The 70,596-nt window shown below is 47.6% G+C and overlaps 2 protein-coding genes across 10 annotated transcripts; both read left to right on the top strand.

Moving 5' to 3' along the window:
- Positions 1-23,652: 23,652 nt before the first annotated feature.
- On the top strand, positions 23,653-29,299 carry CKS2 (CDC28 protein kinase regulatory subunit 2). Its single transcript, XM_084898886.1, has 3 exons — positions 23,653-23,878; positions 27,488-27,615; positions 28,967-29,299. Exons 1-3 carry the CDS (start codon positions 23,820-23,822, stop codon positions 29,017-29,019), a joined length of 240 nt encoding a protein of 79 aa, XP_084755012.1. The 5' UTR covers positions 23,653-23,819; the 3' UTR covers positions 29,020-29,299.
- A 2,752-nt stretch (positions 29,300-32,051) lies between these two features.
- On the top strand, positions 32,052-70,041 carry SECISBP2 (SECIS binding protein 2). Of its 9 annotated transcripts, none has more exons than XM_084899073.1 (17): positions 32,058-32,188; positions 33,251-33,387; positions 38,160-38,406; positions 39,134-39,257; positions 40,506-40,735; positions 47,535-47,616; positions 49,267-49,358; positions 51,329-51,451; positions 52,616-52,711; positions 53,947-54,076; positions 58,448-58,614; positions 59,259-59,394; positions 60,575-60,767; positions 61,562-61,782; positions 67,630-67,784; positions 68,037-68,190; positions 69,215-70,041. In XM_084899073.1, exons 1-17 carry the CDS (start codon positions 32,153-32,155, stop codon positions 69,319-69,321), a joined length of 2,430 nt encoding a protein of 809 aa, XP_084755199.1. In that variant the 5' UTR covers positions 32,058-32,152; the 3' UTR covers positions 69,322-70,041. The 9 variants fall into 9 exon arrangements, with proteins under 9 accessions (XP_084755200.1, XP_084755199.1, XP_084755197.1 ...); XM_084899071.1 differs by having other exon boundaries at positions 51,329-51,457; XM_084899072.1 differs by having other exon boundaries at positions 49,264-49,358.
- The last annotated feature ends 555 nt before the right edge of the window (positions 70,042-70,596 follow it).

Here is a 70,596-nt window from a genome sequence, read left to right as displayed (position 1 = left end):
TCTATTTAACAATACCGCAGGTCTCAGCCAGAACAGTAGGGCATCAATAAATAAAGAAGGCAACCCAACTGGAAAGAAAGAAGCAAAACTATGTCTCGTTCCAGATGACATGATCTTCTAATGGAAAATACTAAGAAATCCACACACTCAAAAGAAGCATTAACGTTCAGCAAGGTTGCAGGATACAAGATAAATATAACAACTAAGGCTACATGCTATACACTAGAAATGAAAAGGTCAACAATAAAATGAAGAAACCTGTTACAGCCTTAGCCAGCTTGGCTCAGTGGATAGAGTGTCTGCCTGCGGACTGAAGGGTCCCGGGTTCGATTCCGGTTAAGGGCACATACTTCAGTTGCAGGCTCGAGGGCAAGTGTAGGAGGCAACCAATCAATGTTTCTCTTACATCAGTATTTCTGTCTTTCCCTCTCTCTTCCACTCCCTCTAAAAATCAATGGAAAAATACCCTCAGGTGAGGATTTTAAAAAAAAAAAAAAAAAGGAAAAGAAATTTGTTATTTGTTATATAATGATAGCATAAGAAGAATAAATACTTAGAAGTAAGTTAAACAAAAGAATATAAAACTTGTATACTAAACTACAAAACACCAGAAGACAACAACCAGAAAGTGAGAACAAACCAAATACGGTATCAATAAATTGATGAATGGATACATACAAGGGGTATATCTCCACAGCCATAAAAAGGAAGAAGCAGGCCACATATTTTATGATTTCATTTATGTAAAGGGTTCAGAAAAGGCAAATCCACATAGACAGAAAGTAGTTTATTCTATGAAAGAATCATGAATATGCTTAAAAATTAAATTCAAGAATATTCAGAGACTTTCTCCTCCCCCCCCCCCCCCCACAAAATGATGATAATGTTGAAAAATGGAGTGCTGGTTAAATAAATTGTGGTTTATTCATATTACTGAAATCCTTTGTATCCATTAAAAATGATACTACAGAAGAATATTTAACATCCTGAAAGTTTTTAAGTGTAAACACACAGATTATAAAATAATAGATTTGATATAAGTGGTATGTGTGTGTATGTGTGTATGTGTGGTTGGACAAATGTAAACCAACACTGAAATACAGGTAATGTTTATTTTCTGTTTTTGCTTATTTTTACTTTCTATGTCTTACAATGAGACTAGAGGCCTAGTGCACAAAATTTTTGCACGGGGTGAGGGGTCCCCCCAGCCCAGCCTGCACCCTCTCACAATCTGGGAGATCCCTCTCGCAATCCAGGACCACTGGCTCCTAACTGCTCACCTGCCTGCCTCATCGCCCCTAACCACTCTGCCTGCTTGCCTGATGCCCCTAACTGCTTGCCTGCCTGACTGCTCACCCTTAACCACCTCTGCCTAGGCCCCCACTGCTATGGCTTCCTCCGAAATGATGTCCGGAAGGTCGTTTTGCTGTCTGGTCTAATTAGCATATTACGCTTTTATTGCTATAGCGCAGTGGTTCTCAACCTTTCTAATGCCACGACCCGTTAATACAGCTCCTCATGTTGTGGTGACCCCCAACCATAAAATTATTTTTGTTGCTACTTTATATCTGTAATTTTGCTACTGTTAATAAATTGTAATGTAAAATCTTTTTCCCGATGGTCTTAGGCTCTACAGCAGCGGTTCTCAGCCTGTGGGTCCCATAGGAGGCTGATTGGGAGCAGTGCTGGGTGGGAAAGAGCCTGTGGGCAGTCGGCTGGCCAGCCCCTTTCAGGGAATTGGGGGGCCAGTCAAGGGCAGGGCCGGCCAGGGGGAGGGGCTGCGGGTGGCTTGTGGGGGGCAATCGGGACCCTGACCTGGCTGGTTGGCTACTGCAGTGCATGTCATAGCTACCGGTCATTCTGGTCGCTTTGCTTTTATATAGAGATAAATAAACCAGTCACAAAAGTTCAAATATTGTAAGATTCCATTTATCTGAGGTACTTAGTCACATTTATAGAGACTGAGAGTGGAAGAGTGGTTCCCAGGGGCTGGGGAGGAGGAAATAGGGAACTATTGTTTACTGAACACAAAAGTTCAGTTTGGGAAGCTGAAAAAGTTCTGGAAGTGGAGGATGGTGATGGTTACACAGCACTGCAATGTCCTTAAAGCACACAACTGTGTATGACATTAAATTTACCATTTTAACCATTTTTAAGTAATGGTTAAAATGGTAAATTTGATGTCAGGAACAAAAGGACCACAGGAAACAGGAGTAGACAGAGCTCGGAAGCATTCACGCCTGGTGCCAGCAGGACTCGCCCCTCCTCTGTCCCCCTGCGGACACTGAGCCAGGGAAAACGTATCAGCACATCTGCAAGTTGGCACTACCTGGACCCTTCTCAGTAACCATGGTAACTCCTGATGTGTGGGCAAAAATGAAACAAAGAGGCATTAACTTTTAATGCCGGTATCGCTAGTTTAATCAATCTTTGCTTGAGCACCAGACATTTTTACGAGAGAGAGAGAGAGAGAGAGAGGGAGGGAGGGAGGGAGGGAGGAAGGAAGGAAGGAAGGAGAAAGGAGGGACAGAGTCAGAATTTTGATGAGGATATTATGAATTGCAACAAAATCGGAAGCTGTAGATAATTAAAACCAACATGCTGCAACCATGAAACTAAACAATAATGTGGGCTCTGAAGTATACAAAAATGAAGACTTTTAAGGAACTGCTCATGTAGAACGTAAATTAGGATGAGGACACTACAAATGAGAACACAAATTGAAAGTTATAACTTAAATTAGCCATAACTTTGAAATAGTTTGTGTAGGAGAATCCAAGATGGCTGCTCGGGTAGGCAACTAGCCGCAGCCGCACACAACAATTTCAATAAAATACAACTAAAATATAAAATGGACATCACCCAGAACTACAGGAAAGTCGACTGACTGGAAATTCTACAACAAGAAGCAAGGAGAAAACCAGAAGGAAGCGTGGAGGAGCTGTAAAAGCCCAAGGTACGGAGACACGCGGCGAGCGCGGAGAGGACGGAGCCGGAGAGGAGGGAGGCCAAGTGCCTGGCTGGAGTTCCCAAGCGGGAAGGAGAGAAACACTCCGACTGTGCTGGGCCCCCAACTGCTCTGAACCCCCGTTCTAGGCCAGACCCCGGGGACCCAGGCTCATCCAGAGGGAGCTGGGCTGTAAGGCGGAACCCCGGGGAAGCGGGGGGGGGGGGGGGGGGGGGGGGGTCCCAGAGGCGCACACACTGCTCACAGAGAAGGAACGGTCGGCTGTGCCGCGGGATTGCCCTGGGGGAAGGAGACTGGGGCTCCAGACTGCTCTGAACGCCACCTCCAATCCCACTACCAACTAAACTGAACCCCAATACCGGACTCATTGGGGGAGAGCATAGACAGTTTGGCAGCAGGCGAAAATCAAGGGCACCTTTCTCTCAGAGGCCCTTGCAACAAGTACTGAAGGACCCTGAGTCTCAGGAGTAGCATTGGGCGGGGCTGAAGGAAGCCAAGGCTGTAGGCTCCACCCTGAAACCCCGCCCCATCAGGAAAGCTGCCTGCGAAAATACCTAAACCAAATAGATCACAAACGAAAGAAATGGAGGACAAAAAGCGACTGGATATAGAGTTCAAAACCACACTTATAAGGTTTTTCAAGAGTTTCCTAGAAAAGGCCGATAAAATAAATAAGACCTATGAGGATATGAAAAGGGATCAACTAGAAATAAAGAAGACATTGTCTGAAATAAAAAATATTATACAGAGTCCTAAAAACAGAATAGAAGATCACAAGAATCAAGTCAAAGATTTGGAACATAAAGAGCCAGAAGACACTCCTCTGCAGAAGCTAGAAGGCAAGAGAATCCAGAAAATTGAAGATGATGTAAGAAACCTCTGGGACAACTTCAAACGATCCAACATCAGAATTATGGGGGGGTCCCAGAAGATGAGAGAGAGCAAGATATCAAAAACATACTGAAAGAAATAGTGACAGAAAACTTCCCCCACCTGGTGAAAGAATTGGACTTACAAGTCCAGGAAGCACACAGAACTCCAAATTAAAGGAATCCAAAGAGGACCACACCAAGACACATCATAATTAAAATTCCAAGAGCAAAAGACAAAGAGAGAATATTAGAAGCAGCAAGAGCTAAGCAGGTAGTTACCTATAAAGGAGCACCTATACGATTGTCAGCTGATTTCTCAACAGAAACCATGCAGGCCAGACGGGAATGGCAAGAAATATTCAAGGTGATGAATAGTAAGAACCTACAGTCAAAGATAATTTATCCAGCAAAGCTATCACTCAGAATCGAAGGTCAGATAAAGAGCTTCACTAATAAAGAAAAGCTAAAGGAGTTCATCACCACCAAACCAGAATTATATGAATTGCTGAAGGGGGTTCTTTCAGAAGAGAAAGTAAATAAAGATAAAAATTATGAACAACAAATACGTAACTATCAACAAGTGAATCTAAAAACCAAGGAAACTAAAAAAAAAAAAATCTGATGAACAATATTAACTGTTGAATATAATAGAATCAGAGGTATGGAAGGGGAGTGAACTGATGATTCTTGGGGAAAAGGGGAGAGGGGGATGTGGGAAGAGACTGAACATAAACTGTGCACCTATGGATGAGGACAATGGGGGGTGGGGAAAGGGCAGAGTGTGGGGTGAGAAGGGGGGGGGAAAGGAACATTTGTAATAATATGAACAATAAAAATGTATTAAAAAAAAAGAAGAAATAGTTTGTGTAACTAATATTGCAGACTCTGAAGGAATTTAAAAAGAGACATTAAGATAATAGTACCTTATTGGCCATGCCCTCTGGCTTGAGATGCATTGGGAAGCTGTGCTAGTGATGCTCTAGTTCTGTTGGAAGCTGCCCATTGCCTTCACTAACAGAAAGAAAGAGGTGGACAAGGAACCCAGAAGAGTTATAAAAGGAATATAGGAATAATAGGAATCCAAAGAGGACCACATCAAGACAAATGGTGGAGACAAAGGAGCTGAGGCAACTCCCACCTTTTAGTCTTAAGTAAGTCCTTGCAGATGGGCCATCCCCGAGCTGCCACTGGAATTGCCTGCCTAAGGGCTATGGGTGTGCCCCAAACCTGAATAGAGGGGGTGGCAAGGCCAGGGCAAAGCAGAGCCCTCCCTTGGGCTTCTGTCTGGCCCCCAATTCCCACATTAATATTTTCTTGTCTAGTCTCTTTCATTTGTGTGTGGCCTCCTCCAGAGCCTGAACCCTGAACCACGTGGGATGTGGGACGTGGGGGTGGGACACTCGCATAGTTCATAAATTGACTTTTCATTTTATTCTTACATTAATTTTGCACCTTAGATTTAGTTCATTATAATATTTTGTATTTAAAGAAGGAGAAGGAGAAGGAGAAGGAGAAGGAGAAGGAGAAGGAAAAGAAGAAGGAGGAGGAGGAGGAGGAGGAGGAGGAGGAGGAGGAGGAGAAGAAGAAGAAGAAGAAGAAGAAGAAGAAGAAGAAGAAGAAGAAGAAGAAGAAGAAGAAGAAGAAGAAGAACCTCCCCTTTCAGAACATAAGGCCTGGGCTTCAGGCTCTCCTAGAGGCAGAAGAATGAACTCATGCCTCAGGAGACCTGTCATTCTCAGACCCCAGGAGGACTTGTGAAAACATGAATTTCTGGATGGCCCACCTCACAGTTTTCTTTCCTTTAAAAAAGAAAAAAAAGAAAAAAAGAAAAAAAGAAAAAAAAAAAAATATATATATATATATATATATATACATATATATATATATATATATATATATATATATATATATATATTATTGATTTCAGAGAGGAAGAGAGGAGAGAGAGAGAAACATCAATGATGAGAATCATTGGTTGGCTACTTCCTGCCAATCCTCCTGGGGATGGACCTGGCAACCCCAGCATGTGCCCTTGACCAGAATGGAACCTAGGATCCTTCAGTCAACAGGCCAACGCTCTATCCCTCACAGTTTCTCATCAGCAAGTCTGGGGAGGGCCTGAGATGTGTGTCCTGGTCCGTGCTGCTCTGGCCACACCTGGGCCTGCACTGTGAACCATTCCCTGTGATGGTCCCGTTGTTTGCCCCAAAGTTTACTATGCAAGGTCACTGGGAGGGGCCACTCCTGACTTCTCCTTTCAAAGCGGTATGTTGTTTTGTGATCAATAAGATTAATTCCTTTTTTCCTTTTGCTTCAACACTCTTACCTTCATTTTCATTCTTTTGTTTTAAGTTTTATATGCACCTAGTTAACAGGAACATACAAATGAAAAGATTTTTCCTTTCACCAAACATGCAGTTGTATTTGCACTATACTGCCAAATATATGTAATATACCAAAATTAGGCATTCAGTTCTCTTAGGTTCTTTGGTGGGTGCAGCCACACGTGAAGCACTGACACAGGTGACAGTTACAAAGTGCAGCGTTCCCGCAGTCGGTGTGACGTGTGATGCCGGGCCAGGATGGACTGACTCCAAGGAAGGACGCGCCCGAGTCCCTCGCAGGTGGATTAGGGAAGGTGTCTTATTTCCTACTTTCCGGCCGTAAGCTGTAGTTTTTTCTTTTTTCTTTTTTTTTTAATTTTTTATTGATTTTTTACAGAGAGGAAGGGAGAGAGATAGAGAGCTAGAAACGTCGATGAGAGAGAAACACCGACCAGCTGCCTCTTGCATACCCATGTGCCCGCAACTAACGTACATGCCCCTGACCGGAATCGAACCTGGGACCTTTCAGTTCGCAGACCGACGCTCTATCCACTGAGCCAAACCGGTTTCAGCCGTAAGCTGTAGTTTCTATTTCATTTGCTGGTTAAAAAGGTGAGAAGAGCCTACATTTCTGGGCAGCACTTTTCGTGGCCCACCCCCTGGTTGCTCTGCCTCTGAGCTTCCAGTCTGCTCCCGCTGGCCCGGCCCTCCCACCCGCTGCCAGGAAGCCTGCGGTTCTCTCGCTGAGCAGCTGGGGCTGGCAATCCGGAGTATTTACACCAGGAGGTGGGCCACGACGCGGTGGCTTCCCCGCCGAGTCCAGAGCCGGTAGGTCGGTAGGTCGGTCGCCAGCATTTCCTGGGCACGCGCCGCCTGCAAACCCACAGCCACAGGCAAAGGCGCTCTGAAGGCTCCACTGCACGGAAGGGGCGGCACGCCCCCTCGTGGCCGTTGCCAGGATTGCAGAGGTAAAGAGGCTTCACCCCGAACACATTGAAGATTGAGCAGGTGAGTGTTGATGGCTTAGCTCAGGCCCCTGCCCCTGAGCACACGTTCCTCAACCCACTCAAGGGCGCTACTTCACTGTCTGCTCAAGAGCCGGAAATACCTCCTCAGGAGGAGCAGGCTTTTGTTTTGTGTCAGTGTCCAAGGCCTGCATTCTTTCTTTAGAAGAACATGCCTTTTCTGTGGATTGCTATGGGCCTGTCTCAGGCAGTGTGGTCTCAAAAGTTGTCTGTGTCCCTTGGCCGTCCCATGAACCCAGGTGAGAAATGGAACTGGTCGAGGCTGCCTAGTAAAACATAAATCCTGCCAGGTCACCCGTGGTTCCCCATAGTTTGGAAAATAAACCCAAACTTCCCAAATCCCACAGCCCTGGCTTCCAAGGTCCCCGTTCTCTGCTCTGCCCTCCTGGCTGCCCCCAGTCTGTGATGCGGGGGTCAGCCCAAGGCGGCTGCTCAGTGGAGCCTTCTCTGGTCCTGCTCTAACCCTCCCGTCCACCACTGGTTTTCCTCTGACCACCTGTCTCTCCCTGAAGCACCCAACTGTTTCTGTTCCCCATCTCACTGCCCAGGAGGCGGAATCTGGACGTGGGTATGACCGAGGCCCTGGTCTGTCTCACTTCCGGCCCCCACGCAGGACCCTGACCTGAATCACTGGGAGAGGTGAAAGATGTCCACAGACTTGGCCTTCCACGGGGTGTGGGGACCACCCTGGCACAGCTGGCCGGAGGCCGGCTATGATTTATCGCTGAAAGGCCCTGTCCCGGGGGCCCTCAGCTCTAGCCACCGTATAACTGAGTTATATACTTACCTAGAATTGTCTTCTGGAATAATTATGAAAAGCAACTTAAATATGACACTAAAATATTTTTATAAAAAAGCTTCCTTTAAAAATAAACTTGCAGATTATCCTTTAACATTCTGTGAAACGCTATTTGAATTAGAATGAGCCTTATTTTAGCATATTCATTTGTAATTGTCTTAACACTTAAAATATACATATAACGTTTTTAAAATATATATTTTATTGATTTTTTAAAGAGAAGGGAGAGGGATAGAGAGCTAGAAACATCGATGAGAAGAAACATCAACTAGCTGCCTCCTGCACACCTCCTACTGGGGATGTGCCCGCAACCAATGTACATGCCCTTGACTGGAATCGAACCCGGGACCCTTCAGTCTGCAGACTGATGCTCTATCCACTGAGCCAAACCAATTTTGGCTATACATATAACTTTTATAAAAAATAAAAAGGATCACATTGCACTTTGTGGGGAGTCCTTTTAATTCTTAGTCATTGTAGGACCATGTGTTACAAACACTGCACGCATGACTCATTAGCAGGGTTAGAAAGTCCTGCTTGAAGCCACTCTGATTCCTACATTACATCTTCCTGTAAGAGCACAAACCATTGACTTTTTCATTTCTTTTTTATTTTTGTGTATTTGACTTATCATGAACTTATTTTTTTTACTTTTTTATTGACTTCATTGGTGTGCCATTGGTTAATATAATTATATAGGTTTCAAGTATATAATTCTATAATACATCATCTGTATATTGTATTGTGTGTTCATCACCCCAAGTTATATACATATCATATTTTCCAGCATATAAGACGACCCCTTAATTTTACAGTTAAAACATAGATTTAGGCCTATATTCAGTGTATAAGACTACCTCCCACTTCCGAGGCAACACCAGTTCTTTTTTAAATTAAATTTTTAATGAATGACATTTTTCGAACATACCGTAATATACCATACATTGATACGATAAATGGAAGGTCTCTTCACGAATGGCAATGCCATGAACTTGACCGAGAAACAAGAAATCCAAAAGAGAACATTAACAATGATGGCATCATCTGGAAAGAAAATTACATGAAGATCTTGCAGAAAACGCTTGTTTGTGACTGACTGGGATGATAAGAGGTTTTTCTAGGCAGAGGAGCATTGTGAGCTTAAAATCCTTCAAAATCCTCATCATGTTCTTTTTCTGACATCATAAGTTCATCAATGACCTCTTGTGGTACATTTGTAAGACAGTCATCATATGGATCAAATTCTGAATCAGATGGTGTGGCTTCAGCTTCAGCTTCCCCTTCATCTTGCCACAAGAAGTCATCCTCCATACCGTCCAAAGAATTTGATATGCCACACTTCTTGAAAGACCTGATTACTGTTTCTTCAGTAATATCATTCCAGGCTTTTATGACAAAGTTACACAAAACATCCAATTGTAGCGCACGCATGTTTCCTCCTTTTGTGAATAACTTTTCGCCGCTAACCATCCACTCATTCCACTGTTCTCTAATGCGATCTTTAAATGGCTTGTTTAGGCACACATCCAGTGGCTGTACCAATGATGTCAATTCTCCAGGAATAACTGCCGCATCTGTGTTTATTCTTGCCAGCCTGTTCTTTGTGCTGATAGTTAAAGGAGCCCTGAACATATCCCACACCAGCTACGTTCTTGATGAAGGCCACCTGGTCACCTACTCCATACATTATCAAGCCATAGCTTTACCCCTTTTTCATCCATCCATCCTTTTTCATTCACATGTACAAAAACTCCAACAGGGAACTTGATTTTCGGCATTGTTTTTCTTTTAAAAATAATCATTGGTCTTAGTTTGGCACCATCAGCTGTACATGCTAGTACCACTGTAAAACTGGACTTCTCATGTCCTGTTGTTTTAATTAACACTGTTTTTGCACCTTTTGGATTAATAGGTTTATTTCCAACCATATCGAAATTCATAGGAGTTTCATCCATATTTCCGATCTGACTTAATGCATAGCCATGTTTCTTGCGTTGTTGTATTACATATTGATGGAAAAGACTTACTTTGCTGTCAAGATCTGGAGGTAATTTTTGTGCAATTTTGGTCTTTTGCCTCAGTACCAGATTGTGCCTTTCCAAGAACCTAGTACTCCAGGACACAGTGGCCTTAAATCCTTTGCTGTTATCTGGGTTAGATTTGGCCCACTGAAGTGCAAACATACATATTTTGTTTCATGTCACTACATAACCATTTTGACGATGCTCAAGAACCATGTCTGCTACATGCTTTTTGAGTTCTGACCAATAAGGGGTGCCTCTTCTCAATGCACACTTACTCCTTGGCATACTCTTTAATGCATCTTCATCTGCTTTCCAGTCTCGGACCATCTTTTCTGTTACTCCATATTGTCTTGCCGCAGTACAGTTATTGTGTTCCTTGGCAAAGTTTACAACTTTCAGTTTGAAACTGGCTTCAAATTTCCTTCTTCTTGCTGGAGCCATGATGAGTTCTTTTCTACCAGCCATTTGTTGTACACCCACTAATCTTTTAGGCCGGGGTTATACAGTACTGTAGCTTCAGCTACACACAGAATGTTCTATTACGGTACCTTTTAACTCACTGTATGTGTGCTGACACAGCAGCTTTGGCTACACAGAACGTTCCTGTGCTGCAACTGTATGTACCACAGTGAGCCAATCACAACAAGCAAAGGTTCAAAGGTTATAATAGACCGCCTCTCTGACTCTGGCCAATCTGAGCAGGCTTTTTACTAGAACACAGGGTAGCTTCCGGTACAGAACATGTATAATTTGCATGCATAAAAAGCCTGCTTGGATTGGCTGAGTTAGAGGGGCGGTCCGAGCAGCCTTGCAGTGACTGGTGCGGGATCAAGTTGGAAAATTCGTTTAGCAGCATATCGAGACGTTTTTTCAGGATATACTCGGCATATAAGACGAGTGAGAATTTTCAGTTGACTTTTTTTCGGTTCAAAAGTCGTCTTATACGCCAGAAAATATGGTAAACACACCGAGTGGCCAGATTATTATGACTATGTTTGTAGGCAAACTAGCCATACACTGCATCATATGGGATATGGAAGCCAAAGTCCTGTTCAAACACCTTTGCTGTCTGCAGTTACCAAGATAAAACATCTCCAGTTTGCACAGGAACACAAGGATTGGACAGTCGAGCATTGGGAAAAGGGCATGTGGTCCAATGAATCACGTTTCCAGTTGCATCATGCAGATGGCAGAGTGAGAATTTCGCGGAAAAAGCATGAAAGCATGCATCCCACATGCATGAGTACAACCCTTCAAGCTGGTAGGGACAGTGTTATGGTTTGGGGCATGTTTTCTTGGCATAATTTGGCCCTTTAATTCGTGTGGAACAACGTCTGAATAGCACAACACACCTAAGTATCATTGCTGATCATGTTCATCCTATCATGTTGATGGCGTATCCCAATGGAGATGGCTTCTTCCAACAAGACAATGCTCCATGCCGCGGTGCTCATACTGTGCAGGAGCGGCTTCAAGAACATGAGGGAGACTTTCCCTTGCTTAGGTGGCCCCACAATCACCAGATCTCTATCCAATGGAGCATATGTGGGATGAAGTTAAAGAGCCATCAGGCAGCAGGTTCCACAACCATCACATCTCACAGAACTGGTCAGTGTCATTCATCAGGCATGGTGTCAGATTCCTCGCATCACCTTTCAGCATCTCATGGAGTCAATGCCAAGAAGAATCGCCACAGTACTGAAGGCAAAAGGTGGCCCAACGAAGTACTGATGGAGAGGTCATAATAATCTAGCCACTCAGTGTGTGTGTGTGTGTCCACACAAACATACATATATCCACCCATCCCTCAGAGACCTATCCCCTGGATAATCTGCAAACACACACACACACACACACACACACACACACACACACACACACACCGGCAGCAGAAGGGAGTAGGGACCTGACTAATGGGCACAAGGTCAGGACCTCTGGTGGAAAAAGATAACATCTCGACCTCAGCTCTGAGCCCTGAGAGGAAGGCCCTCCTGGTTACTTTCCCATGAAACCAGAGAGACACCACAACAGGGACAGAGCCCCGAGCTGTCCTCAGACCTGAAGAAATGACCTCTTACCCTCCCCTGGCCTCCGATTAACTGCTGCCGGTGTGACCTCAAACCCCTGACCCACGGTGTCTTGTGATTTTGCCCTGTGTACTGTGTAACCTACATGTCATCAGGGAGTTCAGGCTTTTGAGCATTAGCTTCCCCTTCTCCTGGGTGGTACCATTCATAATAGAAAAATATTTACGATGTTTCACACTGGAATTCTGAGTGCTGTTTGGTTCTAGTAGTGTGGGAGGACGAACTGTTCAGTAACTACCTCCTGTCTGTCCATCCCAAGGCCAGCCTGAGGCTTGCTGGAAGTCTAGAGTGTAAGTCTGTGAAGTCACCCCTTAGGTCACAGCGGGGCATTTCTCACAGACCCCGAAACCGGAAGGCGCTTAAGAATGCTAGCTCCCGCCGAAGCCCGTGTGGCTCAGTGGTAGAGAGTCGGCCTGCGGACTGAAAGGTCCCAGGTTCGATTCTGGTCAAGGGCATGTACATTGGTTGCGGGCACATCCTCGGTAGGGGGTGTGCAAGAGGCAGCTGGTCAGTGTTTCTCTCTCATTGACGTTTCTAGCTCTCCCTCTCTCCTCCTCTCTAAAAAATCAATAAAATATATTTAAAAAAAAAAAAAAAAAGAAAAGAAAAGAAAAGAAAAAGAATGCTAGCTCCTGGGCTCTGCTGACTCAGAACCCCAAGTGGTCCCAGGAACTGCGTCTGGAACAATCCTCTGTTGCCTCTTGCACACACTAGCCTTGGGGACCCTTGGTCTTCAAAGTGTAACTAATTCTCAGTCCCTCCCCCCAAAGACATTTTCCCAGGCAAACTGCCCTCCTGGGCATGCCTCTGGGAGGCCTCTGCCTCGTTCTTCTCTGTGGAAGATTCGGAATAAAGTGCCTCCCAGGCCTCATCTCGTGAAAAGCCCAGTTTTAAGCAGCAGAGCCTGGGTCCTTCCTGTCCTCCGGTGGCTTCTCCCGCACAGCACAGCCGCTGGGGAGCCTGGGCAGGGGTGGTGACCCAAGAACCATGTGTGAATTGCCCTCCAGGCGACAGTCAGGCCCAAAGCCCCCAGCGTCCCTCCCAGCAGTTTCCGGGTACAGGTGTTTTAGAAATAAAGCTTCCCTGGAACTCAGAGAGTAAAGCATTAAAACACAACCAAGTTAGTAATTACGAATTCATTATGTGTAACTACAGCACAGCATAACACATTATGTAACAATGGACTTTAAAACACAGAAACGGATAAAAGCACTGCTATGCACCAATCCATTTTAAAACACTGTACTTTAAGGTACTACACAATGATTACAAATAGGACTCTAGGCATTGTCTTCATAACTAGTTTCTGGTTTCTTTTTTTCTGGTCACGAGAACTGTGGTTTTTGGCTAGCTCGTTTTGGAATGCTTCTAAAGCTACAGATACTACCTGAAAAGCACAAACAACTGTAACCATAAAATAACCAGTGTGACCTGGGATGGAAATGGCGTAGGCCGAACTCAATGGCTGCCCACCTGTCCCCTCAAAGCTGATTTTCCCTGGCCCTGCCTGCGAGCAGGCTGTGCCTCTGAGGGTGCTGCTGGGTGGCTGTCCTCCCCACAGGCACCCCTCCCGCCTGGCTGCTCTGCAGAGCTCCTTCAGGCCCAAACCAGCCCTCTCCACTCTAGAGGAGCCCCAGCAATAATCCAAATTGCAGGAAGGTCCTCATCTTGCAAACCCAGCTAGCTAACCAGCACGCTGGTAGAAACTCAGAGTAAAAGGTACCTGGACAGTGAGAAATAGCACAAAATTGTTACACTTGACCTCATCAGTCCCTCAAAATTTTCCTCTAAGCACTCTGACTTCCATTTGGTTTTCAGGAGTCCTTGCTGATCAAAAGTGGCACCGAAGGTAAAGCACAGAGGCCCTTAACTAACAGGCAAATGAACTTGCCCATGATCAGGAAAAGAAAAAGCAGGAGCTACTCAGGACCAATTACAAACAGCTTTGTGTTGGCCCTGGAGAGACAAACTGTGTAAGACTGTGACCTTGCCCTCTTTTTGTACACTCTATACACACTAACATATAGTGGTTAACTCACCCAACACTCAAGGGGCCAAAGAGCCACATGTGGCTCGCAAGCCACAGTTTGCCGACCATGGCCCCAAAGCTACTCCAGTTTTGCTGGAGGTGCCTCCACTAACTTATATTTCTAAAACCATGCTTAAATTTATTATTCAGACTTATTTTTAAAATGCTTTACTTTGCAATAATTCAAATTCATAGAAAAGTTACAAGGATGATAGAAAGATTCTAAGGAGAAAAAAATGGAATATGATTTTAAAAAAAAAAAAAAAAAAAGAGCCGAAACCAGTTTGGCTCAGTGGTAGAGTGTTGGTCTGCGGACTGAAAGGTCCCAGGTTCAATTCCGGTCAAGGGCATGTACCTTGGTTGCAGGCACATCCCCAGTAGGGGGTGTGCAAGAGGCAGCTGGTCGATGTTTCTCTCTCATCGACGTTTCTAGCTCTCTATCTCTCTCCCTTCCTCTCTGTAAAAAATCAATAAAATATATATTAAAAAAAAAAGATACAAAGAAGTCCTGGTACCCTTTCCCCCAGATTCACCTTTTCAGTTTTTGGTTTTTTGTTTTTTGTTTTTACATTCTGCATTTGTTTTTTTTCTCTTTCTCTATTCTTACAGATACATATAAGAGAATATCCTCATTATGAGGAAATATACTGTTTGTGTACATACACATATAGTGTTTTATAGAAAAAGTATATACATAATATGTAAGATTTACAGATTTATAGTGTAACTAGAGGCCCAGTGCACGAAATTTGTGCATGGGTAGGGTCCCTCGCGGCTGCTGACCAGGACCTCCTTTCCCCCAGCTACCTGCTGCCACCGCCGGCTGGGGTAGGACTGGCCTGGGGGAGGAGCTGCGGTTGGTTGGCCAGCGGGCCCCACCCCCTGGTGGAAGGGACAATTTGCATGTTAGGCTTTTATTATATAGGATATGTGCACATTTTTAAACCATTTGAGAGGAGGTTGTGCTCCCTTACCCTTAATACTGGTATGTGTTTCTTAATAAGGACATTCTTTCCCCTCACCAGACAGTACGCCTATCAAATTCAGATGATTCACCATTGGCACTTTATAGAATTTATCAGGCTTAAACGTCTCAAAGCCTTCCTTACAGCTACTCCTTTTCCTGGTTCGGGACTGATTGCTGCATTGCATTGCTGTGTCCCTCTGGCCTCTAACCTGGAACTGCTCTTTCCACCTTTGTCTTTCATACTGTGGACATTTCTTAGTACCACCATTGTCCATTTATTTTATAGACTACCCTCTGTTTCTGTCTGTGGCTCCCAGATTGTTGGATTTATGTCAGGCCATTTTGGCTCCAGTGGTGGGGTGACCCATGGGTAGCAGGTCAAAGGCACAGATTTTTGTCTGTTCTACATGAGCTCTGTGCATTGGATCACTTGGTTAAGCACTGTCCAGTTTCTCTGCTTTATAATTATGATTTTCCCACTTTGTAATTAATAAGTCATTTGTGTGGGAAATTATTATACATTTCACCAAACTGTCAAAACAAAATAAAGAAAAATTGTCTGCATGACTTGCTAGGAAAATTACCCCCCTAAGTAAGTATTTAACAGGGTCTGAAAGGGAGAGTCCCTGTGTTCAAGCCATGGGTTCCCCGAGGCCCACCCGCAGCACCTTGCAAAGCTCCATAAGCTGCCAGTCACCCTGCCCCCCTTAAAGAGCTTCCCCAAACCCTCGTTAGCCTGCGGCTCAGGGCCCAGGGTCATTACATCTTTCTGAGTTTTTTAAGAGAATTCCCATCCCGATACAAATTCCCTCTTTCCCTCTGGAAGCTCCAAATACGCTCCCTTTCTGCACAAGTTTATTTGGGGAGTCCTCCCTCTCCCCCCAGGTGGCAGTAATTCCCTTCCCCCTCTCCCCCTCCCCACCCTCCCCTGCAAATCAAAGCCTCTTCCCCAGTGTTTCATGGGAGGCCTGCTAGAAAAATTGTCTAATGAAATGGAGTCAGCTGCTCAACCCTCGAGAGTTTGCGTTCTTCTAAACTTTACTCTTTCACCAAATAAATCTGATTGTTAGAACTTCAAGTGAAATTTTTCCCTCTTGGGAAAAGATGTGCAAAACAACACAGGAGGCAGCCAGTGCCTGAGCCCACGACCCTGCTGGGTCCCTGGCCAAGACACCCAGGGGAGCTGACAGCACCAGCACCCAGAAGTACCCTCACACTCCAGGGGGTAGTTTCAAACACCACAAGGGAACAGATCACTTTTCAAGGGAAATGAATCTCTTTGATCCTGGGGTTTACTTTACATCTATGATCCTGAAAGGAAACCCCCACATTTTTACTATAATTTTACATATTAGAGAGAGAGAGAGAGAGAGAGAGAGAGAGAGAGAGAGAGAGAATAAGGAAATGAGCTTCAGGGGGACAGGAACATTGATAAGATGCAGTTTGACCACGTGCAGGCTTAACAAGCCTATGAAGTTACCCAGACTGAGTCATTCTCTCACACAGCGGAGGACCTATTTCTCAGACAGACCTTTGATATCCAGGCAGTTTTTGCCCCCCCCCCCCTCGGTGGGGAGGGGTAGTTCCCCACCCTGTTAGAAGACCTCTTGTGGTTAACAGACTGAGACTAATCAAGCCTGACTGCAATCAGACTACAGGCAGAGGCTCTGACTCTGCCAGATCTCTGGACCCGGGGCCAAGAAAAGCAGACCATGGTGCATATCTTGGTCCTTTCCAAAGAGCCCAAGCCCCAGCAGAGGGAGCCACAAGCTAGGGTTGCTATCTCCAAACAGGGTACCAGGGCCAGTCATAAAACAGTGTCTGACATTGTTCTGCACTAGAGACTGGGACTCATAGCAGGTCTACCTAACACACAGACACAAACCCAAACAGGCAGGCAAAATGGGGAGACATCTGCCCCAAATGAAATAACAAGAGTATTCTTCAGAAGAAGAGCTAAACATTAGAAGAGATAAGACATTTATCAGACATAGAGTTCAGAATAATGATGGCAAAGATGCTCAATAGCATCTTTTTCATACAGTAACTATGAAAAAGTCAGAAATAAAGAATGACATAGCACTAATAAAGGACACATTGGAAGGAATAAACAGCAGGTTAGGGAAAGTCAAGGATCGGATCAGTGAATTTGAAGACGGTAAGAAAAAAAGCACTCAATCAGAGAACCAAAAAAAACAAACAAACAAAAAACAATTAAAAAACAAGACAGCTTGAGGGAGCTATAGGACAGCATGAACTGTAGCAATACTCACATACTAGAGGCCCGGTGCACAAAAATTCCTCAGCCTGGCCTGCGCCCTCTTACAATCTGGGACCTCTTGGGGGGATTGTCCACCTGCCAACTTAGGCCTGCTCCCCGGGAATGGGGCCTAAGTTGGCAGTCAGACATCCCTCTGGCAGCTCAGGAGCCCTCAGGGCATGTCCACCTGCCAGCAGTCGGACATCCTTAGCACTGCTGAGGAGGCAGGATAGGCTCACACCACTGCCACTGAGCTTGCAGTCAACAAAGAATCCAATTTAAGAATGGGCAAGGGACCTAAATAGACACTTCTACAAAGTGGACATACAGATGGCCAAGAGACATGAAAAAATCTTCAAAGTCACTAATCATCGGAGAGATGCAAATTAAAACAATGAAATACAAACATAGAACAGGCTCAAGAAACTCAGAGGGAACATGAGGGAGGGTGGGAAGATATCAACCAAAGAACTTGTATGCACTTGTAGGCAGCATATACGCATAACCCATGGACACAGACAATAGGGTGGTATAGGTCTGGGGCAGGGAAAGGGAGCAGGCTAGAATGTGTCAGTGAGGGAAAAAGGGGACATATATACATTCAACAATAAAGATTTAATTTAAAAATCATTTTTTAAAGACAATAGACGGGCTCAGTTAAGGTAAAGACTGACCTGTCAGGGACGATAGCATCCTAGGGCAGGACTCCTGCCATGGCTCGCTTTTGTTAGGACATTTAATTCCAGACCATCCTATGGGGTCACTTTAGGTCTCTGAGTTTGTAAGGCCACCATGCAGGCCTGCCCTGAGCTTGTCAGGTTTCGTCCACAAGTCTGTTCATGTTCATGGACCCATAACAATTACTAACAATTAAATGAGGACTAGTAGGAAGAAAAAACAAGCTTGGGCTCTACAACTAAGAAGTGACATAGCCTTGGCTGTTGTGCCTCAGTTCATTGGAGCGAGCATCATCCTAAACACCAAAAGGTGGCGGGTTCAATGACCAGCAGGGAGGCAACTGATCGATGTTTCTCTCTCTTTTTAAATATGTATTTTATTGATTTTTTACAGAGAGGAAGGAAGAGGGATAGAGAGAAACATCTATCAGCTGCTTCCTGCACAATCCCCACTGGGGATGTGCCCGACACCAAGATACATGCCCTTACCAGAATAGAACCTGGGACTCTTGCGTCTGCAGGCCGACACTCTATCCACTGAGCCAAACCGGCTAGGACTAGATGTTTCTCTTTCTTCCTCTCTATAAAATCAGTCAATTTTTAAAAAGTCATACAGATGGCTCTGGCCAGTGTGGTTCAGTTGGTTGGCACACTGTCCCATACAACAAAAGTTGGCAGGTTCCATCCCAGGTCAGGGCATATACCTGGGTTGCAGGTTCGATCCTTAGTTGGGACAAGTGTTGAAGGCAACCAATTAATATTTCTCTCACATGGATGTTTCTCTCTCTTAAGTCTGGCAGAGAATTTGAGGGCCCTGCGGGTCTATGGAACCGAACTTAAGAAACAGTGCTCTTATAGGTGATTTTCTTTCCCAGCTTCTCTTCTTCCATTCCCATCTCTTGGTAATTTTGTAAGAACCATTCCACAGTCGTATAAATAATTAAAACATTTAGTCAAATCCAATTTTTCACTTATGAAAACGTAACAGAAGACATTTCAATAAGAATAGTTAAAATTTGATCAAGTAAACTTATGGTAGGCAGTTAGAAGAGAGGAGCAGAGCAAGGAGGATGGGCCAGGTACAGAAGAGCACCAGGGCATAGAGCCCATGGGTGCCTACCAACAGGCAAATCTGGGAAAACAAGGACCTGCCATAAGGGGAACCTTTCCTCCCCTAGCTAGTCGCTGGGTCCCACCGTCCCCTGACCTTTCCCTCCCTGGCATGTCCTAGTCATGTGGTAGACCAACTTACAGGAGGAACAAGGGGCCCAAAGGGTGGCCCTCTGGGACTCCCATGCAGGTCCTCGCCGGTCCACTCCCTTATGCATTAATCCTTATGGATAACACCTAGGCCTCAGTTGGTTTCAACTTCAAGCCAGAGAAGCAGCAAAAGCAGACCAACGATGTTATGGCTGACACCAGAACCAGTGGTATTGGCTAGAGGCCCTCTGCCTGGCACCCTGACCTTTGTCACTGCACAAACAGTGTGCTAGTGGGTAGAGAAGTTCCAGGTGTATGTTGGACATTTGTAATAATTGGAGCATGTTCCAGCCCTCCAATTGCCTTTTTATCATGTTTACATCAATCAAAAATTAAACTCCCATTTCAAAGTAAAAACAAGGCCCACTTTATAAAAAAAAAAAAAAAGAAAAAAAGAAAAAAGAGAAAAAAGAAAAAAAGAAATCCCATTCTCTTGGTTCTAGCTTCAAAATTTCAGATTTGTCCCTTCCTACTCATACTCATCCTATCAACTGAAATAACTCTTTTAAATGTTATTTATTTTAGAGAGGGAAAGAGAGAAAAGAAACATCAATTGGTTGCCTCCCACACCCATTCCTACCAGGGATTGACCCCACAACCTTGACCTTTGGGTGCACAGATGACACTCAACCAAGCAACACTGGCAGGGCCTGCAATAACTATTTTTTCCCCCCAATAACTTTCTAATAGGGGTTCCTTGTAAAGGCAATTCTTTCTGCTCCCATCCTCCACATTCCTCTCATGACCTTTGTCACATCTAACCTGATTATGCCCCTTCCTTGCTGAGAACATTAGCTAGCCCTACAGTAATCAAAATGACCACCTGTCTTAGCAAGGAGTCCAACAATCCTTCCCAGTCTAGTCCAATCCTCTCTATTCCTTTCCTATGGCTGTTTTAACAAATTACCACAAACTTATTGGCTTACAGCAGCACAAATCCTTCAAGAGTTCCAGATGTCAGAAGTCCAAAATAGTTTTACTAGCCTAGAATCAGGGTGTCAGCAGTGGTAACTCTCGTCTAGAGGATACCCCACTCTTGCCTTTTCCAGCTTTTAGAGGCTGCCTCTATTCCTGGGCCACTGGTCACTGTGAGCCTTGTGATGCCAATTGGGTCCATTCCTATAATCCAGGATAATCTCCGTCACAAAATCCTTAATTTAACCACATCTGCAACATTCCTTTGGCCATGTAAGGTGATATTCCAGGGGTTAGGGCATGGACATTTTAGGGGGCCATTCTTCTGTTTGCCACGTGTATCCTCCTAGATTCGCTTCCTCCTTTTCTTTCCATGACTACACTCTAAACCAAATCCATTCAGCATTTTCTGTACATAGCATGTTTCCTCTTGCCTTCACAGTACCAATCTCTCTACTGAAGACAAGAGACAGTATACAATAGGTTAAGAGGCCTATCGCTGGAGCAGGGATTGTTTGGGCTCAAATCTGAGTCTGTCACTTACTTGCTTAAATGGATTTGGACAAATTCTTGTTTTATTAACTAGATCTAAATACCACATTATAGGAAAAACAAAGTAAATTGCTTCTCAAGAAAGCAACTACTCAAATACAGCTTGTGGAATGTCCCACAGGCAAAAATGACTTGGTTTCTCTGATAAATCCGTATTTGAAAAGGTGGTGTAGGGGGAATGTTTGGACTGAGACAAAAGTCAAATTCAATATGTTGGCCCAAGTTTAGATATAGATCTACACCAATCCTCCATAAAAAGGCATGCGATTGGGGACTCAACCTAAAGGAGGTGTCAGAGAATAAGGAGGAATTGTAAGTGTAATGACATGGTGTTAAACATTTTTTAAAAATTGAGATGTACACTTAAGGACAGAGACAGACACAAAGTACTACCTCAGAATAAATGGGCATTATAGTTGAGATCTTTCAAAGATATTCTATCAAAAGAGAGGGAAATAGATGAAACAAGATGGGCAAAACATTTATTGCTGAACTGAGTAATTGGTACACAGGATTTGATTATACTTTTCTGTTTGAAATATTCCACAATACATCTCTGTAAAAACACACCTCCTTGGAAGCTTTTCTTTTCCAGATTCTGCCAGAAAGTTAGTGATTTCCTTAATCAACTCCCTTAATAGCTTATTCACATGTTTACTATTACAGAACATAATCATGCCCAATTATTTAGGCATACACTATTACTATATTACTTAAAGTTTAGTGCTCATCATGTGCAAGGAACTCTGCTGTTCTGGATACAGGGTGGTGAGCAAGAGACATGCCCTCTTCACCTGTTTGTGGCAAGTAGGCAACAGCCCATGTGGGGGGCAGACAAAAGCCCAGCAAGCCTGCAACAAAGTCAGCAAAGGGGCTGGAAGCGGGGAGAGGAATGGGGAAAGCAGGGACCTCCTGAGCACAGGCTATGAGAAAGTCTGCTAGAAGCTGAATAAGGCCCACCTGGTGTTGGGGGGCTGCAGGGCCCATCTGTGCTCTCACCTGTGCAACTAAAGCTGCATCACACTCAAGTTACTACAGAAGCAGCACATGCTCATTTTGGGAAACGAGAAAAATACTACCTGAGAACCACTATACATCTCGGCTTAATTTTCTTCTTCCAGCAACTTTATTTAGGGTTCAATACCAAGAGCCAAGAAGTTTAAAAACAAACATTTTTAACCCCATTGTACAGTAGTGTTAAAGACTTGTGCGTTTATTTGAGCCCAACTGTCCACAATTGCCAGGAAGCACTCTCAAGGATCAGGATAATGCTCCAGAGCACATGTGTCAAACACAAGGCCCGCGGGCCAAATCCAGCCCGCCAGGCCTTGCAATGTGGCCCGCACCGCGCTGTCATCACTGCACTCCGCTGTCAGTTTATGACATTGTCAGTTTATGACTGTTCAGTAAACCATTCGGCCCGCGATTTAGGCTGGATTTTAGATTTTGGCCCCTTCTCTGATTGAGTTTGACACCCCTACTCCAGAGGATGGCAGTTTTTCAGCTTGTTTTACACATTACAATCATAGGAGACATAGTTGGGTTAAATGACACCTATTGGTGATAGATTAGGGAGGTGACAGATTAGGGAGCAGGGAGACACCTCTGGGACTGGATGAAAATGACAGACACAAGCTTTTTACTTAGGTGGTGCAGGACAGTTAACAGTCAACTTTTAAGTTGGTAACAATAACAGTGAAGGAATTTGTGGTCTAGGTTCCAGGTCCCCAGGCACATTTGGTTGTGCCCTGGGGGGTCTGGAAAAAGAGGATTTACAAGTTACCCTGACATTTCACAGGTATGCTATCTTAGACCAAAAAGACAACTGGCTCAGTTAAGGTAAAGATATGAACCTTTGTCAGGGAAGACCCCGGCTTAGGTCAGGACCACCCCTACAAACTGCTTTTGCTTAAGTTTTAATGTCAGACCCTCCTTTGTGGTGACTTTAGGTCTGAGTTTGCAGACCGCCAAGCAGGCGCCCCGGAGCTGTCAGGTCAGCATGTGCCCTTTCCGTCCACAGCAGTAAGCGTTACTATTTTGGAATCTACACTAGAAAAGCACCGGTATAGCCGGGATCGGTTTGGCTCAGTGGATAGAGCGTCCGCCTGTGAACTGAAAGGTCCCGGGTTCGATCCCGGGCAGGGGCATGTACCGCACATCCCTGGTGGAGGGTGTGCAGGAGGCAGCTGATCGATGGTTCTCTCTCATCGACGTTTCTAACTCTCTATCCCTCTCTCTTCCTCTCTGTGAAAAATCAATAAAAAAATTAAAAAAATAAAGCACCCGTATACACGGTACCTACAGCCTGCCATCCGAGGGTGCGCACCAAGCGTGGTGGGAACACTTTCCCCACCTCCCGCCTCGGGGCCTGGCGGCCTCCACGTCCACGTTCCAGCGGGCCGCTGCGGGGGCGTCCCGACTCCTATCCCACTCCGTCCCCTCGCTCCCCACACCTGGCCAGTCCTCGGCCAAGCGGGGCGTTCTGCCCGCCCACCTCCCACAGACCGGGGTGACCACCCAGGCCAGCCATCGGGATATGGCACCAGCCCCGCCCCGCTCCGCCCCGATCTCGCCAAATCTCGCGACAACTCATCAGTTCCGCAGGTTCGCCAGCCTAACGGCACTGCGGACCTGGAAGGTTCTAACCCCCTCCGCACGCGCTCTGGGGCCCTCAACGTCCCCGTCTCCGCCCTTCCATTCACGCCGGTTACGTAAGGGAGCTCCCGCCCCCAGACCATGCCAATCATCTCCTTCTTCCCTGGGGTAACCTCGCAACAGGCTTCTGAGTGGCTGGTCCTGGGAATCGACGTCGCGAAGTGGCGATGCTGATAGGTTGGCAGCAGGCTCCGCCTTCCGCATTTTTCACAAAAGGTGATTGGTCGGCGTCGCCTCCAATCAGCGGCGGGCTGTCGGATTCAAACCGGGATCGTTCCGCTTGTGGTCGGTTGATTGCAGTCGAGTCGTTTCCTCGGCCGGACTCGGACGGTTGGTTCGCTGCGCCCGTTCCTCCCGCTCCTCCCGCCCCGTGGCCGCCCTCCGCGCCGCTCCGCCGCTGGCAGGATGGCCCACAAGCAGATCTACTACTCAGACAAGTACTTCGACGAGCACTACGAGTACCGGTGAGCGCCGGCCGCCGGCCTCCTCAGCCAGGGCGGCAGACGGCTCGGGCGAGGCCGGAAGTCGGGGCTGGGGGCCCGGGGTGCGAGTGGGGCCCGGCCAGGCCGAGCGCCCCTCTCCGCCTGCGCAGGCCGGGCCGCCGCCGCTTGGTTCCGTGGTGAGACGGCTGAGGCGGGGCGGGGACGGGGCGGCTTACCGGCAGACCGTCCTCGGCCGCAGCCGCGTCGGCCTCTGGGCTCCGCGGGGAGGAGGGTGGAGGGTAATTTTGGTTTACCATAGAAAGTACTTTTTTTTTTTTTTTTTTGCTTTTGAAGTTGATACTAAAAATGACCTTGAGGGGGAACCCCGGACAGTTGGCCGTTGGTTGGGATGTGGAAGTGTTTGTTGGGTTGTGAGCGCTAACCACGGTGACCGAGGGATTACCGAGGGGTTCCTCCAGACCAGGCAGCTCAGTGACGTGGGCGCCCTCCTGCCGGTGTGTCCGCCGGACTCGGCTTTGGGTCTGGGATGCCGGGCCTGGCCGCTCCGGGAGTCTGTGAACCGGCTCCGGCTGTGGGAGGGAGAGGCGCGTCTCATTGGCCGCCCGGGTCCCCCGGGGCGTGGCCTCCTGCCGCCTTCCTGAGAAGGCTGTTTGGGGAGAAAGGACATTGTGTTTGGCGCAGCCCTCTCTCCTTGGAAATCTATATTCTTAGAAGAAAAAAGGAGTTTAGAGATTAGTAATCCTGCACTGTTTCATATTCTTCAACCAGAAAAAGTTGCTTTTCTGGATATAAATTCGAAGTGGGTTATCTTATTTTTACATAGTAACTACTTACTACACAGTTCCCTGCAATAGGATGGCATAATGTTCAGTACCCATCTAAAGCTGGAAAAAATATTAATTCTGAAACATGGCTCCAAATAAATAAACATTTTTGGGGGTCTTCTGGCAGTAGTTTATTTAGTTTCAATAAACCGACAATCCTTGATGAGCACTCAATAAGCCGAATTTATTTAGTGGCTTGTGTGTATTAATGTATAGAAGAAAATCCTGTCATATTTGAAGTGATATATTCTAAAACATTATTAAAGATGATGATCTTTATTTTTTAAATATATTTTATTGATTTTTTTACAGAGGAGTGGGAGAGAGAGAGCCAGAAACATAGATGAGAGAGAAACATCGACCAGCTGCCTCCTGCACACCCTCCTCCCGGGATGTGCCCACAACCAACATACATGCCCTTGACCGGAATCGAACCCGGGACCTTTCAGTCTGCAGACCGATGCTCTATCCACTGAGCCAAACCGGTTTCGGCTGATGATCTTTCTTGACCAAGCCACTTGCCTTTATAGGAACAGAACCACGATTAATCTTCAGAGATACTTCTAAAGGCAAATCAATAATTAGTAATAAAATCAGAGGTGTGATTCTAGGGAAGCTTGTATATGGTGGTGCAGCATGCAATGTGGATTTCAAGTGTTTATTTTTGCCAGTATGCAATTATCTAAATCTTTGATTTATTTTTTTGTAAATGCAAACTTAATTGTCTATTTTTTCTCAATTTAACAAAATTCGTTAATCCTCACTCAAGAATAGAGATAGGGGTAGAGACAGAAATCGATGTGAGATACACACATCAATTAGTTGCCTCCTGCACGCACCCCAACCTGGGCCAGGGATAGAGTCTGCAACCCAGGTACGTTCCCTTGCTTAGAATTGAACCCAGAACCCTTTGTCTGTGGGTCAACATTCAGTTCACTGAGCCAAACCGGCTAGGGCAATTTCCTATTCCTTTTACTTAAGCTTAGCTTCTTTTGTAAATGAACTTCAAGGCTTTGTTCTGCTAAGTGACATTTGGAACAACTATTACAAGATTGTGTGGATTTAAATTTATAAACGCTATATATTAGTATTTTAAAAATCCTATCCACGACGACTCTCGAATTGCATTTTGTTTGTAGCACCTTTGTTGTTTATATCTTTCTTTACTTCCCTCCATGAAAAGCCCATAATACTGAAGTAAACTTTGAGTTTTGGAAGTAATTTTTCACAAACATAGTTAGAAAACTATTTCCATGAAGTGAACTACAGGTAGAATTTTCTTATAAGTTTGAAACTACTTATAAATTGTTTCTTTATAATCAAACATCTTGATGGTGAGCCCGTTTCCATGGTATCTGGAGAAGGTAGGGGTTATAAATTTTTTCTAAATAATATCTTGGTATATTTATGTAGGTATACATAAAAAGAGTACAAATCTAGTTAGTGCAAAATTTTCTTTGAGACTACTCAACAATGTGATAGAAATAAGATAACAGATTATTTGCAAAAACTTAAAGGTAGATGTTAAAGCAGCATTTTAAGAATGAATGGAGGTAGCTGGTATTAATCACCATGTAATTCTCAGGAATTGGTGAAATTTTAACAAACTATGATAGTAAGCATAATTTGACTTCGTGACAATCTAACAACATAATACAACTGTATCAGGCTCACATCTGTTCTGTAAATAATATGAAGTTGGTACTTAACAAACCAGCCACAGACTAGGTTGATGGAAGATTAGTCTTATGGATGGCTTTACTTTCCCTATGTGCCAGAAAGTATCAGATTGCCCCTTTCTCACACCCTGGCAATGATTCACAGGTATAGAAATCCTATAAAAATCATTTTATTACAATGAAGAGAGACTAAAGGTTTGTGTTTAAGAATTTAGCAAAGATGTATTGGTATGTTTTGACACAGAAGAATATTGGATGCCTTCCTAAAAAAAAAACAAACAAAAAAAGAACAACAGAAAAACAAAATAAGTTTTGGGTGTAAGTAGGTAACTTAATGGAAAACTGAAGTGTATTTTGCTTTTGATTGTGAACAAAGTACAAAGCACTTTCTAGAGTATACAAGGATTTGTGTCTACTACAAATCTACAATGTTGAGTAATAAATTAACTGTTAACAAATGAGGCAATTTTTTCTCCTTATGTAAAAGGCTACATGAGGTTAGGTGACAGTTCTAATCAGGGACCATCTTCAATTTGCAGTCCTTTCTGTGGTCTTAGATGGCTTCTGTAGCTCATCCCTCATCAGGTCAGTCTGCTTTATAATCAACAAGAAAAAGAATTGGGCATGTTATTTCCTTTCAAGGACACTTTCCACAAATTGTCTATTTTCTGCTTATATCCTATTGCCCAGGACTTAGTCACATGACCAGAAATAGCTGCAAAGGAGATACTTATTTTGTGTTTTTGTTTTTTTGTTTTTAATTTTTCATGAATATGTGTCCAACTTAGTTTTGGGGTCCTATTCCTGAAGAACATTGAGACAACTAGCAAACCTTCTCTGTTGGGGAAAAAAATGAATCCCAAATAAAATGCCTTCTGGTTTTGGACTGCATATTCTTACCTTCCTAATTTTGAACATAGGACATTAACATCAGAATTAAAGGTAGTGGAGACCATAGTACTCAAAATTGACACCAATTCATATAATATGCTTTCAAGAACATTGGGGACAAAAAATTCAAATTTTAAGTATTCTAAAGATGCATGTGTAAAGTGATCGTAAATATAGAAAAGGCATATTTACAAACAGCACTAATACGTGGTTATATTGGTTATGTCTTTCAACAGGCATGTCATGTTACCCAGAGAACTTTCCAAACAAGTACCCAAAACCCATCTGATGTCAGAAGAGGAGTGGAGGAGACTTGGTGTCCAACAGAGTCTTGGCTGGGTTCATTACATGATTCATGAGCCAGGTAAGTTTTGTTCCTTGGGAAAGCATTAACTGAATAGTAGCAGTTGTGACTGTTGACTTTTTAGTAATATTGGTATTCAATAATTTCCTAAAGTTAACTATTTTTGAATGATTTCTTTTCCTCCAGAGGGTTCCAATTTTGTAAATGCCAAAATGAAAATAATGCATTTTTCTCTCCTGCAAAATATAACTTGAGTCAAAATATAAGTTATTCTGTTTTAAACTAGAGGCTGGTACATGAATTTGTGCACGGGTGGGGTCCTACAGGCCTGGCCCTAATTGGGGTGGATTGGGGCCTAGCCTGTATGCAGGAGGAGACAGCTGACCAGGTGGCCTACCCCCATCCCAAATGTGGTAGGTTCAGCGGCTGGGGAAGGGGCCTCAGTTGGTTGGCTGGCTCTGCCCCCTATTGATGTAGAGGGGTGATTAGGGATGGGGCTGGCTGGCAGGAGGTTGGCCACCCATTGGCAGTTCACAGGCTGCAGTGGGCTTTATAGCAATCGATGTTCTGGTTGCTGGCTTTTTATATAGATTTGTGTCATCGTTAATAATATTTTAAGATTCAATGAGATAAGAAAGCCAGTGAACTCAAATTAATGAATGCTTGTCACAGCGGAAGGGTGGGGGGAAATCAGGATTTTAGACATGCTTAGGTGGGGCATGACCAAAAAGATTGGGAACCACTGTACTAAACTAAACCTTTGTGGGGTTATATCCTATTTATGGGTTATCAATAAATCTTCAAGAATTTATAATGCTTTGAACAGAATATGAAGGCATGCTGCAGAACTGCAATTAAGGCTATCTTGTTTTCCACTCTTATTAAAGCAGCAGCAGCGGCACAAACTTAAAACACATAAAACTTATTTTAAAAATTAAGATATACAACTCCAACTCTCTTGGTATTAGGGTATGTAATCATATTAGAGTTCAAGAGGTGTTTCTCCAGGTAATGCAAAAGCAATCGAGGAACTTAATGGGATCCCTGGGGCCTGCAGATTTATAAGCTGGTGGCTTTTGAATGAGATGTTAGGCGTCTTTGCCCCACAGATAACTTTTCTCTTTATTTTTCACTGTGATTGAGATTCCAAAGGTAGAAATTTATCTCAAAGTAGTTTCTCTATTTACCATCCCTCTTCTCCAAGGTGAGTCAACACTGGGGAAATATCTCAGTCAGGTTTTATTATGTTTACTGTTGACAGTGACTTTGAAGCAAAATTCATTTCAGCTACCTCAATAAGTAACATTGACCATAGATTTATTTTACTTTATTTTTGGTTCAGTTGAGAATTCTTTTGAGTGAAAATTAACCATTTATATTAAAATTATATAAAACATTTCTCTTTCCACAGAACCACATATTCTTCTCTTTCGACGACCTCTTCCAAAAGATCAACAAAAATGAAGATATTGGGGATCGTTAATTAAATCTTTTTCAAATTTAATGTATATGTGTATATAAGTAGTATTCAGTGAATACTTGAAAATGTACAAATCATTCATCCATACCTGTGCATGAGCTGTATTCTTCACAGCAACAGAGCTCAGTTAAATGCAACTACAAGTAAGTTACTGTAGGGTGTTTTAAGATAAAATTTCTCCTAGTTACTTTTTCTCTTAAATATAAGTGCCTGTTTGACTTTACCTGTTACTTTTGTTTAATAAAGTTTGTATGTTGCATTTATCACTGAAGTTATTAAACTTTATTTTAAGATTAATTCATGAGTAGAGGTTGATGGTTTCAGTTTTACAATTTTAGTCCTGAGCAAATAAATTTACTTTAAATGGGTTTAAAACAGCTTGGTGATGAGGGTACCATGTAGTTTACTAGTGAAGAAAACAAGAACTAGGGATAAACTTACTAGACATAAAGTAGATTTTATAGCTCTATTATTATTCTAGTTCAGAGAATTGTCTAGAATCTCCACTTGAACAGAAAGAAGTCCAACTTAATACTATGGGCTGCTTCCACTTATGTAAGAACTGCCACATCTAGTGGCCAAATGTCACAGCATTTTTTAAAATTAAAAAGCACCCTTTAAAAAAAAAAACAGCCTCCATTACATATGTATTCTGTGACTGTAAATTGCTTTTTAGCTGCTTGGGAAATAAAGTTAATGCAGTCTCTCTTCATTGGTATGCTGAAGAATCCCTTTAAATGAGCCATGGTAAATATAAGCTTCAGAAACAGCCAGAGCTCTGGGTCCCTGAGTCCATTCTAAATTCTTCCCAAATACACCAGGTAGGTCCCTTCTCAAACCCTATTCGCTACACTAACTGTTAGGAACTCTAGTTTAACGCTAACTGTTAGGAACTCTAGTTTAAGTTCCTCCTTTTATCTTCTGCTTACTCGTTACAGGTGTCAGTTTTGAGCCCCTCTGCTGGGTCTTAGAAGCCATGAGAAGTTGTAGGTATAAAAGAGTGAGTGTATTGTAGGAGCTAGTGGCCATATAGCCATCAGACAAAACAGTTATTTCTATTAAGTCCTGTACAGGTAGCTGCAGACCAGCTAATAAATACAGATTTCCCACAAAACAGTGGCACCTCTAACAGCCTCTGTACCTACAGCTATTAGGGGAGCAGCCACATGCCATCTCTAGACTCACAGCCTCTGGACCAGCAGCTTTTCTCTGGTAGCTACATTCCCTGCGCCTACTGTTTCTAGCACACTGGCTGGTCAGTGACTTGTTAAACTCTTTAGAGTAGGGGTGTCGAACTCAATCAGAGAAGGGGCCAAAATCTAAAATCCAGCCTAAATCGCGGGCCGAATGGTTTACTGAACAGTCATAAACTGACAGAGGAGTGCAGTGATGACAGCGCGGTGCGGGCCGCATTGCAAGGCCTGGTGGGCTGGATTTGGCCCGCGGGCCTTGTGTTTGACATATGTGCTTTAGAGGAAGGCCAGTTGCCAACAATGACATTGTTAACGGGAAAAAAACACACATTGAAACCTGTGAAGAATTTTTTTGTGAGTTTATTTGAGCCTTACTGTCACATATGCCGGGAAGCAGAACCTCAACGGACTGAGAAAATGCCCCAAAGAATGGTGGGTTACATTTCTCTATTTATACTCTGAAATCAAAGGAGGGACATAGGTGGGTTACATGAAATTCATTGGTGATGGAGTAAGGAGGCGGGAGAAAGCAAAGTTGGGGGAAACTCCTGGGATTGGATAAAAAGTAAAATGATGGACATGTACTCAGCTGAGTGCAGGAGCAATTAACATGATAAAGAAGGGATTTGAGGCATCTGTCCTGGCGCCCACCACATCTGGTTGTTCCCCAGGGGCTCCGGAAAAAGGGAAGTTACAAGTTACCCAGACATCTCATAGATATGTTATCTTAGAGGCAAAAAGGCAAATGGGCTCAGTAAAAAGATCAAAGTTGATCTTTGGGAAAATATCTGGGACATGACTACCTACTATAACCTGCTAGATATTTTTCAAACCATCCTTTGTGGTTATCTTAGGTCTCTGGGTTTGCAAGACTGCCACGCAGGCGTTCCCTGAGCTTGTCAGGTTAGCATGTGGCTCTTTTCTTTCACAACATCAATCACGTGGGTTATATAAGTGCAGTGACCCTGAGCTGTACTTGCTTGGACCTGGGTATGGTATCTCAGCCTTGAACATTCTGATTACGGGTCCCAGGCTCAGAATGGCCTTGATCATCCGGTGCACTTCTAAACAGGGTCTCCACAGCAAGCCAACGGAAAGATGCTGAATTGCTAAGCAAGCACTGCGTTTAGGGCAGACCAAAGAACACAGGGAGGGAGAAGTTCCCAGCCTCCGCCATTGATTACTATGGCCAAATCCCAGGCCTCTCCGGACGCTGGAGTTCTGGGTGTGTGTAACCTGGGGGCCCACCCAGAAGAAAACCTTAAGAATGAGCTACCTGCATTTTTCCTGCTTGAAACACTTGGTAGTCACTCAACTCTTCTCATTGCAAGGCACAGGTTCCCTAGAATTAACCTCCAGCCTATGATTTTGAACCTAATCAACCCCTATGGGTGAGATAGCCTGCACTGTCAGCAAGCCTTAAATCTAATGCATTTAATGCAGCTTCCTCCGCGTGCGCCAGGCCCGGCGGCCATTTCTCACTCCACCTGCGTCCCTCTGGTGGCATTGTTCTCCCACAGAAACCAGATGACTACTCCACCTCCACCTTCCCCAGCACCTTTCATAACAGCCAGTACCTAGCTGTTGGGAAGAACGGCGCAGCTTTTAAATTCTGTGGTTACCTCCCCAGTGCGTTACGTTCCTGGGGACTGGGACACAGGGCAGCGGGAAGGCACTTCCCCGAGTCCCCAGCCTCACACCCCGCGTGGGCTCCTCGCTGCTCTCGCCCCAGCGCACCCAGCGCGGACAGTCACCTCCGCCGAGAGCAGAGCCGCCGGAAGCGGGCTTGCCGGGCGCGTTTCTGTGACGCACTTCCCGGCGTCCGCCCGGAAGTGGGAGAGGGTGGGCGAGCCGCAGCGCCTGTCCGGCCAGCGGACGGGGCGGCTGCTGGCCTCCGGGGCCGGGCCGCCTCCGAGCCGGGGCCATGGCGTCGGAGGGGCCGCGGGAGCCCGCGGGCGAGGTGAGGACGGCGGCCGGGCGGCCCGGAGAGGTGGGGCCGCGGGACGCAGGGCGGCGGCCAGCCCCGGCTCCCCGCCCACGCCGCCGCGCTGACCGGCGCCGAGGGAGCCGCGGAGTTCCGGGCGCGGCCGCGGAGGGAGGCCCGCCGGCCGCCGCGGCGGGAGGGGCTGTGAAGCTCTCGCTCCGGCGTCGGAAGCGGAGTCTCCGCTCGGGGTCGCAGCGGGCCGCTCGCTGGAGCCGGCGTGGATCGGCGCTCAGACCGATCGCACCCACGCTTAGTTGTTGTCAGTGGAAGTGAACCTCCTAATACGTGTCTGAAGCCAAAGCTCGTGTGTCTTATCTCATGTTCCACTGCTGATCGGTTTTCTAGCAGAATTCCCTTTGCTTTTCAACAAAACAAATGGTTTTGAGAGATTCCATTTGAGAAATTCAATGGAAATAAATTCGCAGTGTGTTTTGGGTGCTCCAGGTAAGCACTCCGTGGGTATGTTACCTACAGTGCTGCGACCTGGCTCAGCCCTAGGGACAGCTGAAAGAGGTACAATGCCCCTGTTCCGAGTTTAAGCTAAGGAAACATCCGTTGGGGTCCTACTATAGAATCTGGGTTGAATTTTACTTCCACTTTAATTGGTGTCCTTATTTTTCACTTTTAATACTTGCTAGACTGACTTTTCCAGTTAAAAGCAGTGGGGCTCTGGCTGGGAGTATCACCCTGTACACCGAAGGGTTGCAGGTTTGGTCCCTGTGGTGGGGGGAGAGGGGGTGGTGCAGCTGATCCACGTTCTCTTTCCCTCTCATCTTCCCTGCCTTCTTTCCCCTCTAAAATCAATAAGCATATCCTTGGGTGAGGATTTAAACAATAAGTATTCTCTTTTAAAAAAAGCATTGGGGGAGACATTGTTAGCAAATGCTTACCTTTCGTATAGGCAGAGTTATTTGAACAGCTCTGAGATTAGCACTTATTCCAAGAGCTGCCAGAAAGGAGCCACTCTGGGTTTTCTGTTTGTTTACATTTGGTTGATCTTATAATATATGTAGCTATAACCTCCTTTTTCCCCCTCAGGGCATCAAGTTGTCAGCAGATGTCAAACCATTTGTCCCTAAATTTGCTGTGGCATGGTTAGAGTCTTCAGAAGCATCCATGTTCCCTAGCTGTGCAGCCACGTACTATCCTTGTGTTCAGGAACTGCCAGTGCCTGAGTATGTATTCTCATACACACCGTGCCTCACCTGAGGACTTCGTTTCTAGGCTTTAATGGTGAATAGCTTTAAAAACATGCTGTAGCTAACACAGAGAAGATGCTCCTTCACCAAGAAGGGTTTGAGCCGGTAGCACAACTTAAGTGTGTCCTGCAGCAGAAACTGAAGTTTTGACTCTCCTTTTCTTTCTTTTTACTCAGATATTTTGGGTAAATTTTTAAATGCATTTTTATTGATTTTAGAGGAAGGGAGAGGGAAAGAGAGAGAGAAACATCAATGAGTAGAGAGAATCATTGATCAACTGCCTCCTGTACACCCCCTACTAGGAATCTAGCCTGAAACCAGGGCATGTGCTCTGACCAGGAATCTTGAACCATGACTTCTGGTTCATAAGTCGATGCTCAACCACTGAGCCACACCTGCCTGGCGAAAGTTGTGGGTGGTTTTTTTGACAAAAGTTGAAGACCTGCCTGTATGTGATGAAGGTCTGTGGTAGGAATGCCCACGTTTTCCACTGTAATCGCACTGTTTGTCAAAGGGATGTTGGCACGGGCCTCTTTTGAGTTGTTCCCTACCTTGGGTGCTTCACATAATAACATACAAAGTGCCTCCTCTCAGTGTCGAGGCCTCTAAGCCATCTGCTGGGTGGGATTTTAGTAACTCAAAATAAAGGTGGAAAACATCTAAAGCAACGTCTTGTCCTGACAACTTGAACGTGACCAATCAGAGGCTTAAGGTTGCACAGTACTTAATTTAAAAATTATGTTTCTTAACCCCTTATCCTTTTAAGCTTTGATTTTGTTTTTTAATTGTTTATAACCAAGGAAAAGATTGACTGACAATATTCCTGACTTGCAAGAAAATGGACAGTGGAGTCATGAAGTCAAAGGGGCACGGTTAGAAAAAAGATGTTACAGTGGGGTGAGAGGGAAGACTCGAAGTACTTGAGCAGGGATTATCTAGTCAGTTCTGTTGTCCATTAAGAAGTGCATTGCCCTAGTCAGATTTTGTTTAAATGGAGACACCTTGTGGCCATGAAAAGGAGTACTAGCCTTTTCCATAACAGACATTCCTATGAGTTCCACTATTACCATCTAAGTCTGTCCGTCCCCTTAAAGGAGGGCAGTGACCTTTCACATACTTTGTCTACTCCCGTGTCTAACTGTGCACTCCAAGGGACTTCATTTATTCCGTTAGAGTTAATTATTGCAAGGCTATTATATGGAAAATGCTAGCTGCCAAAAGGGGAAGGACTACCTCATGAGTTGTACTCTTTGTCCATTTTTTTATAGACTTGAACTGGTAGAGATGAAAGAAAATGTACTAATATTCTCTAAATTTATATTATAGACTAGACAAATATCAGTAGAAGTATTCTGGTATATAGAATCCCATTTGGAAAGTACTAAGTATTTATGGCGTAATGAACAAATAGAGGCTATGCAGACAAAATAAGTTCTCTGTTGTATTTGTTTGAGTATTGTAAGTGTGTGTTTCATGCTTGTCACATCCGTGAGGCTCACAGGGAGGTGTGTTACTTTTACACGGGAGACTGAGGCTAGAATTGCTTGTCCCAGGTTTTTCAGGTAGGGTGCCCCAGAATCAGAGTCAGCACTGCGCTCAGTTGTATTCTTCAAGGCTGCTGCTGCTGTTGGCAAGATGTTTTTGAGCATTTCCAGCATCTTGCAATACACTGTGCAGGGTCACAATGCACAAGTGGATGCTTCTAAGTTAAACCTGCCAGCTTTGAGAGCTAGCAGTGCTGACAGTGTGGCGCAGATCCGTTTGGTGGCTGGGGGAGTGGCTGGATCCCTGACAGGTGCTGGCCTGACTGAAGGGACCAGGTCAAAGATGTGCTGGGAAGACAGTAGAGGAGTGTGTTCTTTTGTTAAGAGTGCACCATTAGGCAATTCGTGCCTTGGTCAGTGTGGCTCAGTTGGTGGAGCATTGTCCTGTGCACCAAAAGGTTGTCAGATGGATTCCTGGTCAGGGCACATGCCCAGGCTGTGGGCTCGGTTCCTAGTTGGGGTGCATGCAGGAGGCATCCAATTGATGTTTCTCTCACTCACTCTCCCTTTCTTTAAAAAAAAAAGAATAAAGCATTTTAAAATAAAAGCCTTCATAGTACAGCTAAAGTTTAGGTTTGGTGAGTATGAAATGGGGAGCTTTGGGGTTCACTCCTGGATTCTGGTTTGACTTTAAAGCAGAGGGGCTTGCAGACTGACTGGGTTCTAGGCACCAGAAACAAAATGCATGGAGACCGCTGGGAGAAGGGAGAGTTCCATGGCTATCCATAGGGGCTGCTGGGAGGTGGATGGCAGTGTCCAGTGGATACCAGAAAAGACTCATGGGATCGGTCATGAGAACACAAGTTGGAAGTGGGGCTGGTTCGGGGACCAGTTAAGTTTGGATTTATATGTGCCAGATGGGGTGAAGTGAACTAGTGGGTGGAAAGGATGCAAATCCTGAGCAGAATGATGGGAGGTTTGGACTCAGTGAGTCTGGCAGACTAGGGAGAGTGCAGGCGAAGCCATGCCATAGAGGAGCCTTAGGAGGTGGGGGGCACTAAGAGGGCAGGATTTGCCAGGCGGGGCCAGAGGAGCTTTTCTAGCCCATGTCATGCAGAAGCAGTGGCAGCGTGGCAGGAAGTAAGTCCCGGAGACTCAGGATCGTTGGTAGGGATGGGGCAAGGAGAAGTGGAGCTGAGGGTTGGCAGGTATTGCACAAACACAAGGGCTGCTGATATCTAGGGGGTGCAGAATGAGAAGGTGGGTGTACAGGAGATGGCGTCATTATAGTTAAGGCTCATCTGGGCCGTTTGTGGCAACTGGAATTTTACAGGAAGCACGTAAATTTTATTTGAAATCCCAATAGATGCTATGAGTTGTCCTGAGATTTTGTGCTTGGTATTGTTCTCTGCAATAACTGTATTTACCTTGGATGGAAAGAAAAATATCATCTTTCCAGAGGAAGAAGGACCAGTGATGAGATGTTCAAAGTAGAAAACTAGGTTGTGATAGAGCCGGACACAAACCAAGGCCTCCAAACTTGAAGGTGAAAACTTTCTGTATGACAACAGCCTTCTAAACCAGCCCTGGGGCTCTGGCCAAGCAGACCATTCTTCTGATAAGCCAACGTCATCGCGGGTTTGATCCCCCGTCCAGGCACATACGAGAATCAACCAATGAATGCATGAAGAAGTGGAACAATAAGTTGATGTTTCTGTCTTTCTTAAATCCACCATTGGATCTACCCACCTTTTCTTCTTGACCTAAATTTCATTGATCTGTTCATTTGTCCAGATTTTGGGCTTGGGATAGTCTTTGTTACTTTTTCCCTATCAACTCAACTTCTTTGCCCACCTTCTTCTGACCCCCATTAGATTTTCTGAGCATCAAACAAAATAAAATGGGAGTCACATCTACGGGCAGTATCTGAGAAATGGGACACAGCTTTTGGTCTCCCTCTTCAAGGGGGAGCACCAGCCAGTGGTCTGGGGGCGGACAAAGGCAAGTTGTGTTTGGTTTTTATTTAGGAATGCTTCATTACTAGAATAAATTGGCAATGAGTAAAATACAAGATCTAACCTAAAAATATGAATTAACTAGAGGCCCAATGCACGAAATTCGTGCAAGGGGCTCAGCCCTCGCAGCGCCAGCTTCGTCATCTGGAAGGTTGTCCAGATGGTCATTCTGCTGCTTGGTCTAATTAGCATATTAGCTCTTTATTATGTAGGAAGGAGGATGGCAGTGATACCTGGCAGCCGGTGATTAAGGGCTGCATGGAACGAGAGCAGTGCCCATCCTCACGGGTGTCTTCCAGTCCCATGTAGACTGGCTCTCTTTCTGCTTCCGTGCAGGTTCTGAGCCTGCAGCAGAGTAGAACGAGGACTTCTAATAAGGGTGTTGGTACTGGGCCCACGTGTTCTGACCATCACACAGGTGGAAGATCATGTAGAGTGTCCCATTACTAGCTTTGGGTTCTCATGCCCTTCATTGGACCAGCACACGTTGGATTTCATTGATTTACTACAAGAAACATCTAGTGCTTATTTGTGAGAATGGAAAGGATATGATGTGTGTTTTAACTCAGCTCTTTAGCATTTTGTCAGTGTATCAGCTTTCTTCAAAATGGTTGAATCCTTTGGCCATATTTGCTAAAAAATAAGAAATAAAAATAATCACTGTTCCATTGTATTTTGGTTTAGTTGAGCACCTCAAGCAAATTGAAGTCCTGGCAGTGTTCACAGATGGTGTCCATCTGGTCAGCAGTGTCTGTAATTCCCACAGAGTCCCTCTTGCAGCCCTGGCTCTGCAGGCCAGGAGCAGGCGGTGGGCTTGGAGCCGCAGAGTGCTGCAGCGGGACGTCTGCAGCACCTGGAGGCCCGGGAGGAGGCCCTGCAGGCGCCGGGTGGAGGTTAGATTTGGTCCGTGGGAGCCTTGTAGAGAGGACCGTCTGGATGGCCTTTGGCCAGGGTCACAGAGTCTTTCCCAAATATTTGACATCTTGAGAATGAAAAGCTACTGGGCATCTTCAGACTCCTGTTGAGGATGTTCCAGCTCAGTAGGCAAAACTAAAACTAGGTCAGCCTCTGTCTTTGCAGGTTAAGAAAGAAAGGCTCAGAGGTTTCATTTAGCTTTTAATTAGAGTCATGTCAACATAGAGTGAATGGCTTCAAAAGTAAGAAAAGTTAAAACCATATTATTATAAAATATTAAACTCCCTGATATGTGGTATGAAATCTGTAACTAAAATTTACCCTTTTTATTTAGGCAGACACTCTATCCTGAAAATATGGCCTTTAGAGCTTCAACATTTCCACATCAGTATTTACCTTCCGAGATGGCTCTTCACCCATACACCCCTTCTCCTTACACCCTGGAGTCTGCACACAATATTTGCCCGGTGCCTGGCTCCCAGTATGATTACAGCCAACCCAGTCGTTACCAAGGTTTCCAGAAGAAGCCACGGTGTGAGCATGTGAGCCCTCTCCCACAAGACACGAAAGCTCTGTTTAAGGTCAGTAAGTGTGTGGTTTTGGTCACTTTAGCATTTAAAATGAAAAGAATTGGTCAATTGGTATTTAAAAATTTATTTGATCTAACCTTTTAAAAAATGGTTGAGTTGTGAATATTTTCAAATATTTGCAATGTTAAACCTGTTTTAGTTTTTATTTTTTTAAATATATTTTTATTGATTTCAGAGAGGAAGGGAGAGGGAGAGATAGAAACATCAGTGATGAGAAAGAACATTGACTGATTGTCTCCTGCACGCCCCACACTGCGGATCGAGTCTGCAATCTGACCGGGAATGGAACCGTGACCTCCTGGTTCACAGGTTGACTCTTAACCACTGAGCCACGCTGGCTGGGCCAAACTGTTTTATAGCGATACACTTACTCCTTGAACAACTCACTGATATGTGGGTTTTTTTCAATAAATGTATTAGAAAATTCTTAGGAGATTTGTGACCCTTTGAAAAAACATGCAGGCAAACCCTATTATTTTCTTAACATATTTTTTCCTTTAGTGCACTTAATTATAGAAATATAGGACATAATAGATGTGAAATACAACATGTGTGTTAATTGACTGTTTATATTATCAGAAAAGCTTCTGGTCAACAGTAGACTGTTAAGTTTGGAGGGTCAGAAGTTATACACAGATTATCTATTGTTTGGAGGGTGGTCATTCCAGGGCCAACTGTAGTTTTTCTAATTCATGTTACTTTTTTATGTTTCCTGCAGAAAAAAACATATGATGAGCAAAAGTTTGCCGGTAAAAAGGCTGATGGAACTGTATCATCTGATGTAAAGTCAGTGAGAGGCCCACACTATTTGTCCTTTCGTGCGGACTCTAATTTGAAATCAGGTAAAGGAACGAACTCTGTGTTTTGTGTTAGGTCAACCCACTGTACCCACCCCAGGGGCATTGCTATGGCTGTTCTTTGGGCTTATTGGGGAAAGCTGGGCCATCAGACTTCCTGTGGGATCCTGGAGCCTTTCCGCCCGGGATGGGGACCTGTTGCATGTGGGCTCTGACGTGCCCTTAACATGTTACTACCTTGTTTTACACAAGAACTTGTCTAAGGTTACATAACAAGTAGGTAACGCGCACACACCTCAAACCACATCCTTAAAAGCAGATCACAGCGACATCCCTTGACCTGGGTTCGGCCCCGTTCATTTCTAACACAGCTCTGGTGTCTGTGGGAGGAGTTCTCAGGAGATGGGACAGTTGGTCTAGATTGCTAATCTTTCTGACTCCCATCCCAGGCAGTGTGTTTGCTCAGGGAACTGCTGTTGTTACAGTTTGGTCTGATCTGTCTTGAAAACTACCGTTCTGGTCTGTGGCTGAAAAAGTTAGTGATTCGACATGGTGTTTTTCCCCCTGAAATTTAATTCCAAATGTAGTTTGATTACAGCCATCCCGTTATATAAGGACTTAGCCCTTCCTACTGGTGTACTCACTGGGAAAGGTCTGTCGTTTATGCACAGGTGCCACTTAGGTTACTTGGTGTATACATTTTTCTCTTCGCATTGATTTTACTTATAAACTGTCTGGTACATGGAAAAGTGAAAGGAAAGTTGAGCAGTTAACTATATGAGTCTGGCCTTATAATTAAACATAGAGATATTATGGCATTGCAACCTGCATTGTCATTTATTTGCATTTGTAGGAGAAAGATAGGACAGAGGTTATAAGTTCAGTTCTACTTCTCTCCAGTTTGTTCTAGCAAACTAAAATAGGACCATTTATTACTTAAAGGAAATTTGTTAGTGTTTCTTTAAATTTGCAAAACTCTAAAATGTGTATTAAGATTTATCAAAATGCCTAGATGTACAATCAGGTCAAGGTAACTATCTCATCAACCTTAGAATTACTCCTAAAATTTGCAGTGTTTTGATTTTTCTGCTTGGTGGCCCAACCAGAGCAATTGTACTGATGGCCATGTGTGTTTATACTGTAACACAGAAGGTTAACAGCACTAGCAAAAGTTAGGCTGTTTGGACAATAACAAGTTGCATCAATAGCAATAGATTTTCTGTTCTGCAATTTACGCCTGAGTACAGGTCATCAAACATCTAAAATTTCCCTACTTTTAATTTGTAAATACAGATGGTTATCATAAACGAGCAGACAGGAAATCCAGAATCATTGAAAAGTGTGGACCTGCCTCCAAACCGGAGTTTGAATTTACCGGGTTGGATTTTCCTAAACTGCAGGGGGCAGAGAACAGGGAGAAACTAGAGACACCACAACAGCCCAAGTGGGGGCCTCTGCGCTCCACCTCCACAGACACCCCCCTGGGCAGAGAAGTGGCGAAACCCGCTCCCGGGTTAGCAGAGGTGAGTGCAGCTCCTTTCCTTTGCTTCCGCCTTCCCCTTTTGTGTGTGACCTGTTTGTGGTGACGCTGGGACACCTCATGCCGCCATTCTTTACGAAGAAGCACCTACTACACTTACTTTCACCTGGTAAGTAAGAGGTCCAGGAGAAGATTCTAGCATGAATCCTGCTGGTTGCACAGCCCCCTTCTAGCATTCACTTGTAGCATTGTGTGCTGACAGCACCTTTTCAGTACAGACAAAAAGACTTTATTTACCCACTTAGTGGTATTTAAAACTACATAGTGTAATTTCTGGTTTTCTGGGCTTTTTATCTGTACCTCTTTTGTTAATGGTACAGCAAATTCAGTGATAGTAACTGCAGTGAAGAACATTCACTTTGCCACTTAATAATTTTAAATTACACATACTCACCCTCTGATCTCAAAGTGTTAGAGACTTTCAGGAAAAACATTATGGGGTTACTATCCCCTAAAATTACTCTGACCGATTTCTGATCAGGGAAGGATAGGGGCACTTCCCAGTGTGATGAGGGCAAGGAGAAAGACGAAAGTCCCAAGGAAACAGCTTACCCGATGGCTTACCTCCTGAATAGAGGATTTCCACTGTCTGTCCTCGTCCTGGGTGCTTGGACACGAAAGCCCCAAGGCTAGGTGATACTGCTGACCGTGCAGAGGGTATGCCTTCCCAGGGACTTGCCTGCCAGCTGGTAAGGCTGAGTGAAGTGGAAGAGCCAGTCTCACGTGGCCGGTGTGTGACCTCTGGGCGCCAGTGGAGTGTGTGGAATGGCTGAGCAGTCGGGTCCACATAGGCCAGGGCTGCAGTGGGTAATTCCCAGCCTGAGAGTGCGGTGCAAAGTAGAACAGGCCAGGAGCATGACTGACTCTAGATGGCACGGTCACCTGTTAGAGGTGACATGAAGTGTGTGAGATTTGCATGCTTGTTACCTTACTATCTACTCACACTCGTGAGTTTAGTGTGCTATTTTTTTTTTTTTTTCCAAAAACTAAACCACATACATGTTATTTTCTTTTTTTTTATTTTTTTATTTTTTTATTTTTTTTTTAAATCAATCTTTATTGTTCATATTATTACAAAGGTTCCTCATTTCTTCCCCCCTCCACCAGGTTCCCACCCCACCCTCCGCCCCCTCCCCATCCCCCATTGTCCTCATCCATAGGTGCACAGTTTATGTTCAGTCTCTTCCTCCCTCCCTTTCCCCGATAGTAAATCCCTTTTCAGATAGTAAATCTGTTACTTAGCATTATCTCATATCAATAATACCTCCACATGCCCAATGATACACTTCACACAAAAGACATTTCCAAATAGGTCAACCAGCCTCATCCAGGCCCCACCCAAGGCACTTACAGATCAACACCCCAGCGCTATACTAACTCAACACATCCAGATCTAAGCCTTCATCACTTGATTCAGCAGACCCTCAAGTTCCCGCAAAAGTTTCCAGCCATGTCTGAGAGGCAGCCGTGGGCAGGTACAGGCGAGGAGCGAGCTGTTTCGGGCCTGGCTGCTCCGGGCCTGGCCTCTGTTGCTCTGGTTCGTTCCACAACCAGCTGCTCCGGGTCTGGTCACTGCCGCTCCCGACCTAGTTGCTCTGGACTTGGCTGTTGCTGCTACAAGCCTGGCCGCACCCGACCCGGCTGCTCTGGGACCGATTGCTCCGGTCCCGGCCGCTCCGGGCCTGGCCGCTCCCAGCCTGACAGCCGCTGCTCCGGGCCTGGCTGCTCCCAGCCTGGCAGCCATTGCTCCTGGCCTGGCCGCACCAGACCCGGCTGCTCCGGGCCTGGCCGCTCCCAGCCTGGCAGCCGCTGCTCCTGGCCTGGCCGCACCAGACCCGGCTGCTCCGGGCCTGGCCGCTCCCAGCCTGGCAGCCGCTGCTCCTGGCCTGGCCGCACCAGACCCGGCTGCTCCGGGCCTGGCCGCTCCCAGCCTGGCAGCCACTGCTCCGGGCCTGGCCGCACAAGACCCGGCTGCTCCAGGCCTGGCCGCTCCCAGCCTGGCAGTCGCTGCTCCGGGCCTGGCCGCACCAGACCCGGCTGCTCCGGGCCTGGCCGCTCCCAGCCTGGCAGCTGCTGCTCCGGGCCTGGCCGCTCCCAGCCTGGCAGCCGCTGCTCCTGGCCTGGCCGCACCAGACCCGGCTGCTCCGGGCCTGGCCGCTCCCAGCCTGGCAGCTGCTGCTCCGGGCCTGGCCGCTCCCAGCCTGGCAGCCGCTGCTCCGGGCCTGGCCGCACCAGACCCGGCTGCTCCGGGCCTGGCCGCTCCCAGCCTGGCAGCCGCTTCTCCAGGCCTGGCCACTCCCAGCCTGGCAGCCACTGCTCCGGGCCTGGCCGCACCAGACCCAGCTGCTCCGGGCCTGGCCGCTCCCAGCCTGGCAGCCGCTGCTCCGGGCCTGGCCGCACCAAACCCGGCTGCTCCGGGCCTGGCCGCTCCCAGCCTGGCAGCCGCTGCTCCAGGCCTGGCCGCACCAGACCCGGCTGCTCCGGGCCTGGCCGCTCCCAGCCTGGCCGCCGCTGCTCCGGGCCTGGCCGCACCAGACCCAGCTGCTCCGGGCCTGGCCGCTCCCAGCCTGGCAGCCGCTTCTCCAGGCCTGGCCGCTCCCAGCCTGGCCGCCGCTGCTCCGGGCCTGGCCGCACCCGACCCGGCTGCTCCGAGCCTGGCCGCTCCCAGCCTGGATTCTTCGTGGTTGTCTACTGCTGTTCTGGGCCTGGCTGCTCCCAACCCGGCTGCTCTGGGCCGGGCTTCTCCGGGCCCAGCCACTCCGTGTCTGGGTGTTCCTGGACTGGCCACCCTGGGCTTGGCCGCCTCTGCCTCAGGCCTGGCTGCCACTGCCCCAGGTCTGGCTGCTCCAGTGCTGGCCGTTGATGCTCATGTTCTGGCTGCTGCTGTTCTGGGGCCTGGCCACTGCTGCTCCGGGCCCAGCTGCCACTGCCTTGTGCCTGGCCACTCTAGGCCTGGTCGCCGCTGTTCCAACATTCTGTCCCTTTTTTCTCTTCTTTTTTTTTTCTTTTTTAAAAACAAAAAACAAAACGCATTTATGTTGCAATGTTGGCTGGTGCGTTGAGTTCTGACTTAGTCTTTGATTTTTCAAGATCTTCTTTGTATTCTTTCTTAAGTAATTTTACTATCATTTGCTCTCACTTGATTTCTTCACATTGAGAACTTCTTTGGTTTCTTCCTCCTTGTCCTGGGAGCTCAGCAGGTTGGCCTGTGGCACCCCTTTGTTCTCCGCGGGCTCCCGCGCTGCTCCAGCCTGTTGCCGGGGTCGGCGCCGCCCAGGAAGCAGCCCCCGTCCTTGGCTCCGTTGCCAGCGCTCAGCAGTCGAAGGCTCAGGGGCACCCCCCCCACTGGGGGCCCCGTCGCCCGGCTCCTTGCTGGCGCCCAGCTGGCCGGTGTCCGGCAGGGGCTCCTGCTCCTCGTGGCGTTCCTCCAGTCTGGAGCTTTCTTTCTCCCTCCCACTAGGGGAGTCCAGGATCAGAGTCAACAGACTGTCCTCTGCGCACAGTGTGCGCGACTCCGGGGGCTCGGCCTTTCGCCGCGCTCCCAGGACTCCACCTCACAGCCCCGTCTCCCCCTGCCCGAGCCTGGGTCCCCAGGGACTGGCCCAGACCTGGAGTTCGGGGAGGTCTGGACTGAGGCTCAGAGCTGCCGCCGGAGGCTTTGTTTCTTCCGGCTAGGGTAATCCAGCATCAGAGTCAACATTCAGTCCTCTGCGCGCCATGTGCGCGCGACTCCGGGGGCCCCGCATTTCGCCGTCCCCCGGGATTGTCTCCCCCTGCCGGAGCCTGGGTCCCCAGGGTCTGGCACATAACTTGGGGCTCAGCGCTGCCGGTTCGGGGGTTCAGCCCAGGCTGGGGGTTCTATTTTCCTTCCTGCTAGGGAACGCCAGGCAGCACCCAGCCCTCTCCTCCTCTCCGGCTGCGACCTCTCCGCGCGCGTGTGCGTGCGAGCGCGCAGCATGTCTCCGTACCTTAGGCTTTTTTTCAGCTCCTCTGATTTTCCTTCTGGTTTTCTCCCTCCTTCCTATTGTAGAGTTTTCAGTCATTCGACTACCTGTAGCTCTGGGCAATGTCCACTCTACATTTTAGTTGTATTCCTTTGAAATTGTTGTGAGCTGCTGCGGCTAGGTGTATACCCGAGCAGCCATCTTGGATCCTCCCACATACATGTTATTTTCAAAACTTGAATGTCAAGAGCAAAACTCTGGCTATTTAATAATAACAATGCCAATGCAAAACAACAAAATGAGAAATCAGAATTATGGACATATTAATAGTTTTAGCTACTAAATGAATCTCTTTTGTTGCTGGTGTAGATTTACTCAGAGTCCTTGGACTTGCTGCACAAGACTTTGCAGAACTGGAAGCTAACAGATGCTAGCATGAGCAGGAGCATGATTAAAGTAGTAGCTTCCACTTCAGTCTTTAATTTCTTCAGATGACTCCATGTTGGCACCTCAGTCCCTTGCGTAGCTTTCAGTTTTCTTCTCCCACTTTGCTGTCATCTGGGCAACTCTCAGTCCTTTTGGGTGAAGGGACACAGGAGCTTCTCTGAGTCCATTGTGATGACGGACATAACACTCTGGTACCCGAATTGGCTGCATTGCTCCTTTTTCCTTTCATTTTGAACCCAGAGTTTGACCCCACGACACTCCTGGCCTGGCTGCTGCTGGCCTGGCTGCTGCTGCTCCGGGCCTGGCTGCTCTGGGCCTGGCTGCTGCTGCTCTGGGCCTGGCTGCTCCAGGCTTGGCTGCTGCTTCTCCGGGTTTAGCTGCTGCTGCTCCAGGCCTGGCTGCTCCGTGCCTGGATGTTGCTCTGGGCCTGGCTGCTCCGGGCCTGGATGCTGCTGCTCCAGGCCTGGCTGCTCTGGGCCATTTTTTAATTTTTTTTTATTTGTTATTATTTTTAAACTGTATTGTTATTGATTTCAGAGAGGAGGGGAGAGGGAAAGAGAGATAGAAACATACAAAATGAGAGAGAATCATTGATTGGCTGCCTCCTGCATGTCCCCCACTGGGGATCAAGCCCGCAACTCAGGCGTGTGCTCTTGACCGGAATCAAACCTGGGACCCTTCAGTCCACAGGCTCTATCTGCTGAGCTAAACCAGCTAGGGCTGCAGTTGTTTTTTTAATTTCCCTTTAAGAAACCTTTTTCCTGATTATACTGGTAGTATCTTCGAACACCAAAAAAATATGAAGAATAAAAACGTAATTGTCTAAAGTTGTATAGCCAAGAGAAAGGCATATTTAGCACTTAATCTTTTGTTAATGGCACATTGTGAAAATTGTACATTCAGGGATCATACATATGTATGGGCTTGTGCTAGAAATTTTTAAAACCTTTTGGCATTTTTTCCATATCTTTACTCTTTGCAAACATAACTGCTGTACCGGATCTTTGATATTGATATATATGATTGACCTAACCATTTTGTTTAAATGTTAATTATTACTAATATGATCACAATCATGAATAAACTAAATTCTGGAATTGCTAGTATATGAACTATAGGACCCAATAGCTTCTTTTTTTGTTTTATTTTGTTTTTTAAATTGTCTTTATTGTTGAAAGTAATCCTCACCGGAGGATAGTTTTCCATTGATTTTAAATAGGGTGGAAAGAAAGGAGAGAGACATTCAAACAGACAGAGACATCTATGTGAGAATGACTCATCGATTGGTTGCCTCCTGCTGACTGGGGCCAGGGATAGAACCTGCAACACAGGTACATGCCCTTGACCATGAATCAAACCCATGACCCTTTGGTGCATGGGCCGGTGCTCTAACCCAGAGGTGGGGAACCTTTTTTCTGTCAGGGGCTGTTTGGATATAACATCGTTTGAAGGCGATATAAAATTATCAACTTAAAAATAAGCCTGCTATATTTGGTTAAACATTTTAATTAACTCACCCTAAAGCCTTGACAGGGCCAGACCAAATGACTTCTTGGGCCTTATAGAGCCTGAGGGGCCGGATATTCCCCATCCCCACTCACACCATTGAGTCACACCGGCCAGGATGATCTAACCACTTTTGAATAGGGGAGGCACTACTAGTGTTTCATTGGCCTTGGTGAGTATAAAGTTACATTTATTAAAAGAACGTACTGTGTTTTAATTATTTTTATTACTGAATTCAGGTATAATGAAATAGCAAAATGATTAAGTTTATGAAGCATATCAGCTTTAGAATTTATTTTCAAACTATTCAAATTTGAATTTATCAGTTTCCTCTTACCTTCTTGATGTACTCACCGCCCCCTCCCCCAGTGTTTTTGGGGCCTCATGTTCCATGTGTGTGGCAGCTTTCTATCTTTATAAAAGTGTGCACCTATTGCCAGCATGTACTTGTCTTTGTGGGTGTTTGGAGGGACTTTGGAACTGGGTGTGTAGCTCGGTACATGATACTTTATATTCCTGTGGGGCACTCGAGTTTTAAGAATGATATTGGCATGTCTGCACTGATGCAAAAGCTGTGTGTGATACGTTGATCTTTTAAAGGTTGCATAAGATGTGTGATGTGATCCCATTATTAGGGTCTATATAAAATTATCTCCTAGGCCAAGAAGTGGAGAGATGCTAGCTAAGCAGTGGGTGGTTTTTCTGCTAGGGAGAGATTTGGCAGAAGGAAACAATTTTAACTTTTCACTTTATATATTTAGGTATTTGGAATTTTTAATGAGCATATATTTTGGAGATTTTAAGAATGACAAGGAAGCTGTATTTAAAAATTAAATGATTACTTTCCCATTTGAAATAGTAAGAAAATACTCATTTGCTTTTTAGGGTGAAATAGTGGTGAAAAATAATAAGGCGACTGACTCTGTAGCTGATAATGCTGCTACCAATTCCGCTCCATGTACAGGAGGTAAGAGTGGCTACCAAATACCATTTTCAAAAACCAGTTGTCTATTTTTAAGTTCATTTTTAGCCTAGTGCAACTTAAATGCTTTTGTCGTAAAGCCTTCTTTAAGGCAGGTGAAAGGTTGTTGATAGACTGACAATATTTTTAGAAGATTGAAGTAGATGAGATCTCCATGAATGTGTAAGGAGTGTAAGATAGCAAAGAATTCTAAATGAAATGTTTACTCAGCTCAGTGAAAAAATTTATCAACTCAAAAACGGTAGCTTCCTTAAGGGTTACCTACACCAGAGGTTCTCGTGGTGTTTGGTGTCAGGATCCTTAATACCCTTTACCAGCCCCACGGAGCTTCTTTTCAGACCAGCGGTCGCCAGCCTGGAGTCCTCGGACCACAGGTGGCCTGTGAGGTCTGGAAGGCTGGTGACTGCTGGTTAAGACACCTGTCAGTATTGGCAGTATTTGAAGTTAAACAGAGAAACTTCAAAAATACTTACTAATTCACTTAAAAGTAACATAGCATTTTTATGAAAAATAACTTTTCCACGAGAGTAAGATAGTGAGAGCAGACTTGTTTTACATTTTTACAACTCTCTAGTGGCTGGCTCTGGAGATGTGCCCTGCCATTTGGCTTTTTCACTGCCCTACCTTTGCAATCTTTGTAAAAGAGAGGCGGGAGGGGAGAGAAGGGGAGGAGGGGGCGGGGGAGAGAGGCAGATAACACATTCCTGCCAGGAAAACAGTTTTGACTTCAAGGGTCCAGGAGCCTGAGGCCACACTTGGAGAGCTGCCGGTGTGTCCTGTCCTGGCCAGAAGGCATATTCAGAGAGAGTCAGTAGAGTCTGCTCTTGAAATCTATAAGTAGCTTGTCCTAACAGAAAACATTTGTACAAAATTATTCCTGATTTACCCGCAGGCATGTTGTCTTTTGCATTCTATGTTTGGTACAAAGATCGTCCCTTAGAGACTGCTTGCTCTGAGGGTGTGTAGCTCTGTGGTGACAAGAACAGTCTGTCTTATTGTCCGGGGTAGCCACAGGCTGCCGACATGACTTGCCCATGTCCTGATGGCTGTCCTTTTGTTTTGTCTGTATATAGAGTTTCATGAGCACCTAAGGAGTAGTGTGGCTATGCTTAAGCCTCTGCTCTAAAAAGAAATAAATTTCCAGTTATTGTGATAGCTGAAGTCTAGTGACCTTTGACTTCTGCTGTTAAAGATACACATCAAGGTTAGTAGGGCGAATATTTGATCTTTAGCTTGTTAATTCCGTGTGTTTGCCACGTGGACGTAATTGAGGATTGCTGTTATTTAACTGAACAACCCCAAGTGAAAACCAGTTTCTAGGAAGATCAGTTACCCTAACAAGTAAATTCAGCATGCATGTTCCAAGCAAAACACATTAGCGAATATTCCTGTTCCCAAGAGAATGCTTTGAACAGCCTAAATTTAATTATGCTCTGAGTAACGATGCATGTTTGGAATCTCTAAGGAGTCTGTGTTTGCTGTTGAGACTGTTCCCCAATTGTGGTTATCTCTGAGCAGAGTTATCCTGGACGCCAATGGGTTATGTTGTCCGTCAGACGTTACCTACAGAATCACCACCAGCCCCTAGAACTGTTACTTCTGTGATAAACCTAAAGACGGTTGTTTCATCAGCAGATCCTAAAAATGGTAGCAAATCATCTTCTCAAGTTTTATCTCCGGACCCTTCCTACAACAGAGAGAACCCCATTGTCCACTCAGCTAAAAAGGTATGTATCCCTTTCAGATAATGTGGGTCTCCTGTGCCGCCGCTGGACTTCGGTTTGTTTCTCAAATTCTGACCGAAAGTGTTTCATTCCGTACTGCGGGTGTCACCAAGTTGGTTGCTTGGACCTTGAAAAAGAATAGGCAAGGAATACAAGTGGCAGCTTTGTGTATGAGCCAGGACACTTGAGGCCAGTGGGCTAACATATCTGTGGACCATTCGGCATTGTTTAAAGGAGAGAAGCTGGCAGAAATGTAAGCTCTGGTGCTGCATTCTTTCTCCAGGCTCTGTTTATTGGATTTAAATCAAATTCCTTTTGCCTGCTAGGGGACTGAGAGCACAGTATTCAAGTCCACATTTTTACATTCACTTGGTTGATTCCAGCTTATATACTGTAAGGTAGCATTTTAGAATCATTTTTTCCCTTTTAGTTCTAATCAGTTAGTCTAGATTTTGTTCCTGATTTTCAGTGTGTTGATAGATTCTTGTAGGTTGATGTTGGTTGTGTTTCTTTAGTGTGGGGGATTCCAGTTTTGGGGTGTGAGGCTACTTTTTTATGTCCAAAGTGTCGCAAACATCCTGCCCGAGTGGCACTGTGTGCTGGTGCCTGGTTGATAGAGGAAATGTGTGCAGGTGACCGTGAGGGCGAGACAGGCCTGTGTGCTGTCCCGTACAGCTTTGTGGGCTCATCTGAGAACAGGTGCAGGTAGGACCCTCTGATGCACCACCAGCTCCCAGGCCCCCCAGCCTCTGGGCACTGGCTGCTCAGGCCCCTCTGGCTGCAGCTGCCAAGTTGCTGTCCGAAGTGGTTTTCCTGATAGGTAGTTAGCAAATTTTTTTAATTTCTAAGTATCATTTTTAAAAGGTCATAAAATGATGATCCCCTGTAATCTTAGAGCCTAGATTGCTTCCCATTATACACAGCAGGGATGATAGGGGTCACAATGGCTTTTCCCTGTAAAACTCTCGGGGTTGTAAGTTTTTATTACCAAAATAACAAGTGTAATGCTAAAAGGATCTAGTTATGGAACGGTCATCTTTCCCATACCTCTTTGTGCCCCCAAACCCCGGGAAGCCTGCATTACCGACCTGTATGTACCCCCCCTCCCCCCAGGTCCTGAAAACAAATAGGTTTGTTTGTTTTTTAACTAATTCCCCTTAACAAAAATGTGGTCATTCTATCCATATTGAAAGTTGCCTTTTCCACTCTCCAAAACAGCGTAGACAGCCCCCTCTCCCCCTCCCACCCAGTCAGTAGATAAGCACTTTAATGGCTCTGAGGCTCTTACCTGTGAAGGTGAGTTCCCAGTGAGGATCAAACAGGGTCCCTAGAAACCTTGACGCCCCGTTCAAAGGCACAGGGATAGTGCTGTGCAGACGGTGCGGAGCTGTCAGGGAGCAGGGAGGGGGGAGAAGGAGAGGCCACATAGAGGAGGGAGCCTGGAGCTGAAATGGGGGCGCAGTCCTAGCCTCAGCCCGTGTGAGTGAGAGTGAAAGCCCCAAGCCACAGCACGGGTCCGCTGGGAAAGGCCAGCCTGAGGCTCAGTCACATTGGGGATGTCTGGCCTGGGCCAGGCGTTCTGAGGTGAAGGCTGTACCGGTGATTGTCAGTGCAGTCAGTTGTAGGAACCCCTGGCCCTGGTAATGGAAATGGCACACCTGGATCTGTGAAGAGACTGCGAGTCGGAATTAGTCCAATTATTAACATGGCCTCCTTGGGCTGACACTGGGTTCTGTCTAAATCTACCAGTTTCAAAACATTGAACACAATTATTTTCACAGATTTTTTTTCCCCTTCTGAATTATTCTCCAGAATGCTATTATAGCTCTTTGGAAAATAGAGAATGAAGAGGCAAACTATGAATAAAATTGCCATTTGATTTTACAACTTGATAACTTAATTTTGCTCTAATACATGGAATCAAACATTCAATTGAATGTCCTAAAAACCCATGATTTTGTTGTTGTTTCTAGTCCAAAGCATCACAAGGTGGTGATTCTGAGCAAAATGAAGCCTCAAGAAAGACTAAGAAAAAGAAAGAAAAGTTTAACTCAAAATATGAAGCCCACACAGCACAAGAGCCGCCACGGATTGAAGTACATGTTTGTTCCCCTTCTGTGATGTATGGGTCCGTCTTAATAGAAATGTGGGTTCATACTGGTTTCCTAAGTGAAAATCTTCTTTTTTTTTTTTTTTTCAATAATAGCCCTCTAGTGCTGAAAAAGAGCCATTATCCATTTTCCTCACATCTTCATTTTGGCCAGTGAAGAAAGTCTCATAGCAGACACTCAATAAACATTGCGGTCTAGAGACAAAACTGCTTATGTTGAAATTTAATAGTTTATACACCATAGTACGAATATGTATCTCTCATATCTTCTTTATATATTTTTCTTCACTTTGGCATGCTGGCTTTGGAAGGCCTCCTTTTCTATCCAGAAATCTTACTATAATGTGCTTCACTAGAGAGAGAAATTTAAAACACCAGGAAGCCATCCTGGGCCCTGGTCACAAGAATGTCATGGCCTTGCAAAAGCACTCTTTACATTGTACTCCAAGAACATCCCTGTCCTCCAGGCGTCCTGGGCTTGAACCCTGTTTCTCAGGGGTCCGCGCTAGTAGACCAACAGCATGGCTCCTGGGGCCTGCAGAGGCCAACGGTGCCGCCTGGGTGTCCTGCTGAGGGTCACGCTGAGGCTTTCCCTCCACCTGGGGGTTCCCAAGGCTCTGGGGACATTCACTTGGGAGTAGTGGGGTTGTGTTTGAATAACTGTGATCATGGCACAGCATTGTGGTTTGGCCAATAAATTTCTGCCCTTCTCACATCACTTCTCCAAGGCACCTAAAATGTTGACGAAGCACACAGACATGTTCAATGTGGTTTAGAGGCCTGTTGCCCCTCTGTTTTCCAGCCTGGGAGCAGCACACAGGAGAGGACACTGACATGCCCTGAGTCTGGTGATGCAAAGTGTAATGGAAGGATGGCGGCTGAGCACTCACCATGTCGTTAGGGGCAGTCTGTGGACTCCTCAGGTCCCCACTCTTGCTCTGTGGAGCAGGAGATTAGAACGATGGTCTTTAAATTGGTTCCAAGTAAATTAAGCGGAAGCCCTTAGATACGGGGTTGGGGCTGTTTGGGCTCACCTTTGAGCCCTTCTGTGGGAGCTTATTGTAGAACATGTGAGCAAGGAGAAGGTCTCACTTGGGTGTGTTTGGGTCTCACGATTCATGAAGCGCTAAAGGGTGTGTGGTTTACTTAGGATGCTGAAGAGTTCCCCATTCTGGCAGCTGCATCTGAAAGAAGAGACAGAGACAGAGTAGAGTCACGGAAATGTCAATCTAAGCAGCAGCCACAGGTAAATTCTAGATTGAAAGCCACAATTGCTTTAGGCTTACCCTCTCTTGCTAAACTCACTCTTGAGGCAAAACTGCTTTCCAGACTTCTTTGTGGAGGCCGGTTTTGTTTTTATTTCTTATTCGTTGGAGGCATTCAGTATGTTGAAGCAGAACTGCTTTTCAGCTAAAACACTTTGTCACTTTTGTAATGAGAGTTGGTAATTACCACTGCAATATCAGAAAGGAGGCAAATACGTACTGCCTGTGATACTGATTTAAAGAAATAATGGTGATTCTGTGCATTCAGGAACCAAGACTTCCTTTGTGAGGCAGTAGTGTCCGACAGAAGGAAATAGCAGAGCCATCCAGTTTCTGAATACTCTTAAGTAGTCAGGCAGGCGGGAGAGACGCTGCTCCTTGTTTCCTGGCCCGCTGTGGGGTCAGGAATGAGCTCAGGGCTCATGATCTAAATGAGGAACTTCTGCACTTTGGGCATGTTCATTGTCATTTTGCCTTTCAAATTGGGATAACTTTTCACATTTGTGGAAGGAAAAATTGCACACCTTGTGTGAATTAACTTTGCATTACCATGTCATGATTTACACCTGTACCGCACTGAGTGCTGGCGTTGTGATGTGAGCCCTCAGCCAGTGGGGTATGGTGGTGTCAGGGAAGAGAACAGTGGGCAGGAGAGCAGGAGTGAAGGTGTTAAAGCACTAGCCACAACCTGCCTGCACAGCCTTTATTACTGTCTCCAACCCAGAGCCCAGCTGTGTCAGAAAGCACATTTCCTGAGAGTACATCCAACCTGCTGGGTGTGACTGGCCTGGGTAAATTAGTTTCATGGCAGCTGATTGACTCACTTGGGCAGTTGAAGAATGAATGGAACTAACAAGGCACTAATACTGACCAATCAGCCTCCCATACAGCAACTTTTATAGCCAAAGACTTTATTCAGGTGTTCGCTTCTTGTCTGTGGATGTACACAGTTACAGGGGAGTTGCAGACATAATTGTAGGTGGTTTAATATAAACCCAGTGTTATGAGAAAAGAGGGAGAAAATACTAGTAAATAACTCTGGTGGTAATATTAGCAGAGAATGTGGGGATTGCTTGAGTTTTTCTCTTTATTTAAGATTTTTATAGTCTCTAAGTCTATTTCATTTTATCTTTAATTATATGATCTTTTTGTCATGAGATAAAAGCACAGCTTGTAAAATGTATTATTATAAACTTACGATTTTTTAACTTTTTAGAGTAATTTTAAAAGTGGAAAGAAGAGCCAAACTCCAGTACAGTTGGATTTAGGGGGAATGCTGACAGCCCTGGAAAAGAAGCAGCACTCCCAGAATGCAAAGCAGTCTTCCAAACCAGTGGTGCTTTCAGGTAAAAGGGTCTTTTAATCTCAAATGATTGGAAGTTTTTTTTCAGGTAGACTATTTTGTGACTGCTTTCTTTTGTAATCAAAAGTCATTTATAAACAAAACATATGGTACTGGAATAAGGATAGGCAAACCACTGGGATGGAAATGATAGTCCAGAAGTACACTCACATATGTATGGCCGGTGGATCGTTGACGGGGGTGCTGAGTTCATTAAAAGGACAAAGAGCCGGGACCAGTTTGGCTCAATGGACAGAGTGTCGGCTTGGGGACTGAAGGGCCCCGGGTTCGATTCTGGTCAAGGGCATGTACCTTGGTTGTGGGCATATCCCTAGTAGGGGGTGTGCAAGAGGCAGCTGATCAATGACTCTATCTCATTGATGTTTCTAACTCTCTATCTCTCTCCCTTCCTCTCTGTACAAAAATCAATAAAATATATATTTAAAAATAAATAAATAAATAAATAAATAAATAAATAAATAAAAGGACAAAGAATGTTAAAAAACTGGTTCTGGGACAACTGGATTTCCATCTGCATAAGAATAGAGTTGGACCTTCACATAAACAGAAATGAACTCAAAATGGATCAATGACCTAATTATGAGCTAAAATTGTGACACTCCTAGAAGAAAACAGGTAAATTTTCAAGCTCTTGGATTAGACAAGGAATTTTAGTTCGGACACCAAAAGGACAGGCAGCAAAGCACCAGTCTGCATTCCCACCAGCAGAGCACAGGGTTCCTTTCTCTCTGCATCCTCATCAGCACTTGTCCTTTGTTGACTTGTTGATGGTAGCCAGTCTGACAGGTGGGAGATGGTACCTCATTGTTGTTTTGATTTGCATGTCTCTGATGATTAGTGATGTTGAGCATGTTTTCATATGTCTCTGGACCATCTTTATGTCTTCTTTCGAAAAGTGTCTATTTAGGTCTGTTGCCCATTTTTTTATTGGATTGTTTATCTTCCTTTTGTTAAGTTGTATGAGTTCTCTGTAAATTTTGGAGATTAAACCCTTATCGTTGATAACATTGGCAAATACATTCTCCCATGCAGTGGGCTTTCTTGTTGTTTTGTTGATGGTTTCTTTTGCTGTGCAGAAGCTTTTTATTTTGATGTAGTCCCTTTTGTTTATTTTCTCCTTGTTTATTTTCTCCTTAATTTCCTTTGCCCTAGGAGCTGTTTTGGTAAAGATATTACTTGACATATGCCTGATATTTTGCTGCCTGTGAAGTCTTCTAATATTTTTATGGTTTCCCATCTTACATTTAAGACCTTTAGCCATTTTTGAGTTTATTTTTGTGTATGCTGTAAATTAGCGATCATCCTGAGGTATTTTAAAATAACTCATAGACATCTTGTCATTTTACCTGTAAATACCCAAGTCATCATCTCTGATAGTGGTTTTATTTTTAACTGAACCACCCTGCTATCCTCTCATCTAATATTAATGATTATTTCTTGTTAGCATCTTGTATCCAGTCTGTGTTTGAGTTTCCTTCATTGTCTCAACAGTTTTGGTAATTTTATTCCTATCAGGATGCACATTTTCATGCACTGCATGTCTGAGCAATTCTTATATATGGTAGCTCCCCTTTATCCATGGAGACACATTCCATGGCCCTCCCCTCAGCAGATACCTGGAACCAGTTAGTACCGAACCCTGAGCACCCTCTGCTTTTCCCTATGTTGTGCATGCTGATGGATAAGTTTAAACCGCTCTTGTACCTCAGGGCCATTGAGCAAAATACAGGTTGCTTGAACACAAGCACTGCAGTACCGCCATCGTTGATCTGAGACAGTGACTAAGTGACAGCGGACGCGTAGTATAATATATACAGAGTGCATACACTGGGCCAGGGGAAGATTCACGCCCCAGATGTCATCACACCGCCCAGAATGGCATGCAATTTAAAACTTACAAATTGTTTATTTCTGGAATTTCCCATTTCACATTTTTGGACCACAGTTGACCACAGGTAACTGAAACTGCAAAAAGCAACATTGCTTTTAACAGAGGTCTGCTGTATACCGAAGCTTGAGACCACTGCCCCATTAGCCTTTCCTCAACCTGCTTTCCTCGGCTATCTTCTGTTAGTGAAGGCTGCAGTGCGGTTCCTGCGTGTGCTTTGGTGGGAGTTGAGCCATCTTCTTGTCCCTGGAATGAGGCCTCCTGTTTCTCAGTATCTGTGACCATGTGACCCGTTTTTGGCTGAGGACATTTCTGGTGTCTGGACTTAGGATGGCCCTTTGAGAAAGTCTCTCTGCACACTGCCAGGTGACACCACCTTTGCAGAAGTCAGCTCTTGGTTTCCATGTGCCTGTCTTCTATCTTGTAAGAGTAACATTTCTAGTTGATTCTCTCGCATTTCTCACACACACACACGTTTTCCCAAATCCCCTCATGTGCGGTAGGCAACAGTCCTGAGAGGACTCATCACTGCCCAGGACTTGTGTTGCATTCTGGTTCTGCTCTACGTCCTACACCTGCTTCCTGCTCCCATGGGCAGGCAGCTCTTCCTTGCCGCTTAGCTTTAGAGTTACTATTTATTTTTTAAAAATACGTTTTTATTGATGTTAGAGAGAGAGGAAAGAAGAGGGATAGAGAGATAGAAACATCGATGAGAGAAACATCCATTGGCTGCCTCCTGCACTCTCCCTACTGGGGATCCAGCCTGCAACCCTGACGTGTGCCTGACCAGGATTCGATTTGGTGACTTCTTGGTTCATGGGTCGATGCTCAACCAGTGAGCCACACTGGCTGGGTTGAACCAGTGTAAGTTTTAGAAGCAAGAAAGATTCCTTACCGGAGTCTTGTGCATTTAATCAGTCTTTTTTTTCTTTTAAATCCGCACCCCAGGTTATTTTTTCTATTAATTTTTTTAGAGTGGAGGGGAGTGAGGAGGGAGAGGAAGGAGAGAAATAGAGAGGGAGAGGGAGAGAGACATTCTGCATGCACCCCGACTTGGGGCTGGGGATGGAGCCTGCAACCAAAGTACGTGCCCTTGATTCTTTGGGCCAACCCATGGACCTAACCACTAAGCAAAACCAGCCGAGGCTTGATGTATTTTTTGATGATATGGTCAGTCAGGTGTGGCCACAGAAGGAAAACGAGAGGAGCTCAAGAAAAAAGCAAAGCTTATCCTACTCCCAGGTCCTGGAGCCAGGAGACACAGCGTGCAGGCCAGAGCCTTTATTGGGTTTCCACTGGGACGGGCACTCCTTGCCCAGGTCCCTGTTAACACCATGGCAAGTCGCATGGCACAGGGTGCAGACAGGGGGAGGGGCAGGGCTGGAGGGCTGCAGTTGGCAGTGCAGGGGCCTGGGGGGTGAGGGGGTGGGGAAGGGATGTCCTGAACTAACAGGTGGCACTGGCATGGACAGCATGCCTACATGAGCAGGGTTGGTATGACTCATTTTCTTTTTTTTAAAATATATTTTTATTGATTTTTTACAGAGAGGAAGGGAGAGGGATAAAGAATTAGAAACATTGATGAGAGAGAAACATCGACCAGCTGCCTCCTGCACACTCCCCTCTGGGGATATGCCCGCAACCAAGGTACATGCCCTTGACCAGAATCGAACCTGGGACCTTTTAGTCCGCAGGCCGACGCTCTATTCACTGAGCCAAACTGGTTTTGGCGGTATGACTCATTTTCAAGAAAAGCCGATGACAGGAAGGAACCAAGCCAGTTACACATACATTTCAAACATAATGCTGGGAACAAGTTTCCACAGATACACAGCAGCTCTGCCGGGGCCAGGGCTGGAGATGGCGCGGAGCAGGGGCCCCGTGGACTCGTTCCGCACTGTAGCAGGGAGCCCGGCAGCCGGGACATCCTGGACATGCCGGGTTACCACGGCGTAGTAACTGACATGCCACGCTGACGAGTGTGGGCACAGACATTGGGGAGTTTTTTTGTTGTTGTTTTTTTTTTGGTGCCGTGACTTGGATTCGACATTGGAGAGTCTTGACGGCTGTTGGAGCTGGGCAGTGGGAACATGGGTATTGTAGTTACTCTGTCCTCCTCTTTGCTGTGTGCTGGAAATTTTCCTAGTTATAAAGTGCAGGGAAGCATACACAGATGAGCTATTTCGTGGGAGGAGGAATGAGGGGTAGGAAGTAGAGGCATCGTATGTACAGAATACCGGAAATGCCCGCAGTCAGAACGTGAGGGCACACATTAATGCTTCACTGAGAAACAAGAGACTTCCTAGAGGAATAGGAAGACGGTTCTTCCTAAGTTCATGGCACTTTCCTTGGGGGCCGCCCAAAGGGACTGTCTCACTGTCTCACTGGCGGTTGTTGCCAGAGCCGTCCCTGGGGCCTGGGCCAGGGGCGGGGGTGCCCTGAGGCACGCACCCTCCTGTGTTGCAGTCGGGGCCGTTCCCGTCCTCTCCAAAGAGGCCCCGTCGGGGAAGAAGGGCCACCGCGCCAGCCAGGTGAAGACCCCACACAACCCCTTGGACTCCAGCGCGCCCCTGACGAAGAAGGGGAAGCAGAGGGAGGTGCCCAGAGCCAAGAAGCCCACCTCCCTGAAGAAGGTGGGTGATGCTGCCTTGAGCCCGGCCCAAGCGGTGGCACCAACCGGTGGTCCGGGAGGTCCGGGAGGTGGGCGGCCGCTGCCCTAGTTGACCCGGCAGCCTTCTGGTGATCAGGACAACACTCAACCATCTGAGCTTCTGGTGCCTCCGCTTTGGGGTCTGTGCGGTCGGGCAGAGGGAAGCATGTTTTAAATACTTCGCAGTGACATGGACAGAAAATGAGAACTGGGGAGAGTTACATTCTCCTTATTTGATACCCTCATCCCTCCTGAGGCAAATCTGCTGTTGGGTTTCGGTGAATGTTGGACACTTCCTGGCAGATGCTCAGTCAGGGCTGCCACACCGGTTTCTCCATTTGATTCTCAGCAGCCTAGGGGTGTGGCCATCTCCGGGGGGCAGGAGTCTTGCTGAGGCCGGGTGCTGTCCGCTGCAGCGCTGCCTCAGAGCCCAGGTTCACAGCCTGCGGGTGCACCTGCGGAGGGGCCGTGCCGCTCCTGGCCAGCCCCTGGCCGGGCGGGGCGTGTGGCCCCTGTGAGGGCACGCTGGGTACACTGCCCGTAAGCCGACCCTGGGTGTTTATTTTGCAAAAGAGCTTTTTGTAAGTACAAGTATTTGGGTGCTTTATCGTTTATTCAATTTTAAAGATCATTTTGAAAGAACGGGAGGAGAGAAAGCAGCAGCGTCTCCAGGAAAACGCTGTGAGCCCAGCTCTCGCCGGTGACGAAGCACAAGAGACAGAGAGTGGTGACGACCTGGCCCTGCAGCAGGGGGAGCCCACAGGTACCAGTCCTGTTGGTTGCGTCTTCATTTGAGGCAGACCCCCAGGATTCCGCCAGCCTCCGCCACTTAGAACGCAGGGGTTTTTAGACGCCCAGCTGGACAGTGAGAGGCTGTCCCCGTGGACAGTGGGCTTCTGGGGTCTGTGCGGGCCGGGCATGAGGCTTCGAGTTCGACCTGTGTGGCACTGGATGGTCCTGGCGACTTGAAGTAGCTTTGAGGATTAGCCCCATTCACTGCAAAGCCGTTTTCCCCTGAGTGTGCGAGACATAGTGCCATGCAGACAGCGTGTTTAGTAACTTTTTTATTACATGATACCTGGGCCTGCCCAACCACAGCCCCGGTGAGCGGTTGTGCTCCTTCCCAGGGAGCCTTGCAGTGGTGTCCCTCTGGCTGGCAGTATGTCTGATTGTCACTGCTGTGCAGCGACCAGGTGTAGAGCGGGCCACGGTGCCATTGGACGCAGCCCGTGCAGTGTGGGGAGAGTGTGAGGGCGTGAGCACTCCTTCCCGCGGCATTCCCCAGGCAGGTGGCTGGTGCCATGGCCGGCCAGCCGCGGAGGCTTCTGCCAGACAGGCTGCCAGGTGCTACCAGTTCCGCCCACCGGGGAGCGGCCACTGCAGGGCTTTGCATTTGTTGCGTCTGCCATCCTGACTGGTGTGATGTGTGCTCCCAATTTCCTTCTCTGGTGAGCTGGAGCCTCCCGTGCACTCTGGAAATTACTAGAAGGAACATTTGGGGGACCTTGACCATTATGGAATCCGGTCTGATGTGTTCAAACACACCCCTTGAGGCTCTCATAGTCTAGATATTAGAGTTGATTTAAGGATTATTTGATGACGGAATAGTCTCAAGCATTTAAGTGCAAAAAGTTCAGAACTAAAAACCTGTTTTTTAAATTTCCCGATAGGAACTTCACGTTAAATTTTAAAATTAAAATGTAAATTTGGCCACTGCACACTTAAAATGGTTAAAATGGTAAGTTTTATAAATATTTTGCTGCAGTAAAAATAACTAAGTTGGTGTCAGGAAGACACCTGCAGGAGCAACAGAAAGTTGCCAAGTACTTCCGTTTTCCCATGCCGTTCCCATCGCTGCTGCTGCGGCGGCGGCGCTCAGCTGCCTGTTTGCATCGGCGGATGCGGGTGCCTCTGGCTGCTCTAGTGACACCGCCCTGCCCCAGCCCCACAGGTGCTGTGCTGCGACCTGCTTTTCTGTGACGCTCCGGGGGGAGCAGAAGCCTCCATGTGGTCCTCTCCTGCGGGAGAGAGCCAGTCAGAAGAGCCGCTGGGAGCGGAGATCCATAAGGAGGCGGAGACCTCCCTGGCTCCCGAGGGTGCCAGCTGCCCCAAGATCCACAGCCGGAGGTTCAGGGAGTGAGTAAGCCTGTGGGGACTGGGGTGGGCTGTGCTCGCCCTGGCCTGGGGCACGGAGTTCTCCCGCCCTGACGTGCTCAAACTGGAAAGCTGAGAGCTGGGCCAGCGTGCTTATCCCTCCGGTGAAGGTGGCCAGGTACCTGGTCATGCCACATGCCAGGGCTACTGAATCTGCTCCTATGAGGGCTCTTGTCCTACGGATGTGATGGCAGAGGCGCCCATGAATCCAGGTTTTCTGTTGGGGCAACGGTTCCTTGAGAGAGTGCGTGACATTTGGGTTCCCTTTTTTAAAAAGGATATATTTTTATTTATTTTAGAGAGAGGAAGGGAGAGGGAGAGATAGAAAAATCAATGATGAGATTCATTGATCAGCTGCTTCTAGCATGCCCCTCACTGGGGATCGAGCCCAGGCATGTACCCTGGCCAGGAATAGAACCATGACCTGGTTCCTGGGATAATGTTCAACTACTGAGCAGCACTGTCCGGGATTGGGTTCCCTTTTGTCGTTTGGTTTCTCTGCATAGTTTTTTAGGGAGCTCTGCTCCCCATCCCACTTTTTCCCAGGACAGACTCTTCAGGTGTTTGAGGAGAGGCGCACAGGGAATGGCCAGTGAGGGGTGCCCTGCGTGCTGTGGTGTGGGAAGGTGCAGAGGTTCTTCCCGGTGAGGGCGGGGGGTGGGGGTGGTCGATGCTTGATGAAACCCGGTCAGTCAGGAACCCGCGTCTGAGGGGCCTGCCAGGGGCATTCTCCGGGGGCGGACGGGGCGAGCTGGGGGCACGGCTGTTTCCTCCAGTTACTGCAGCCAGGTTCTCAGCAAGGAGGTGGACGCCTGTGTCACGGAGCTGCTGAAAGAGCTGGTCCGTTTCCAAGACCGGATGTACCAGAAAGATCCCGTCAAGGCCAAGACCAAACGCCGGCTTGTGCTGGGCCTGAGGGAGGTGCTCAAACACCTGAAGCTCAGAAAGCTGAAGTGCGTCATCATCTCTCCCAACTGCGAGAAGATCCAGTCGAAAGGTAGGGTGCCCTGCGCTTGGCCCACGCCATCGGCAGTGAGCACGGGCAGTGTGTGGGCCTCCTGTCCTCTGACTGGAGGCATTGTTTGCGGGGCTTAGTGTCCCCCCACGGGCCTTACCCTACTGCAGCCAGGCCCGCAGTCCTCCTGGCCGGACTGGCCGCCCTGCAGGCCTCTGGAAGCAGGAAAGGTTTGCTCTGGAGCTTGGGGGGGCACTGGCCACTCACACCAGTTTGGTGACTGCCCGCCAGGCAGTGGCTCTTGTCTATTTTAAATTCCTGGTTTGGTCCATGACTGACCCCTGTGCCTTTGCTCATTAAAAGTCTGGATTTGCCGGGCTGGTGTGGCTCAGGGATTGGGCGCTGACTAATGAACTAGGAGGTCAGGCTCGATCCCTAGTATGGGGCGTGTTGCAGGAGGCGCCAATCATTGATTCTCTCTCATCATTGATGTTTCCAACTCTCTCTCCCCCTCCCTCTCTTCCTCTCTGAAATTAAAAAAATAAAAAGAGGCTTGAGTTTGTCCAAGCACTTGGCCATCTTTCTGACATCGGAAGCTTGGTTCCATTGAATGGGATGTGAAATGCTGGGTGAGGTGATTGACAGTGGCCTCCCACATGTGGCCTCTCTCAGTGGCCCTCAGTGTGTCCGTTCTGTGTCCTCGGACTTTGCAGTAGAGCAGTGTTTCCCAAACTTTTGACATATGTGTCCCCCTTCTATAATTTTCGTAACACTGAGTACCCCTCGTACTCATGAGACCGTAGAATTAGGCGCAGCTAAGCACAGTGCAGTGCACATCCCACCAAACTCTTCCCGTACCCCTGGGAGTATGCGCACCACACTTTGGGAAACACTGCAGTAGAGGGATGGTGGTCAGGAGCAGAACGCGGCAGACGCGCCCCCTGTGGGCCGTGCCTACACTTGGGCGTCATGCTCGTTCCCAGCCGTCCCGTCCCCCCGGGACACATTCCGCTCGGTGGCGCCCTGGCGAGGCGGGCCAGATCCTACACTGAGCTTTCCAGTTGCCATTTCACATCGGGAGGAATGTGGTTCCTGACTTGTGTGCGGCCCCGGGCCCAGCCTGGCAGTGTCCACCCACCCACGCTCGGCAGGGCCCAGGCTTCACTGGGTGGAATAGGACAGCAGGGGTGTCGGGGCCTGCCCACTTGAGTGCTGCAAACTTGGCTGGCGGTGGGCCTCCTCAGACAGTTGCACTGGGGCATTCTGTGGCTTCCTTTTCTAAAATTGTTCTGAGCTCTGTGCCACCTGTGCCAGTCGTTGTGGGGACCCCCCCCCTCCCCAATTTGTGTGGTATTTATTTCAATTTAAATATCTGAATTGATTTTGGAGAGAGAGGACGGGAGAGGGAGAGAGAAAATCATGAGTTTGAGAAACAGATCAGTTGCCTCCCACATGCCCTGACTGGGAATCAAACCTTCTAGTGCACAGGATGATGCTCAGCCAGCTGAGTTGCACAGGCCAGAGCTGTGTGGTGTGTATTGACTCCTGCTGGCTCCTTTGCCTCACGTGTGCCGCCTGTGCCCTGTGGGCCTGCGGGCATCTCCCTGCAGGGCGCTCACCCCTCGCCCTGTGCACGTCTTCCGTGGCTGATGTGGAGAGGGTGTATGGGTGCGTCTGGGAGAAGGGCTTTCTGCTTCTTGCCCTGTGTTCCCGGTTCCTCTCCTCTCTGACGGAGCACTTCCTGTCCAGGGTTCTGGGAGGCGGGGCCGTGTGCCCTGGTGCCCCAGGTCTGGCGCTGTGGGCTTTGCACTCTGAATGCCCCTCCCCTGTCCTCTGCCAGCGCCTGGAGCCGGGGGCTCAGATGCTGGGCGCCTGCACTGGACCTGCTGTTACTTCTTCTCACTTCTGTTGGTTCTCTCCTAAACGTCCTGAAGGAGCTCTCATTCCTGCCATGTTACACCCGGGCTGTGCTTGTTGTCCGGGTGGTTTGTGCCTCGCGGGTGCGAAGCTTTCCTCTCCCCGCGGAGGGGTGGTTTGCCCTTCGGTCTCACGGGAGGTCTCCTTGGCTGTCCGCTGTGTCTGCTGCTGCTCAGAAGCAGACCGGTCTGGGCTTGGCTGGGCTGGGGGTTAAGGCTGTGAACCGGAAGCTGGTTTCTGCCTACGTCGGCCCAGAGGGTCCCAGAATTTGCAATTCTCGAGAATTCTCGGAGATGCTGCTGCTTCAGGACCCAGTGTAATCTCCGCCACAGGACGACTGAGTGGCAGGGCGGCCGTGGGGGGGAGGCCCCTGGGCAGGAAGGCCCCGCCGCCTGCCTCCTGGAGGGAGGCTCCGGCCTGTCCTCACCCCTGGGCGGGGTGGCCTGCGGGCCTGCCTCCTGTCCTCCTCGGCAGCGGTTCGGAAGGTGCCCACGCGGCGGACAGTGCCCAGCTGGTTGAGGCCAAGGCTTCCCCGCCTGCTGTTGGGTTAGGTAGGCGGGCTCAGCTGTGCGTTTGTGATTCAGCTTCCAAATATTTTTTTGCTCTTGTCTCGAATTCTTCTGTGAATTTACATCTTTAAAAAACTAAACAAAAAAAAAAATGGCATGTGTGTAGCCCAGAGGACCGAGCTCAGCTTGGCCTGACACAGTAGTAGTTCCTCTATTTTTTGTGTGGAGGCATAAGGAATTTGATTTTACCTCCTATAAATGCTTTTTCTTGGAAAAGGTGCTGACGGCTTGTGGTCATTTTAGAGCAGTGTTTCCCAACCTTCTCTCATGATGAGAATCACCTGGTGGAGTTGTTAAAACACAGATTCCTGAATCCCAACTAAGAAGTGCTAAACTAGAATTTTTGAGAACATATAGGTAAAATTGCATACCTAACTTAGTGCTCTGTATATAACATCTGTGTTAGAGCACTAGTTAAGTATACAATTTTACCTATATGTTCCCAAAAATTCTAGTTTAGCACTTCTTAGTTGGGATTCAGGAATCTGTGTTTTAACAACTCCACCAGGTGATTCTCATCATGAGAGAAGTGTGGGAAACACTGGTGTAGAAGGACTGCTTTTTTCAGTATAAAAAAGCTCAGGGCGGCCTTTAACCCAGTAGTCAGTCCTGCGGGAATGGTTCGCAGGATGGAGCGTTGTGCCGGTCTGAGGCTGTCCCATGTGGAACCCGGAGAGCGGGCACGTGGCGTGTTTCAGCTCTCACTCACTGGTTAGGTCAGTTGAGTCAAGCTGTCAATTGGCTGCTGTGTCGGGTCCCCAAGCCCACGTGGCTCAGTGACGTGCGAGGACGCCCAGGACGTGAGGGCGTGGCGCTGTCTTCGGGCTGCGATGTGTTGCAGTGGAAGGAGGCAGGTGGTCAGACAGGGGAGGGGTGTGGGGTGAAGCCAGGGCACCAGGCACAGCCCTCAGGCTGCCTCTGGGTGGGCACACAGAAGTGTTGTCTCCGGGGAGGCTGGGAGAAACTCGGCGCCCTGGGTATGTACTGGGGTCTGGGCACGTGGGCACCCGCTGCCCAGCATGTGCCAGCTCGGGAAGCTCAGGAGGAAGTCGGTCTCAGCGTAAAGCTCGGTTCCTCAAGCAGCAGAGGCCCAGCAGGCACTCTGGTCAGCTCGGTGCCCTCCAGACCCAGCTCTGTTGCCCGCTGACGTCCAGCCGCACAGCCGGCTTCCTGAGGACAGCACCTGGGCCGGGTTCCTGCCCGCCCGGCTGGGTGCACAGGAGGCAGAGACCCCCGAGGGAGAGACGACTTGGCGATATTAGGGTCAGTGTGAGGTGATATCTCAGGAACATTCCCTCACTCCACCCCTGCCCCCTCCCTCTCCCAGGCCTGCCGGCACCGGGGTGTTTCTTGAAAGTGTATGTCCTCAGAGCTGTTTCCTCCTCAGCCTCATGCTCTCCTGGTGGATCGGAGTGGAGGCGGGCGGATATAGGCTGTGGGGCAGAATGCGTTTCCAGTTCCCACCGAGCGGGGTGTGCACGAGAGGAAATTCAGAAATCAGGTACTTAGTTCCCGGGGCACGAGGTGCGGGAACCTTGTCCCTGTCCGGGAGTGGGTCTGTCAGAGCCAAGAGCAGTGTGACCCTTCCAGGCGCTGGCTTAGAGCGGCTCGGCTCGCTAGTGGGGTGGGGGTGGGGGCGGGGGTGGGGCTCGTCATCTCATTTCTTTCTTTTGAGGAGCAAACCTCCAAATCCCTCCAGCTCCTCAGTCAGCCACCACTGCCATGTTTATATGTATGGTCGACAGTCCACACGTGTGTATGAGCACTGTGTGTGTGTGTGTGTGTGTGTGTGAGAGAGAGAGAGGTGTGAATGAGAGAGAGAGAGAGAGGGAGAGGGAGGGAGAGGGAGGGAGGGGGGGGGGTGGCCGCCTGCAGAGGCCACCTGTCAGTGCCTCGCACAGTGCTGTGCTGTGTGCCCGTCTCCGTAGGTTCCAGCTGGAGCGCGGAAGGGCATGGGCACCTGTGGGTGTCCCATAGCCTGTGGCGGTTGCTCTGTGGGTCTGCCGTTGCTGCCTGTGCTCCCCTCTGGCTGCTGTCTGGAGGGGCGCCGTTTCTCCCCTGTGCATCCTTGCTGGCCGTGGGGTGCAGCCTGCACGTGTAACCATGGCCCCCCCGGCTGGGCCTGCCCCTCCTGGCCCCCCACCTGGGGCGGTGGCGTATCCTCATTGCTTAAGAGCAGGGCACTTCTGTGAACTGCTGCTCATATTCTTTTGGGATGTGGATCAGTTTTGTACAGATACTGCCTCTCTGTGTAACAAGAAAGTTGGCTAAAGTGGTATATGTTTTTCTGGTTTGTCAGCAGCCTGATTTCTCCCCACCTTTTCCTGACCAGGCAGGCAGTGGGTTTGTGTATCAGTTTTTATTCTTACCTTTTATCACATCGATATTTTATGTCAGTCCTCGGCCTTTGCCTCCAGGGAAATGAAGTTTTACACTGTTTCTCCCTGTCCTCCATGTTGGTTTGGTCTGTGCAGCACATGTGCCAGTCTCAGGTGGCTCTTTCCGAGGCGGACCGCACGGCTCGATCCTGCGTCTCCGGGCCATTTCTGGGCCCTCTCCTGCCTCTGCACCCGTTCCCGCCCTGCAGCCTCAGAGCATGCTTTCAGTGCCTGGTGATGCTTTTTCAAAATGTATTTTCCTTCTTCAAAATGCTATTTTGTTTGTAAATATTTTTCATACTTTTTATTTTAAAAAATCCTATTTGTAGTAGGTGCTGGCGTTTCAGACCTTTAGGCTAATGGGGAGTGGCCATGTTCACTTGGGGGTCACCCTGCCCAGCAGCAGAGACGCCTCACTTACGGTTTTAGAGGTGTCTCATAGCTGTGGAGGTGGCTCTGTGGGCCTGCCGTTCGCCGAGGCATCGCTCCTGCCTGCGCCCCCCTCCGGCTGCTGCCTGGAGGGGCGTTTCTCCCCTGTGCGCCCGGCTGGCCACGGGTGCAGCCTGCACGCTCCCTGTGTAAGCTCTGGGTGGCGGGAACTGCTGCGGGTTCCAGCCTGGCGGGCACACCCGCTCGGAGCTCCTCGTCCTCCTCGGAAGCTCGCGCTGCTCCTCCCCGCTCCGCCGTGCTCCGGCCTGGCTGGGAGCAGGCCCCGTGTGCTCCGGTCAAAGGGAGGGGAGTGGGAATGGTGCCCAGGAACCTCTCCTTCGGTGTTTTTGTGAGGACACAGGCGCTCCCCCAGGGGAGGCAGTCGGAGCAGTGGCCCAGCCTTGGTGAGGGTCCATGACGTTTGCTAAGACGATTAGATGTAACGCAGCTGTTGACTCAGCATGGACACATCCATTCCTCAGAGGGTGGTCTTTGGAGAGTGACGGGTCCGAGGGGGCTGGCAGTGTTGCTGAAGTAGCAAAAGCCCTGGCAGGCCCGGTGACGCCTCCCCTGTATTCCCGCGCCCCCTCCGACAGGTGGATTGGACGACACGCTGCACACCATCATCGATTCCGCCTGCGAGCAGAACATCCCCTTTGTGTTTGCTCTCAACCGCAAGGCCCTGGGTCGCAGTCTGAACAAAGCCGTTCCTGTCAGCGTGGTGGGCATCTTCAGCTACGATGGGGCCCAGGTGAGCGAGCAGGCTGCTCCGGGGGGAGGCGGGCACGTGCTCCCGGACAGCCCGGCGGCCCACAGCCTCAGGGGCCTCGGCTCCTTACGAGCACGGACGGCAGGGTGATTCCAAGTCAGCTCCGGGCTCATTGCTGCCACGCAGTGCCTCAGCGCCCTGTCCCTCGGGGTGGCACCCTTCTCTGTGGAAGGTTTGCAGGAGACCCATCTCTTCTGTGGTCGGGCATCATCTGTGCCCTCACTTCTGCCCCAGGACCAGTTCCACAAGATGGTTGAGCTGACAATGGCGGCGCGGGAGGCATACAAGGCGATGCTGGAGACCACGCGTCAGGAGCCTGCGCAGAGCCCCAGCGGCGCCACAGAGGGCGGCCCCCCCGCTTCTCCCACGACAGAAGAGCCACACTACAGTGAGTGCTGGGAGGGCCCGAGCCCAGGCCAAGTGTCCGAGTCTTCCAGGACTTTGATTAAAAAGTCCCAGTGCGGGCACTGGCTGAGGAAGGCCATTGTCCGAGAGGTGTTCTCAGACCCGGGGGTTTGCAAGGACATGTCAGGGAGTGTCTGTCTCAGACAGCCCTCTGTCACACAGCCCTCAGGTCCGACAGCCTGGACAGGGAGTATCTCAGACAGCCCTCCGGTCCGACAGCCTGGACAGGGAGGGTCTCAGACAGCCCTCCGGTCAGACAGCCCTCCGGTCAGACAGCCTGGACAGGGAGGGTCTCAGACAGCCCTCTGGCACACAGCCCTCCGGTCCGACAGCCTGGACAGGGAGGGTCTCAGACAGCCCTCCGGTCAGACAGCCCTCCGGTCAGACAGCCTGGACAGGGAGGGTCTCAGACAGCCCTTTGGTCAGACAGCCCTCTGTCACACAGCCTGGACAGGGAGGGTCTCAGACAGCCCTCCGGTCAGACAGCCCTCCGGTCAGACAGCCTGGACAGGGAGGGTCTCAGACAGCCCTTTGGTCAGACAGCCCTCTGTCACACAGCCTGGACAGGGAGTGTCTCAGACAGCCCTTTGGTCAGACAGCCCTCTGTCACACAGCCTGGACAGGGAGTGTCTCAGACAGCCCTCTGACACACAGCCCTCCGGTCAGACAGCGTAGACAGGGAGGGTCTCAGACAGCCCTCTGACACACAGCCCTCCGGTCAGATGACCTGGACAGGGAGGGTCTCAGACAGCCCACCAGTCAGACAGCCCTCCGGTCAGACAGCCTGGACAGGGTGGCTGCAAGGAGAGTTGTCCCCTTGGCAGGCGGTTGTCAAGGCCAGCCACAGCCAGGCTGGCGGATGCGGCTCCCTCGGGGCGGGTGTGTTGGAGATGGGTTGAGCCCACGCTGGCCCGTGCAGGGGACTGAGCCGCTGAGCGGCATGCTTTCTAGTAGAGACTTTGCCGACTGCCCTGCTGTTCCTCAGCGGTGCCCCTCTCTCCTTCCAGTGGAAATCTGGAGAAAACACCTGGAATCGTACAGTCAGTGTGCCCAGCAGCAACTGGAAGAATCGCTGGAGGCTTCAACCTCACAGATGATGAACCTGAATTTATAAGAAGCGTTCTTTTTTGTGTTTGTATTTGGGGTAAGGAGGGGAGGTTTGAACAACTTTGTGGCCCTTTTCTTAGCTTTTCCCTGGCCTAACACTTTCCACAGTATCTGTAACGCTGTTTAACCGGGACAGTGGCAGCGCAGAGGGCGTGGGAAGCAGCCTTCGTGGTATTCAAGGCTGCAAGTCCCGTGGCGGGCATGGGGCTTGCTGACGGAGACCTTTCTGGAAGCCCTCTGAGCACACAGAATCCCGAAGAGCCTGGAGGAGGCACTGAGCCCTCTGCTGCTCCAGAGCAACCGCTGAGCCAGGTAGTTCGGCTGTGGAAACGGGAGCTTGTGACTGCTGTCCTCTCACGGCGAGGCCCAGCCCGCGGAGCAGCGTCACGGCAGGCGGGCAGGGAGGCCCTTCTCAGACGTGGCCTTTCAGTGGGAAGATTTGGGGAGACCGGGAGGGTTTGCTAAAATGAGCCTCAAGAAAAATCGATTTTCTAACCTGTGACCTTTGACATGAATGATTTCTTTTAGTTGTAATTTTTCAGAGAAACAATGTATATTGAAATTCCTAAATTTCAGTTTTGATAATCTACAAATCTTTCTTTTGTAAATAAACGTGCTCTGAATGTGGTTTCTGTCTCAGAGGCCAGGAGGCAAAAAGTTTACTTTCCTATTTTCCTGTAAGTAAGAGGGCTTATTTATTTTCAATAAAGAGTGATTATTTAATTTCCCTGGAGACTGGTCATTGGTTTATCCTCGGTCTCTCTCTTACTAGTTCTTCCTTTGTCTTGCCTGTGCCGCTCAGCCGTGGGATGGAGGGTGGGGCAGAGCAGGGAGAGGCCTGTAATGCCCGGCCTCCTGGGGCTGGAGCAGCAGCGCGGAGGCCTCAGACCCTCAGAGACCGGCGTCTCCAGGGCCTTGGCTGCTTGTCACAGAGGAAATGGCAGGTTTGCAGTTTCGCTGGTTTGTGCTTGTCAGGCAGACAGTGTGTGGGGTTGGCTTTGAGAATACTGTTAGTTGAATTCAGTCGTGCTAGGTTCTGTATCTCAGAAAGGTAAGTGGCCTCTGATGAGCAAACAGAGTGGAGTAATAAGTCAGAAATGGACACCACGTGGCCTCTTTTGTCCTCTGCGTTATTCCCACTGCGTGCCCTGCCTCTCCAAATACATTCTCGGCTGTCTGACCAGCTCCTAACTGCAAGCCCCTTTTCACAGCTCTCTCAGGGCAGCCACGAGCAGCAGCACCGGAAGGCCTTTTCTCTCCACTTGTCGACAGGTAGCAAGTC

This window comes from Pipistrellus hanaki (genome assembly GCF_964339955.1).
Source record: "Pipistrellus hanaki genome assembly, chromosome: 11".
Classification (NCBI taxonomy): domain Eukaryota; kingdom Metazoa; phylum Chordata; class Mammalia; order Chiroptera; family Vespertilionidae; genus Pipistrellus; species Pipistrellus hanaki.
This window is presented reverse-complemented; position numbering and strand designations above follow the sequence as displayed.

Excerpts from the sequence above, each read along its gene's own strand:
- CKS2 (XM_084898886.1), top strand. The coding sequence starts at position 23,820 with ATGGCCCACAAGCAGATCTACTACTCAGACAAGTACTTCGACGAGCAC. Across the intron at positions 23,879-27,487 it reads GACGAGCACTACGAGTACCG|GCATGTCATGTTACCCAGAG; the intron begins GTGAGCGCCGGC and ends GTCTTTCAACAG. Across the intron at positions 27,616-28,966 it reads TTACATGATTCATGAGCCAG|AACCACATATTCTTCTCTTT; the intron begins GTAAGTTTTGTT and ends CTCTTTCCACAG.
- SECISBP2 (XM_084899068.1), top strand. The coding sequence starts at position 32,153 with ATGGCGTCGGAGGGGCCGCGGGAGCCCGCGGGCGAG. Across the intron at positions 39,258-40,505 it reads GGACTCTAATTTGAAATCAG|ATGGTTATCATAAACGAGCA; the intron begins GTAAAGGAACGA and ends TTGTAAATACAG. Across the intron at positions 67,785-68,036 it reads TCAGCTACGATGGGGCCCAG|GACCAGTTCCACAAGATGGT; the intron begins GTGAGCGAGCAG and ends CTTCTGCCCCAG.